This window comes from Arachis stenosperma, chromosome 10 (assembly GCF_014773155.1).
Source record: "Arachis stenosperma cultivar V10309 chromosome 10, arast.V10309.gnm1.PFL2, whole genome shotgun sequence".
Classification (NCBI taxonomy): domain Eukaryota; kingdom Viridiplantae; phylum Streptophyta; class Magnoliopsida; order Fabales; family Fabaceae; genus Arachis; species Arachis stenosperma.
The window spans coordinates 4,165,833-4,237,921 of NC_080386.1; the positions used below are offsets into that span (position 1 = coordinate 4,165,833).

Below are 72,089 nucleotides of genomic sequence, written 5' to 3' on the forward strand. Positions count from 1 at the left end.
GAGAAATATGGTCTGGACGACCTGGATGAGGTAGAAGCAGCCATTGTGGGGTTCCTCCGAGAAGCGTGGGGGAGGGCCCCATATTTGGACACTAAAAAGTTTCTCCAGGGGTCTCCGACCTTTGTTCAGGCACAGCTAGGTAGTTTTCATTTGTTTGTTTAGGGTTCCGACTTGTCTGGCTGACTTTTCCGACTTGGCTTAATTTATTATCTATTGCTTTTTCAGAGATGGCGAAGACAAATGCTCAGGAGTCTTATCAGAGAGTCCAGGAGGCTAGAGCAAGGTCTCGCGCCAGGACTGGTGGTGCTAAGGCGGTTATCTCTCCTCCTCCTCCTCCTCGGAACGTTGGGACTCCTTCCCAGCCCATTGTGATTTCTTCTTCGGTTTCCTCTCAGCCGCCCCCCTCCGCCCGACCTTCCCCTGAGCCAGAGAAGAAGAAGCGCAAGACTTTAGAGTCTGGCTCTTCCGAGGTTAAGGCGGATGCTCCTGCATTCGTCCGAAAGAACATCTACCCCCATGTTCGCATAAGCATGGATGATGTTTCTGTTCGGAGCCACCTTACCACTCTGGTTGAGGAGAGCCTTAAGGCGGCGGGTGTTTGCGGTAAACTCTTAGACGTTTTTGAGAAGGTTCCCCTCAGCTCTTTGGGAATAACCTCGAAGGTCGAAGAGCTGGAAGGGAGGCTTCTTATGTTTCAAGAGCATGAGAGGGAGTTGAAGGAGGAAGTTGTCAAGTTGAAGGGGGAGAGAGATAACCTCCGGGAAAAGGAGAGGAAGTTGCAAGCTCGATGCAACATGGAGATGGACTTGAGGAAGACAGCGCAGGCTAGCTATCAAAGTTTATTTGAAGATCTTGTGTCTGTGAAGAATGATCTGCTGAATTCTCGGAAGGCATATACCGAGTTGGAGGACTCTATTGCTGATGGTGCCGAGGAGGCTTGGAGGATCTTTAAGGAGCAAGTCGGAGTCATTGCTCCCGACTTGGATCTTTCTCCTTTGGATCCTGACAAAGTCATCATCGATGGTGCAATTGTGGATCCTCCTGCCCTCGTGATCGTTTCTGAGTCAGAATTGAAGACCCGGGGGCAGAGGATCATTGAGTCCCCTCCTCGTTCTAAGGATGCTCCGAGCTCTTCTGTTGTTCCTCCGACTTCCTCTTCATCTCCTGTGGACGTCTCTCTTCCCGGTCCTGGTGGCGCTCCTCCTGACTCTGGTGGTGGTGATCCGTCTACTCCTCTGCAGAAATAACTTTATGTGGCTATATGGGGGCTCGGCCTGTGGGTCCCCCCTTTTTTAAACTCTTTATATTTGTTTGTTGGTGGTGTTTGTTGAACAATTTCTTTTGGCCTTTTAAGGCCATAAACAAAATATTTAAAAATACCCTTCTTTTTTAATAAGGGTTTTAAATTAACAAAATAAATACCCTTTTTTGGATAAGGGTTTAAGTTACCTTATGCGTGTATGCTTTTCTGATTTTGATTTTTTGAAGTTCCCTTGATCTTTTTCTGAAAACCTTTCCCTTTGGCTTGTCTATTTTTCTGAGCCTTTTTGTTTAAGGACTTTAGGACAGCCTTTAAACTTTTTCCTAGGTTTTTCCAATCTCTTTTTTGTTATTCCTTATACTCAACTTTGCTTTATTGAGTTCTTATGACTTAGGTTATTTTTGCGATACGTTTTTCTTCTACTCGGTTCTTCACTCCGATTTACGGGTCGAAGTGTTTCCGAGTTTTTACTATCGACTTATATAACCTCTTTACACCGACTTGTACCTCGTCATTTTATCCTGACTACCATCTAGATCGGTTCATGGGATTTTCACGTTTTTTCGAGCTTAAGTCGGCGCGTTTCGTAAAAAGACTTAGAAAATAGAAAGGAGTTTATAAGAGATATTGTAAATGAAAAAAGATCTTTATTGATTGGGGAGGTACCTTCTTGCTACTAAGGGTTTTTAATAGCCTATTTCCCTTAGCCTCTACTATGATGCCTCGTTAAAAACCCTCCTCCAGAAAAAACCCTTTGATTTTGGGAAAAAATCATGAAGTTGGGAAAAGAGTACATCAGGGAGTAGAGTTCGCTTTTAGCTGTAGTACCTTTTCATATTACAAGCATGCCACGACCTTTGTAATTCGGTCCCGTCTAGGTCGGTCACTTTATAATAGCCTTTTCCTAAGACCTCATTGATTTTGTATGGTCCCTTCCAATTAGCAGCGAGTTTTCCTTCCCCTGATTTGTTGACTCCAATGTCGTTTCTGATTAAGACCAAGTCATTTGGGAAAAATGTTCTTCGAATGACTTTTTTGTTGTACCTTGTAGTCATCCTTTGCTTCAACGCTGCTTCTTTTATCTGGGCTTCTTCTCGGACTTCTGGGAGCAAGTCGAGCTCCTCTTTGTGCCCCTGTATGTTTCCGATCTCGTCATGGAGAATTACCCTTGGGCTTTGTTCATTGATTTCTATTGGTATCATTGCTTCTACGCCATAGACTAGTCGGAAGGGCGTTTCTCTAATGGCGGATTGGGGCGTTGTCCTGTAAGCCCATAGCACTTGGGGGAGCTCTTCATCCCAGGCTCCTTTTGCCTCTTGTAATCTTCTTTTTAGCCCTGCCAGTATGACTTTGTTGGCTGCCTTGGCCTGCCCATTAGCTTGTGGGTGTTCCACCGAGGTGAACTGGTGTTTTATTTTCATACTGGCTACTAGGCTTCTGAAGGTAGAATCGATGAATTGGGTTCCATTGTCTGTAGTAATGGAATAAGGTATCCCATATCTCGTGATGATATTTTTGTAGAGGAACCTCCGACTTCTTTGAGCAGTGATGGTGGCCAATGGTTCTGCTTCTATTCATTTTGTGAAGTAATCTATTCCCACGATCAGGTATTTGACTTGTCCTGGTGCTTGGGGAAAAGGACCTAACAAATCCATTCCCCATTTTGCAAAGGGCCATGGAGAAGTGATACTGATGAGCTCCTCTGGGGGAGTCACGTGGAAATTTATATGCATCTGACATGGTGGGCATTTTTTCACAAATTCTGTGGCATCTTTCTGCAAGGTCGGCCAGTAGAATCCAGCTCTAATTACTTTCCTGGCTAGTGACCTTGCTCCGAGATGATTTTCGCAGATTCCACCGTGGATTTCTTCTAACACCTCGGTGGTTTTTGAGGTCGGTACAGACTTTAACAGTGGTGTTGATATCCCCCTTCTGTAGAGAATATTTCTCACCAAAGTGTAATGTTGTGCTTCCCTCCGGATTTTCCTGGCCTCTTTTTCCTCTTTTGGAAGGATGTCAAATTTTATGTATTCGACCAAGGGGTTTATCCATCCGAGGTTTAAACCGACTACCTCAAGGACTTCTTGTTTGTCTTCTATTTTTTCCAATGAGGGTTCCTGGAGGGTTTCTTGGATCAGGCTTCTGTTGTTCCCTCCTGGTTTGGTACTTGCTAACTTGGATAAGGCGTCCGCTCTGTTGTTTAGATCCCAAGTTATGTGTTTAACCTCGGTTTCTGCAAAGCGTCCAAGGTGCTCCAGAGTTTTCTCTAAGTACCTCTTCATATTTGGGTCCTTTGCCTGATACTCTCCGCTTATCTGGGAGGTCACCACTTGTGAGTCGCTGTTCTGCCAGCTTCAATCTAGCAATCAAGGCTTCATACTCTGCCTGATTATTTGAAGCTGGGAATTCAAATTTTAGGGAAACCTCTATTTGGGTTCCTCTTTCATCTACCAATATTATGCCTGCACCGCTTCCTGTTTTGTTGGAGGATCCATCTACATAGAGTTCCCATGTAGTTGGTTTTTCCTCCTGATCCCCTGCGTATTCTGCAATGAAATCGGTGAGGCATTGAGCTTTAATCACCGTCCGAGTTTCGTATCTTAAGTCGAACTCGGAAAGCTCTATTGTCCATTGAACCATTCTCCCTGCAACATCCGTCTTTTGGAGGATTTGCTTCATGGGTTGGTTCGTACGGACTCTTATTGTGTGAGCTTGAAAGTAAGGCTGTAGCCTTCGTGAGGCTATTACTAATGAGTAGGCAACCTTCTCTAGTTTGTGGTACCTTAGCTCAGGGCCTTGTAGAACTTTACTGATGAAATATACTGGATGTTGTCCGACCTCATCTTCTCTTATCAAGGCTGATGAGACAGCCTTGTCTGCTACAGATAAGTATAGGACGAGGTCTTTTCCGGATACGGGTCGGGTCAGAATAGGAGGTTGGCTTAAGAACTTTTTGAACTCCTGGAACGCCTCCTCGCATTCAGGGGTCCATTCAAACTGACATCCCTTTCTCAATAAGGAGAACAGTGGAAGGGATTTTAGTGCTGATCCTGCCAAAAATCTGGAGAGGGCTGCAAGTCGGCCATTCAGCTGCTGGACCTCTCTCAAACAAGCCGGGCTTTTCATCTCTAGGATGGCTCTACACTTATCGGGATTGGCTTCGATCCCTCTTTGTGTTAGCATAAATCCTAGAAATTTCCCTGCCTCCACCGCGAAGGCGCACTTTGCGGGATTTAGTCTCATCCCGTGCAGCCTTATGGTGTCAAAGACTTGTGAGAGATCTGACAAGAGGTCGACTTCTTTCTTGGTCTTTACCAGCATGTCGTCGACGTATACTTCCATTAGGCTCCCAAGGTGAGAGGCAAACACCTTATTCATCAACCTTTGGTATGTGGCTCCTGCATTTTTCAATTCGAATGGCATGACCACGTAGTAGAAATTGGCTCTGGGTGTGATGAATGATGTCTTCTCTTGGTCTGGATCATACATTGGGATTTGATTATATCCCGGGTAGGCGTCCATGAATGATAAGTATTGATACCCTGAGCTGGAGTCCACTAGGGTATCAATACTTGGCAGTGGATAAGGGTCCTTGGGACATGCCTTATTTAAGTCGGTATAGTCGACACACATTCTCCATTTGCCATTCTGTTTTTTGACTAGCACTACATTGGCTAGCCATGTTGGGTACTTGACTTCTCTGATGAAGCCAGCTTCCAGGAGCGCCTGCACTTGTTCTTCTACTATTAGGGCTCGTTCTGGGCCGAGCTTGCGTCTTCTCTGTTGTACAGGTCGGGATCCCGGATAAACCGAGAGCTTGTGGGACATGAGCTCGGGGTCTATCCCAGGCATGTCAGAGGCCTTCCAGGCGAAGAGGTCGGAGTTATCTCTTAGGAGCTTAGTCAATTCTTGTTTTAGGGTTTCCCCTAGGTTGGCTCCTATATGAGTATTTTTCCCTTCCTCTTTACCGACCTGTATCTCCTCGGTTTTTCCTCCCGGTTGTGGTCGCAGCTCTTCTCTGGCCCTTGCACTGCCGAGCTCTATTGTGTGAACTTCTCTGCCCTTTCCTCTCAGATTTAGGCTTTCATTGTAGCATTTCCTTGCCAACTTTTGGTCTCCCCTTACCGTTGCTATCCCCGCTGAAGTCGGGAATTTCATGCAAAGGTGGGGAGTGGATACCACTGCTCTGAGTCGATTAAGGGTAGCTCTGCCGATTAAAGCGTTATATGCTGACCCCACATCAATGACTATGAAGTCTACACTCAGAGTCTTTGATTTTTCCCCTTTTCCAAAGGTGGTGTGGAGGGGCAAAAATCCCAGTGGTTATATTGGCGTGTCACCTAATCCATACAAGGTGTCGGGGTAGGCTCTTAATTCTTTCTCATCCAACCCTAGTTTGTCAAAAGCGGGCTTAAAAAGGATGTCCGCTGAGCTTCCTTGGTCTACTAGGGTTCTGTGAAGATGGGCATTTGCCAGGATCATAGTTATTACTACTGGATCATCGTGTCCAGGGATTATTCCTTGCCCATCTTCTTTTGTGAATGAGATGGTAGGGAGGTCGGATGACTCCTCTTCGACCTGGTAGACTCTTTTGAGATGTCTTTTGTGAGAGGATTTGGTGAGTCCCCCTCCCGCGAACCCTTCTGAGATCATATGGATATGTCTCTCCGGAGTCTGCGGCGGTGGGTCTCTTCTATCCATATCGTCTCACTTTCTCTTTCCATGACCGTTCGACCTTTCTATGAGATATCTATCAAGCCGACCTTCTCTAGCCAGCTTTTCTATCACATTTTTAAGGTCATAACAGTCGTTTGTGGAGTGACCATATATTTTATGGTACTCACAGTAGTCGCTGTGGCTCCCCCCTTTTTTATTTTTAATGGGTCTAGGGGGTGGCAGTCTTTCAGTGTTACAAATCTCTCTGTATACATCCACTATAGAAACTTTCAGAGGAGTATAAGAGTGGTATTTTCTTGGTCTCTCGAGACCGAGTTCCTCCTTTTTCTTGGTTTCCCTTTCCCTCTCTTTTGTTGAGGGAGGGAGCCCAGGTCGCCAACTCAGGTCTCTCAACTTAGCGTTTTCCTCCATATTGATGTACTTTTCAGCTCTTTCCTGTACATCACTTAGAGAAACGGGGTGTCTTTTAGATATGGACTGTGAGAAGGGACCTTCTCTGAGTCCATTGACTAACCCCATTATGACTGCTTCTGTGGGCAGGTCTTGAATCTCTAAACATGCTTTGTTGAACCTTTCCATATAGGCTCGTAAGGATTCTCCGACCTCCTGTTTTATTCCCAGGAGGCTCGGTGCATGTTTCACTTTATCTTTCTGGATAGAGAACCTCATCAAAAACTTCCTTGAGAGGTCTTCAAAACTGGTAACCAACCTCGGGGGGAGGCTGTCGAACCACTTCATCGCTGCTTTCGATAGAGTGGTCGGAAAAGCTTTGCATCGCGTAGCGTCGGAAGCATCAGCTAGGTACATCCGACTTTTGAAATTGCTCAGGTGATGCTTTGGATCCGTGGTTCCGTCATAGAGATCCATATCGGGGCTTTTGAAGTTCCTCGGAACTTTTGCCCTCATTATGTCCTCGCTGAAAGGATCTTCCCCTCCTAAGGGCGGCTCTTCTCGTTCGTCATGGGAGTTGCGGCCTTTGAGGGAGGATTCTAACTTTAAGAGTTTCCTTTCTAACTCTTTTCGTCGTTCCATCTCCTCTCTTAGGTTCTTTTCAGTTTCCTTTTGTCGCTCCCGTTCTTGTTCTAACTGTTCTAGGCAACTGTGGACTAATCCCATGAGTTCAGTTGCATGGGATGGTCCCTCTTTCTCTGATTCGCGCCCTTCTGAAGAGTTTACCTTCGGGTTTTTTACTCCGTAGGTACCTTCCCTGTGTTGATCATTAGTTCTCTGGTGGAGGGTGAAGTCTGCATCATTATTGCCTGTGTCCAGATTCTCTTGTTCAGAATCTGTCTCCACATGACCCTCTTCGGGGAATCTGTCCGCCATTAGTGGTCGATCTCTCGGGTCCCCGCAACGGCGCCAATGTTACGGTGGGTAACCGGAGATTGATGGGCTAAATGGCGTTGGTTGGCCCAAATGTGTGAAGGAGGAGGATTCCGAATGGTTCTGCGACTCGGGGGCCTCCGTCCGACTTGTTTCTGTGAGGAGATGGGGGTGGTACCTGCAAAGACACTCCGATGCCTAAGTTAGCAAGAGCGTAAGCAGGTCTAGAGAGTATTGGACTTAGAGATACCTGAGGGGTGTCAGTGTATTTATAGTGGTGAACCAATAACCACCGTTGGAGTAGTGCCATATTTTTAGGGTGGTAACCGTCCCATTATCTTGGGAGGTTAGGATATGGCTCGTAGAAGTGGTTAGAGAGGTTCTAGGGGCAGTTACTCATTTGAATGAGTGCTCGTGCCCGACTTCTTTAGAACAAGTCGTAGTGAGTACCGACTTCATGGGATGAAGATTGGTACTGGTGAAGCCCAACCCTTTGGATTAGGACTTTTGCTTGATCTTGGGCCTTTATTATTGGGCCAGGGTATGAACAAAAAATATTTAGAAAAAGGACAAATTAGTCCCTGAACTTTTAAATCGTGGACAAATATATTCCTAAAAATCTAAAAATACTAAAACGCCCCTTACTATTTAAAACGAGTGACGGATCGATCCTTCCGTACAAAATGCTCTCCCAAACATAACGGAGAGGGGTGATCTGTCGCTTAGGTGGCATGTGTTGGGCCTAGGTGTCAAGACGGAACCGTTGAGGAAGTTTAGTGTGGCCATTTAGAAAAAGTCTTGGACAAATAGGTTCTTATAATTCAAAACGGCAACGTTTTGAGAAGGCTGGCTGAAGTCCTTGAGTTTTGTCATAATTCCAAAGAAGCCCATATGAATCAGAAACAATTACCTGATGCCCTAGAACTCATATGTATGATCTTTTTTCCTCCAAAAAAACCGATTGATCTTCTTCCCTTTGTTGTCTTCGTGTAACGTTGCGCCAGTGAAGCTTCGTTGGTGGAGTTGCGGCTGTCATCTGTAGTGGTAAGTACCCTTATTGTGAAACTGAATGTGACTATTACTTTCGAACGTTATCTGCTTTGCATGTCGTGGGTTGGGGTTTATGTGTAATGTAGTGTTGGGAGGGACATGAAGATGGTTGTGTGTGGTTTATGGCTTAGGTAGTTATGTATTTGCTAATGCTTAGTGGTAATCATTGAGTCAAACAATGATGCAGATGGTAGATATTTTCGTGATTCCTATTTTCCATCACGGGGGCTATTTTCAAAGGGCTCCGACTCTTGAGTTAGTGTATCTCGATGGTAAGGTTGAGAGGTTCCCCCCATGGACCTGGATTTTGTAAATTTTGGTGATTTGATAACACTGTTCAAAGGATTGGGATATCAATCATACAAGGAGACATACTGGTATGATCCAAAGAGTAAGGATATAGAGTCAGGGCTGCATGTCCTGATGGGAGATGCAGGCATCAACCAGATGCGCCAAGCAAAGATGACAAACAAAGATACTGATGAGTTCTATATATTTTTTGATCATCCTATTGATGACCCAGAGCCTATAGATTGTGCTGGTAACGAAAACGTTGAGGTAGAGGAAGATGATGTTCGTGTCGAGGTGGATGAATTGGGTGAGTCATCGACGGAGCACGATAGTTACGAGAGCGCAGAGGATGAGCCGTATGCACCTCCACCTCCCGGTAATGAAAGTAACAGTGATAGTGGGAAAGATATTGTCAGTGGGTCTGTGTCTGGCAGAGGGAAGAGGAAACAAGTGCCTCATTCTTCTAAGAGAACCTATCAGCCAAGAAAGCAACCCAAGAAGCAAGCGCGACGTGTGTCTCAAAGAACAAGGTTTGCTACAAGAAAGAAAGGGTCTGCCCACGAGCTCGAGGAAGGTGGGCCTGGTGGACAGCCCAGTGGAGATAGGCCTGCAGGGGAGCCCAGTAGATCTAGACCTAAAACAGAGCCCAATAGGGCCAGAGAACCAAGGCCAGCACTGGTAGACTACATGAGTGATGTAGACACGGATGGTGATGATATTGTATGGGAGTATGAATCTGAGGAGCTGCATACACCCGTTTCTTCTGAGGATGAGGAAAACAAACATCAGTGGCCTGAGTTCAATGACCAATATAGTTTCGGAGAGGGAAGATTTAAGCTTGGAACAAGGTTTGCAACAATTGAGAGGTTCAAAGAGGTGGTATAGGATACCTTCATTGCTGAAGGCCGGGAGTTGGTTTGGATCAAGAATGACAGGGAAAGAGTCAGGGTTGGGTGCAAGGACAAAGAGTGTGCTTGAATTGCCCACTTGTCTTACAATCGGCAACTACAATGCTTCCAAGTCAAGACGTATAGAAACAAGTACACTTATGCAAGGGACCTTGGAAGCAATGCCGCTGATCAACACTGGATCAGTAAAAAGGCGGAGAAGAGGATGGCAACACACCCGCATATGACAACTCATGAAACTATTGATTTTCTAAGAGAGGAATTTGACCTTACTGCACACCCAAAGATGGTGTATAGAGCTGTGAAGGAGGCAAGGGAGAGGATCATGGGTAGCAAAAGGCAACAGTACGAAAAATTGAGGGAATACTTATTAGAGATACATAGAAGTAACCCTGGGTCTTCTGCATTGCTAGACCTGATTCCTCAGCCTCAAGTAGCACTATGTTTGACAAGTTGTATGTTTGTTTTGAGGCCTGCAAGCAGGGATTCAAGAGTGGCTGTAGACCATTGATCCACTTAGATGGAGCATTTCTTAAAACATAACATGGAGGACAACTACTTTCTGCTATTGCACAGGATGCTAACAACCAGTTCTACGTGGTTGCATACGCAGTTGCAAGATCAGAGAACAAAGAATCTTGGGAGTGGTTCCTAACATGCTTACAGGAGGATATTGGTGATGTAGCCAACCACGGTTGGAATTTTATGTCGGATTGGTGCACGAAATTGCAATCACACTTTTGCAACCCCGCACAACTAACCAGCAAGTGCACTGGGTCGTCCAAGTAATACCTTACGTGAGTAAGGGTCGATCCCACGGAGATTGTCGGCTTGAAGCAAGCTATGGTTATCTTGTAAATCTTAGTCAGGATATCAATAATTATCAGGGTTGATTGTGAAAAGTAAAAGAACATGAAATAAGTACTTGTTTTGCAGTAATGGGGAACAGGTTGAGGTTTTGGAGATGCTCCATCTTCTAAATCTCTGCTTTCTTACTGTCTTCTTCTTCAAGCACGCAAGACTCCTTCCATGGCAAGCTGTATGCAAGGGTTTCACCGTTGTCAGTGGCTACCTCCCATCCTCTCAGTGGAAATGTTCAACGCACCCTGTCACGGCACGGCTATCCATCTGTCGGTTCTCAATCAGGCCGGAATAGAATCCAATGATTCTTTTGCGTCTGTCACTAACGCCCCGCCCTCAGGAGTTTGAAGCTCATCACATTCATTCAATCATTGAATCCTACTCAGAATACCACAGACAAGGTTTAGACCTTCCGGATTCTCTTGAATGCCGCCATCAGTTCTAGCTTATACCACGAAGATTCTGATTAAGGAATCCAAGAGATATCTACTCAATCTAAAGTAGAACAGAGGTGGTTGTCAGGCACGCGTTCATAGTTGAGAATATGATGAGTGTCACGGGTCATCACATTCATCCGGGTTAAGAACAAGTGATATCTTAGAACGGAAGCAAGCATGATTGAATAAGAAACAGTAGTAATTGTATTAATCCATCAAGACACAGCAGAGCTCCTCACCCCCAACCATGGGGTTTAGAGACTCATGCTGTAGGAAGTACACAAAGAAACGTGTAAAGTGTCATGAGGTACAGATACAATGTCAAAAGATCCTATTTAATAGTGAACTAGTAACCTAGGGTTTACAAAAATGAGTAAATGACAGAAAAATCCACTTCCGGGCCCACTTGGTGTGTGCTTGGGCTGAGCATTGAAGCATTTTCGTGTAGAGACTCTTTCTGGAGTTAAACGCCAGCTTTTATGCCAGTTTGGGCGTTTAACTCCAATTTGCATGCCAGTTCCAGCGTTAAACGCTGGGAATTCTGAAGCTGATTTGCAACGCTGGTTTGGGCCATCAAATCTCGGGCAAAGTATGGACTATTATACATTGCTGGAAAGCCCAGGATGTCTACTTTCCAACGCCATTGAGAGCGCGCCAATTGGGCTTCTGTAACTCCAGAAAATCCACTTTGAGTGCAGGGAGGTCAGAATCCAACAGCATCTGCAGTCCTTTTCAGCCTCTAAATCAGATTTTTGCTCAGGACCCTCAATTTCAGCCAGAAAATACATGAAATCACAGAAAAACACACAAACTCATAGTAAAGTCCAGAAAAGTAAATTTTAATTAAAAACTACTAAAAATATACTAAAAACTAACTAAATCATACTAAAAACATACTAAAAACAATGCCAAAAAGCGTATAAATTATCCGCTCATCACGGATCAACAGAAGGTTAGTTCCCTTTTTGTCATTCCCTGTTTGTTGTCTCAGTCATTTGCTGGATTATATATTGTTGTAAACATGGCTTGATGCCTTCATTGTTGTTAGGGACTGCTACCTGCACTGAAAGAGGTAATGCTTGGTGCACATGTCAGAAACTGCATCATGCATATGTGGAAGAATTTCGTTAACCGATTCAAGGATTTGTATATAAGAGAAATAGTCTGGGACTGTGCTAGATGCACCACCATCTCAGAGTTCAAGACAACCATGGAAAGACTGAAAGTAGTGAACAAGGATGCTTGGGCCTACCTTATGAAATTTGAACCTGCTACTTGGGTTAGAACATACTTTAGCCATGGTCCCAAGGTCGACAACCTAACAAACAACATGTGCGAGTCGTTTAACGCAAAGGTGGTGAAGTACAGATGCAAGCCCATACTTACAATGTGCGAGGAATTACGGTGCTATGTGATGCGGCAAATGGTTCAACACAAGAAACTTCTGGGGACTCATGAAGGGAAACTGGCGCCAGTGCAAGAGAAAAGGCTGGAAAGGCTTATCAAATCAAGCAACAAATGGACATCGGAGTGGATTGGTGATAACGAGCACAAACGGTTTGAAGTCACTTACAAGGGATCCAAAGTTGATGTGGATTTGATCAAACACATCTGCTCGTGTAACAAATGGCAACTCACTGGTCAATCAGGTTACTGAATTTCAAGTTTAACATGTTGTGCATTTTTTTAATTTAACCATGCTGTGAATTCAAAGTTGATGTGAGTTTCAATTTTAATCATAGATGATGTTAACCATGCTGTGAATTTGGACATGCTTGGTGTGAATCTAATTAACATGCTGTGAATCTGTTGATGTTAACTATGCTGTGAATTTTGAGATATTAGCCATGCTGTGAATTTATGTTAAGCCTTGATATTTTAATCATGTTTATGCAATTTTGTTGTTGTGAAACTGTTGTCATGCTGTGAAGGGATGCTGTGCATTCATGTTATAGCAGCAATAAAAAAACGGCATGATACTCCCCATGATTATGTCCATCCATGGGTATGTATGGAGTCCATTAGAAAGACATATGAGAACTTCATCCAGCCAGTAACGAGTGAGGAATACTAGACAAAGTTTGAGTTTACTAAGCCTGCTCCACCTGTGTTAAAAAGGCCAATTGGACGTCCCAAGGTGCATAACAGATAGAAAGACCCAGCTGAGGTTGTTATTGATGGTGACAAGTTGAAGAGGAGTTTCTATGTCACATGTAGCAAGTGTGGTGAGAGGGGACACAACTACAAGACATGCAAAGGGGCCCCATCCAACCCAAACTGGAAGCCAAAGACGAAAAAAACCAAGAACAAAGGCCAAGGATTCTCAATCACTTGTGGTTCTACCTTTGTCGCAGTCAACCCCCGAGGAAGAGGTAGCCCTTACTTTATCAGGGATGTAATTGTCCCCCCGATAATAAACTCAAGGATTTAAGTGTCTATTTTAGTTTTATTTCGGGTGTTATATGTCTATATTTTAATATTTCATGTTTTAAATGTCTTATGATATAATGTGCTTCATTGGGACTGTTTTAAATTTCTTATGGTTTTAAATGTTTCAGAGTGTGGAACAGAGTCCCCCTGCTGCTACGAACCCTCCTCATGTTGAACAAAATTCTGCTAATCATGCAGTTGCTAATGAGGTACGAATTTTGGTGGCATTTCATTGTTGTTGCCTGCTGGTTTCATTGCATTCACACTTGTTTCGACCTTCATGCAGGGTAATTTGAATGCAAACGATGCACCGATGCCTGAGCAAGAATCTGGACCCTCAGTAGCAGCGGTTGCGACACAATCAATGCCTCCAAAAGCACCATTCAAGCCCCCAGCCCAGTTTGCATCACGCCCTGCCCCAAGGACATTTAGGCCTAAGCAATCAGTTAGGAGGAAGCCTGTGACAAATAAACCCTCGGAGCCTGTGCCACCTACCCAAAGTGAACAGCATCTCCCCTCACCACAACAACCAACTACATCAGGAGCATCTCCACAGACTTTGACAGCAGCAGGTAAAGCAACTCAACGGCTGTTTAAGTTCATCCCCATTCCAGGACTAAACAAGCCAAGTAGTTAATGCTCCATGTTTAGGCTTTAGTCATGACATCAACAATGTGATTGTGTATAAACTTTAATTAATGCTCTCTTTTTGGGAAACACTGTTATTTTACAAAGCAACTCTTTTTGGAAACAACGTGATTATGTATAACTTGCAGGCTTAAGTTATGCCTTGCTTTGGCAGTAGACATGTTATTGACTTCTTTTGTTAATATTAACAACTCTTTCATGAGATTAAATTATGCTTTACATATATAATCATATCTCTAAATAATTATGCCATTAACTTGCTTAGGGCAATGACTTTGCTTAATATATCATAATTTAGCTACAACATTTTTGTTCCAAAAGCATACAACAAAATGGAAACTCATCACATACTACATTACATCATTTTTTTACCTACTTTTCAGCCAAGATTGGCAATAACAGAAGCAAAAATTACAGAAACCACTGCAAGAATAACCAAATACAGATTAACATTCTTCTTCTTCTCTAGATACAATACCTTCTTCTCCAAATCAATCAGCTTTTGTTTTACTACCTTCTTCCCAAGATACACTTTCGGATCATCAACCTCGTTTTCCGTAATAAACTTCTCAATGACTCTTATTGTTGAAACATGGTCATCCAGCCATAAGAAGAACTTGCAGTGACTGAAATTTTTCAGCTGCATGTTCATCATTCAAGAACAAACAAAACATAATCAACTCCCATATAATCAAACTAACAAAATAAAATCACCAACATACCTTAAAGAATGGACACCCAAAGAACAATCTATTGGGTTCATCGCCGTCCTTGATTTGTACAATATGGCGTACACCCTGCATTTACACGTCGGCGCAATCTTGTCCTTCTCCTCTGCAGCTTCCACGCATTTCACGGTTGGCGACAGTTGAATGCGTCGTGTGCTGGATGAGGCTCCGTCACTGCCCATTTAAGCTTGCACAATACCACCACCCTCAACCACTCACAAAAATGAACAACGGTAATGGCGAACGAGTTCCATTTGAACACATAGGACAAACACAAATACAACGTCGTCTTTTCATACAAGGACCAATTTGTCCCTAACCTCAATCCACCTTGCTTACATGTGCACCGTTACGGTGGTCAAGGCCCAACACACGCTACCTAAGCGACAGATCACCCTTCTTCGTTATGTCTGGAAGAACATTTTGCACGGAAGGATCGATCCGTCACACGTTTTGAATAGTAAAGGGCGTTTTAGTATTTTTAGATCTTCAGGGATAAATTTGTCTACGATTTAAAAGTTCAGGGACTAATTTGTCCTTTTCCCAAAATATTTTTTGACCCTTTGAATGGTTGACTAAATTGTTTGCTTTGCAGAAGAAACTAATAATGCAGGTGAATATTTTGACTTTAAATATCTACTCCTAATCATGTCTATCATCTTCCTTATTACATTAGTAGTTTAGTCCAACTACGCCAAAAATAGAAAGTTAGAAACCATGCACAAATTTAATAAATTAATTATTGTATCCACCAACAATCTATTTATTCACGAAAAATACCAAGTCTTCCTAGCTACCACTGCAAGAATAATAGCGATGATTTTCGATAATTTTTTTTGGCAATGGCCAATGGCTAATTAAAGATAAAATATTGAAATCAAGAACAAAATCATCTATTTTTTTTACGCCTTTTACAAAACGCGTTCATAACTTCATATTATCATTTCATAGTCGACGCTACTTGCACGTCTCGAGATTATTTTTAATTAAGCTTATCAGAATCTTTGTTATGATAAGGTGCCATAAATTTCAAGTAATTGGTGCAGGGTTTAATTAAGGCTAGTTATATTATTGAAAAGAATTGTCAATCAATTCTTTTTATTGTTTCCCGCGTGTGACTTCGCCAAAGTAATCTAAAGTCTAAACATTTGAGAATGAGACACTGTAAATACATTTGATGGAGGCCACTCGACTGCCGTAAAACAATTGTCAGACCACCTCTGGTTGCCTTAGTATATCAAAGGTGAAGAAGATGAATTATTTTAAGGGTATTATTTTTCAAGAAATTCATAAAAATAACTCCACACGAAGATAATATTATAAATTATTAGATAATTTAATATATTTAATAATTCATAATGTTAATTTTTTGAAAATATATATTCACGTGAATATTTTTCTTTTAAAAACCGTCTATTTTAATATCATTACAAAAATATTGTCAGGAGACAAAAGAATTTTATAATTTTTATTTTATTTTATTTTATATACTCATTGTTTCTCATTGAATTATATGTTGTACTTATGAGCTATGCTTTTTTTTTACTATATATTTTTCTTATTTAATTTAATTACACACTTTCGTAAGAAAATAAGAAAAAAAAAGAAGTCAAATGTATATTATTGATCATAAGCGCTGTTTATAATTAGTTGTTCTTCTTTAGACCATTTTATAGTTAAGTGAAAATTAAATTTTTATGCAATAATACATACTGTGAAGTTGATAGTCAAACACCATTAAATAATAATTTAGTTAAAAGAATATAGATAAATAATTTCAATCAGTTAACTTTAAATAATTATAATTAATATTTTTTAGTTTTATATTTTTTAAAAAATAAAATTTAAATAATCACTAATTAATAATAATTAATTAATATAAAATATAATTTAAAAACATCTATTGTTTTATTGTTAATTAAACTCTTGTTAATTATCTAATAAAATTATTTAATTAAATATGTTAAATTATCTAATAATTTTCGACTATAAAAATAACTTCAGGAGAGTGTTCACCTTATACTTAGCTTATACTTATCCGTACGATTAGTAAACATTATTTTCCGCTTATTATATATGTAAAGGTTATGTTAGGTAATCAATAACTTTCTTAAACAACATGAATAACCACTAATCAAATCAAAACACATTACATCTCCAAATTACCCACCTAAATCTTAATATTAGAATAACCATCCGCACACCTTATAAAATGAACATCCAATATATCCATTATTTACATTGTTTAGTATTTTCATTGTCTACCTATACTTTTCCATTATATATACATAGAAAGGGCCTACCTCTATGCATGGCTATAACAATCGTTGGTTATTACTCAGCAAATCTCATTACAAGAAAAAAGGCCTATGGCCACGTTTTTTTTGTCACGCTTTTTTGGTCAATGGCCACGCTTTTATGAGGGTGGCGATTGATTAGAGATTTGACTATATATTTTTTTTGCTACGCTTAAAAAGCGAGACGAAAAGGGTCTATAGCCACGCTTTTATGAGGGTGGCAATTGATTCGAAATTTGGCCACGCTTTTGTTTGCGAAAAACAGGCACGCTTTTAAAGTATGGCAACAAAGTTTTGTTTTAGTGACATTTTAAAAGCGTGGCCGTTTCCTACAACTCTTTTGGCACGCTTCAAAAGCGTGGCCAAATGGTCCTACCGCGACGCTCTTCTCCGTAGCAGAGAACGCCATCGTCCAAGAAGCCCTGGCCGTCACCAAGCACCTCTCCATCGCCAAGAAGACCGCCATCACCAAGCACCTCCTTCATCGCTGTCCCCAAACAGCCCTCTCCGTCGCCAAGAAACTGTAAGCGCTTTATATTCAGTTGCCATTTTAATTTGTAATTGTTGTGGTTGAGTTTGTTATCTAAATTGGTGAGAAATGGTTTTGAGTTTTTGGATCATGAAGTGCTAGTTTAGCATTTAGGGCTTACGTTTGTAAGAGTCAAGCAGCATAATTATTTGTTTATTGACTGATTTTTTAAAATTTTAACTCATTTGCCTTTGATTTGGTTACTTTTCAACAGTTTGGATAATCATTGATGCAAAATTCATTTCCAAGTTCACTAATTGCTTTAAGTTGCTTGCGTTTTTATAGAAACCTAAAGTGTTGAATTTATCTATTCTAAACTTCAACTTTTCTGTAGGCATCTTACTTCCAACCATTTTTCTAGGAATCTACCTGCTATATTTGCAAAGCTCACTAAATTGAATCATGTGTAAGAAATTTGTTTTAATTATTCCATTTACAATTCTCTAAATCATAATGTTGCTGCCAAAATTTTGAAATTCTTTTAATGAAAATCCCAAATTTCTGACGAAAAACCTTGTTTTCGTACAAATTAACCAGAAAGCTTGCTTGTTATTTATGTCTTGATCATGTTATGACACCATTTTGCTTATGTGTCTTTTTACATCCATATAAATATCCATCTTTTAATTCTATTTCTGCCATGTTGCATTTTATTCATTTTGCTTTTGTTTCTTCCTTTTACTTAATTGAGGGAGTTTGTCAGCATGTATCTATAGAACTTGGAACATGTTTACTTAGTTATCGTTCACTATCTTTACTTTCTCTCCACCTCCCATCATACTCCATCAAGTAGAAGATATTTCTTTCAAGGATAAGAAATTGACAATTCAGATATGACAATACTTAATTTCAATATTTCATGACTATAGATTGAGAGTAGCTGGTAAAGCTAATGCTGATGGTGTCAAGAAATCCCGACCACGTGATAGAATTGGCAGGGGAATTCCAGTTCCAAAGGCTAATGCTGAATTGCATGCTAATATTGATGTTTGTCAGATAAGGCATCTCATTCTTGTTAAAATTTTGCTTCAGTATTAATTTTCACCATTTGGCTTATAGACATGAAACTTCTGAATTTATGCTTTATTTAGTTTGTGAAAACTAGAACCCAGTACTAAACTAATGGGAAGAAAACTGTCTTGGGTTCAAATGAAGTGTATATATATATATTTAGCACTTTGCCACCGGCAGTTTAAGAAAATATAGTAAAATTAACACTTTAGTTGTGAAATAAAGAGGAAAATCTAACATATATGTCATAGTAAATGATAGTTACTGGCTGCTGGTTAATCAATAGAGAAAAACTATTATTATATTCCTCAAGATTTTCTTTATTAATTAAATCCTTGAAAGAATGCTACATGATCAAATCATTCCGTCCAAAGTTACAGTTTGATTACTTAAGACCTTACAATTTAATTGAGTTGCAGCTTGAAGCTTTGGTATGTACTTATTTATGATTTCTGTTCTTATACCTTGTTTTTTTCCTTTTCTCTGTTGGGCTGATTCAGAGAAAGAGTGATTAGCTTGCCCTGGCTTCTGTAGAACAAGGAGAATTAGTTAACAATGTTGGAAATAAAGCTGTTTTGGGATCCAAATCGCATCAGTTTTTAGGTGTAAATAGCACCAATACGATGTATGCAGATGAATTCGACTCTTCTGTGACAATGCTAAATATTGTATGCTCTTTTGCTCCCTATGTTATTTTGATTTATTTATCTCACTTGACACTTGTTTAGTTGACAGACATACACTTATAATTTAATATTTTTGTTGATGTGATTTTGTTATTTAAATTTCTCTAGGCCACGATCTAGTTCCATCTCCATGACTATGCAAAGATCAGTTTTGGAACCCCTCTTTCAAAATATTGAACCCATAGATGAGGTACATCATATATCATGTATTATTTAATGTTACTTGTTTTCAGAAGGTAGATTGATGTGTTCCTTTGTTTTACTCTCTGTTTCTTGTTTAGGATCCCTGCACATCTTGCTAACTGTAAGAGCATGTTGGAAGCCTTTGAAGCCGGTGGAGATTTCCATTCAAGAACTGCAATGAATATATATATATATATATATTCGTGATGCAGTTAACGAGAAGCATGTGCTTCTTGAGTGGCATCCTCAGCCTGGTGAAGACAAACCCCCGATTCCACTCTTGAAGGTAAATCCACAGTTATTTAACCATCAGTTTCCTATAGGGGGAATGCTAGGGGGACAATGACTTTATTGAACAATATGAACAACCACCAATCAAATAAAAACACACTACACTTCCAAATTAACCTTCTAAATTTTAATATTAAAATAACCATCCGTACACTAGTAAAATGAACATCCGATATATCTATTGTTTACATTGTTTAATATTTACATTGTTCACCTATACTTTTCCTTCCTATAATCATAAAGGATCTTTTGGATCATTTTTCTGTGCTACAACACTATATCAAATCATTTAGTTTGCTATTATACTTTTCCTTTCTCAATATTTGATTAATGAGAGTGGTTGCAAATAGTGAAGGTTGGACATCATTACACTGGGTCGTGGATCGTGGCTACCTTAATGTCACAGAGTTGCTTATTAGCAGGAATGCTGATATTAATGCCATGGTATTTCATATATTGCGATTCAAAACATTCTAATTTAAGTACTTAGTTTTAGAGGTATTGCCACTGTTTTTCTGGAATGGAAACATGATGGAAGTTAGCTTGAATGTTAAATTAAGTCGATATTCTTTATTGCAATAGTTGCTCTTAGTTTAGCATGTGGAGTAGAAGACCGTTCTATGTATTTTTAGTTATTTTCCAAATGCTGAATTTGAAATTTTGCTTATGTTGTTGTGTGTTTTGTACTTTTATAAAGATAATGATGGACAAACACCACTGCATTACGCTGTTGTCTGCGAGCGGGAAGTAATAGCTGAGTATTTAGTGAAGCATAATGCAGATACAGACTTGAAAGACAACGATGGTAGTTCCTCACGTGACATGTGAGATTTGAAGTGGAGGAGGATAAGAAGGGATTTATGGAGTATGGTTCAGGGAAATATGTATAACTCAACTTTTATTCTTTTACCATTTTATAGGAGAGACATGTTTGAGGATGTTATTAATTTTTATAACTACTTTGGCTATAAGAAATTGATATAGCTAATTTGGTTTGAATTCTACTAATGTAATACTAATTTTTATTGATTAATTTTTAAAAAATAATATTCACATATTTTTGTTAATGTTTTTTATTGTTTTTGGAGTGTATTAGAGTGCATGTAAAAGTATATACTAGGATTTATTTTTTTTAAATTTGATAAGGATATAGCCACGCTTTAAAAGCGTAGCCATATGTAACTCTATTGGCACGTTTTTAAAGTGTAGCCATATCTTGCAATTGGTACGCTTTAAAAACGTAGCCATATGTCTCGATATTGGCACACTTTAAAAGCGTAGTCATATGTAACTCTATTGGAACGCTTTTAAAGCGTACCCATATCTTGCTATTGGCACGCTTTAACAACGTAGCCTTATCTGGCACACATGGCCACGTTTTTAAAGCGTGGCAATATTTAAAAGCTTGGCAAAAAATAAAGCGTGGCGATAGATTATCAAAAGTGTGGCGATAGAGCAACCGGCACCCTTGCAATCGTGACCCTTTCAAAAGCGTGCCGATAGTTCAAAAAGCGTTGTTAAAAACTATCGTTATGCTTTTTTCAACTTTTTGCCACGCTTTAAAAACGTAGCAAAAAACGTATTTTCTTGTAAAACCCTACGTGAAACCACAAAATTATTGGCCAAAAATAGTATGACAAATAGTTTCCGTACATATATATACGAAATAATCCCAAGATCAAACGTTTTTCAAGAGATAGACCGAATATGAACTTGAAAAACGTGTTTTGTGAAGGCAAATAATGTAACGGTTTCTTTAAAAGCGTTACTATATACTTAATTTTTATTAATATTTTAAAAATGTTACTAAATTATATTAAAATGTTACTTATATATTAGTAACATTTTAATAAATATTAAATATATTCTATATTATTAAAGAGTTTTACTAACATTATTTTAAAAATTTAATAATATTTAATAAAAATATTACAAAAGATATTCTATAGTAATATTATGGAAAATATTACAATAGACCATTCATAATAATACTTAGAAAAATGTTATAATAGATATTTTTTGTAATACTTAAAAAAATATACCATAAATAATTTTTGTAATATTTAGAAAAATATTACTGTAAATATTTTCTGTAACACTTAGAAATATGTTTCAATAGATATTTTTTGTAACACTTAAAAAATGTTACAATAGATATTTTATGTAACACTTAAAAAATGTCACAATAAGTCTTTCTAAAAATACTTTAAAAAATGTTACAATAGATGTTCTATAGCAATACTCAATACTCTAATAAATGTTACAAAAGATTTTCTTTGCTAACAAAAAAAAAATATTACAATAGATCTTTAGACCATCTCTAGTAGGGAACTCATCCTAGACCCTATTTATGGCTCACCTGTCATAAAAAGTAACTCCACATCAGCTTTTGCGTCATAAACAATAAATAGGAACTCAAAGCATCTCTCTCTTCTCCATTAGGATGAACTAACTTTAGTCTCTATTGTGGTCTTACTTAATTAATTAATTAAAATACTTAAAATTAATGTAATTATTTTTTTCAATAATATTATTTAAAATTATAAATTTAAAAATAATTCACTATTAAAAGATATTAATATTAAAAAAATTTCATATATAACAATAATACACAATATATAATTCAAGATTACACTAATTTGTAAAATTACTTAATATAAAGAAAACCATAATTAAGCTCTACAGTTGACAACAATCATTGTGAAATTGCTATATGTGTTTCAATCAAGTCCTCTTTCAATTGTCTATGCTGCTGCCTATTTCGAAAGTTGGGCATTTTTTTGGAGAAATTGATGTTATGGTGCAAAATCTTCCTCTCCCAATTGAGGTTGTGATAAGACATTTTCAACATCGTCATACTCTAAGCCTTGAGCAAAATTTTCTGCATAAATGTCTCTTTCATCCTCAATAATCATATTATGTAATATAATACAAGCTCTCATTATATTGGCAAGCTTCTTCTTTTTCCAAAAATGAGCTGGACCACGTAGAATTGCAAAGCATGCTTGCAACACTCCGAATGCTCTCTCCACATCTTTTCTTTGCCCTTCTTGGTATTGTGCAAATAACTTGCATTTTTCCCCTTGTGGCTTTAAGATTGATTTGACAAATGGGGCCCATTCAGGATAAATATCATCTGCTAAATAGTATCCCATAGTATAATTATTACCATTAATAGTATAATTTACCTCCGGAGCACGGTCATTTAGAATATCATCGAACACTGGAGAACGATCTAACACATTGATATCGTTATTTGAATTAGAAAACTCCAAAGAACGCATGTTATCCAAAGGTCTAAAGATGCTACAACCTTAAGTACTATGGTTGCAACCCCACGATAACCACTCATGCACATACCTTTCCATGCCTTTGGACAATTTTTCCATTGCCAATGCATGCAGTCAATGCTACCTAACATGCCAGAAAAGCCACGACCCTCCGCCATTTGTAGCACGCGTCGTACATCATTCGGATTTGGTTTCCGCAAGTATTCATCCTCGAATACCAAATGACACCTTCAACAAATTTTTCCAAGCATTCAATTGTGCTCTCGCCTATGCGCACATAATCATCAACAACATCAGCTGCTACGCCATATGCTAACATCCGTATTGCAGCGGTGCAATTTTTAAGTGGTGACAAGCCTCTTCTTCCAGTTGCATCAACCCTTTGTTAGAAATACAGATAGGCGTTTGAGAGAGCGTCTACTATCCAAAGAAACTCATGTCTTCTCATTCAAAATCTCCGACTGAAAATGTCAGTATTATACACCGGTTCATCTGCAAAGTAATCTTAGAAAAGGTGATCATGTCCTGCTTCTCGATCTCTGTTGATCCATCTACGAGGAGTTAGGACAGAGCTTCTATTGATATCTTCTTCTTCTGAATCTTCGAATAAACACTCATCGATCCAATTATCTATGAGTGTATTATCTTGCCGTCTTCTTTTGTCATACAAAGCCTCATTAAACATATCATCAAAATTTCTAGCCATAATCTTTGCTCTATGTAATTTTTAGTACTCTTTCGAGGTGAGAAACAAGAGTTTAAATGGAGTTGCAAAGTCATTGATAGTTGATATTTATTAGTGTGTCTGCAACAAGTACCTACTTCTCAACGGCTAGTTTTACAATGGCTACTTAACGGCTAGTTTTGCAACGGCTACTTAACGGGCACTTTCGTGAACAATAGCGGCACAATAATATTGACTAATTTGAAAAGTTATATCAGAAATGAATAAAACAGACTACATCACATACCAGTAATACGCAATAAAACTAAGAACATACTACATAACTCTACGAATATAAGGAACTATTAAGTAAATCACTTCGCGATTATTTTCTCACATGCAATCTCATGAAGAGCTCGTCGTTTTTCACTCATTGTAGACGTGTCAGCATTAAGTATTTGCATATCCATTTTCCTTTTTCTTTCCTTAGCCATCCTTTCCATTTTCCTTTCTTTTGCATTTATCTCCATTTCTTTAATATACCTATGAGTTTGTAATTCCTGTTCTTTTATTGCCGCTTGAATTTGTAACTCCTTCTCTTTCATTGCCATAATCTTTGCTCTATGTGCCCTCTCCTCTTCCCTTTCATTTTCCCTCTATTAGTTCTTTTTCTCTAACATTATTAATATCTTCCATGAGAGATAGTTTTTTAACAACTGATGATTTCTTTTCGCTAAGATCTTTAGACATTTGTGATTTTCCTTTACCTTTTCGCTTGCTCTTCTTTGATCCTTGTGGGCGAACGAGAGAGTCCACACTGGATTCATCTGCCAACGGTGTATCTGGGTTTGATGAGGATAAGTTTGCTCCAGTTGCACTAACCTTGGTTCTCTTTGAGCCTCCACTTTGTGTAAGTAGTTGGCTTCTCCATTTTTGCTCCAAACGAAGCATGTTCTAAGGCCTCTCAAAAGTAAAATTTTTACCATAATTTGTGTAATAAAGTTTATAGGCCAACTCCTTTATATTATCAGTGTTCGAACTACTCTTTATGTTTCGACTAGCTTGATCGTAGCAACTAGCAAATTGTGCAATAACCTTGTTGATCTTATACCATCGTTTCTTATATGCAACTACCCCCTTGTTATGTCGGAGCAAAATTCTACACAGTAGCTGTGAATTCGACTCCAAAATGTTTCTCCCTTTTGATCGGTACCAACTATAGGGTCAGTTGAAATATTTAATCATGCACTGATCAGCATCTCATCCTCTTTCCAATGCCAGTGTTGAATACTATCTTGCCTCCGATCTTCAATATCAGCATCATTGAGGTCGATAGCATCTAATCCACGAGGGTTGGCAAAATCTGAATATTGCGAATTTGGACTAGATTGTATCGGAGTTTGAAATGATTGGTTAGAAGAGCCACCAACACCAGATGAGTTATGTCGTGATGCATTAAATTGAGTTGGAAACAGCAAAGATGTTGGAGTAATATTTCCGATAGAGGGGTTAAATATGGATGAAAATGGAAAATGTGGTGTTTGTGAATTTTGTTTTTGTGGTTGGAATATAGGAAATTGATTATTATAAGGAGTTTGAAAATTGAAATTAGGAAGATTTTGTGGATCTGGATTTTGAAATGTATTTGGTAGTGTGAAGTTTTGATTTGGAAGTTGAGAGTTTGAGGTTTGAGATTGTTGGGTATTTGGAGTTTGAAAAAAGTTTTGTAAATAATTGAAAAAAGAGTTGAGTTGGTTTGGATCCATTGTTTCAAACAAAAAATAATATCAGCAGAACTTTGATTTCGTAAACTTGGAAGAAAATTAAGAAGAGTAGAAGAAAGTATGAAAATAGAAGTGTATGTAAGTGGTATATATGGAGTAATAAAATATTAATTTATTAATAATAACGGTAACATAGTAACGGCTAGTTTCTAACAGCTAATTTTGCAATGACTAGTTTTACAACTGCTAATTTTAATAATGTGGTTAGCATTTTAAATTTTAAAAATAAAAATAACCAACCCAACCAAAAATTATTTTAATTTGTAAGATGTAAAAATTAAATTTATTTTTAAATGTAAGTAAATTTAAAAAATTATAATTTAATATAATAATATAAATAATATTCAATATTAATTATGATATAAATAATTAATATAAATTATTAATTAAATAAAAATTTAATTATTTAATCTAATTAATTATTATTTAAATAATTAATATATATAAATTAATTAAATAAAAATATAATTATTTAATATAATTATTTAATTATTTCAGATTTTATATAATTATTTATTTTTATAATAACTTGTCAAATGACAAGTTATTATTAGTCAATTTGAGTCTCTATTTAGAGGGACTCGCTCTCGTCGAAGGAACTCATTCTTTCTCCCCTTTAATGGTCCGTTTCTACTTTTGTTAGAAATAGGGTCTTAAGGTCCTATCCATTGAAGTTGCTCTTAGTAATATTTAAATGCACAAAATATTGAATTAAAATCTTTTTCTTTAATTACATATTCTATATCTACTTTACAAATTAAATTTAAGATATTTAAATATTAAAATTGATCCAATAAATCAGTTTTTCTATTTCTTCAATATACTTACATGATTAAATACAAAATATACTACGCATAACATATTCTAAGGCCTAGTTGCCTAAAAAATTTCAGAACGAGTTAACAACAAAACCAAACAAATGCCAGCACCAAACTTGAGCCTAATTTGATCACTTTTAATACTCTGCTTGGTCAGTTTTATGAGAAGCGTGGGTTTGATGAGGATGAGAAGATTTGGACAATGATGAAAACGAGGAATGTTGAACCTGATGCTGTGAGTTACAGGCTGAGGATGGGTTGGATGCTTGGTGATGGCAGATTAAAGGATGCCGTAGAGTTGTTTCATGTGATGAAGTTGAGCGGGGTTAATCCTGATGTGCATTGTTTCAATGTGTTGGTTAAAGGGTTTATTGGTGATGACAATGTTGAAGAAGCCAAGGTTTTGTATGATGAGTTGGTGAAGAGTGAATGCGAACCTATTCGGTCTACTTATGTAACTCTTGCGCCATTTCTTACTGAGAAGGGTGAATTTGATTTGGTTTTTCAGCTGGGAAATAAAAGAGGCTATGAAAGGTGGTAGATTGACTACTGATGCAGAGGCATTGAAGCAGGTGGTTGAGGGGTTTGTTGCCAATGGGATGATTGAAGAGGCTACTGAGCTTGTCGATCTTGCGGGGAAGAAGAAGTTGGAAGTTGATTGGCCTTTAACAGGAGTTAAAAATCCACAAGAGTCCTGCTAGGGAGACAATGACTTATTTGTACAATATACTATGGATAATAAACATCTTCTCAAAAATTTAAACTGATTTCGGGTTCACCAAGGATTGAACGACCTTTCGAATCTAGAGCTCTAATACCATGTTATGATACCACTCATCTCAAAAAGTTTAACTGTTAGAAAAAGGTAACACTAATAGTTATATCTCTAATACTCTCTAAACTTCCATTGTACACATTGTATAAATATTCCATTAGCTCCTCATACTTTCCCAAACCGACGTTGGTTAAGGAAGCGATTTTAATAGTCTTTACAACTTACTAGTGTGAGAGAATTCTTGTCCTTTGAAATAGTGTTACATTGGTATTTATTTTAATGGAGATATAGAAATACAATAGAACTCTAAAAGATAATAGAGGAATTTCAAGAGTCTTCTTCTCTCTTAACTTAAATCTTTTTAAATCTTTTCTTACCTCTCACCTAATCAGCTTCTTCTTTTATTGCCTTCCCTATTATAATTAACATTCAACTCTTGCAATTACGCCTCCCTGATTCTCTCATCTTACTAATCCAATCATAAATTATTGTTACTTATGATTATACATTTCTTCTGCCCTATTATTTTCCCGTTTTTTTATTGTTTTTTTTTAAATAATGATAAGGTAAAGGGATTATTTTCTTCCCTTTTATGGCTCAGCGTTCTCTCTCTCGAGGGTAACAGATAGTAGCCTACTACTATGTAGGATATGTATCTGTCAGGAATGAAGGCGATGTTGGATTTTTGCTTATGAAGCGAATTTTGATGCTTATACTCGTTCCTATTAAATATGCTATTTCCTGCATTCTTTGAAATTCACTATGCTTCAACTGATACATGTGATTTCCTGTAATCTTTGAAATTCATTATTCTTGTTAGATCAACTAACATATGATTTCTGGTACATGTGCATATATTAAAATGAAAAATCATCTGATCCTTTATGGCAATGCCTTCTGTCAAAGAACAAAGGTTAATATGCAAACGACAACATCTGATCATTCTTTGAAAAGAAATTAAATCAGGACCATGTTCATAAGGTTAGTACAAGCGAATTCACATGTGTGCAACACCAGCATTAGCAATAGACTTGACATGTTGATGTAGGTTGGAAAGGCTTGGATTTGTGCGGTAATGGTACATTAGAGGGACCATTCTAGCAGCACTCAGGCAGAATTTGGTAAATGACGATGGAAATTGCTGATCTCTGCCCAACACTTGTCGATTGAGACGCTTCCATTCCATTGAAATCAGCTCCTCAACATGCCTTTCTGCATCTTCTGCTGAAGTCTCTTGGTGTTCTCTCATGTAGCACTCAATGTATGACCCATCAAACCCACTTTGATTTTTATTCTGCATTCATGGTTGAAATATATGTATTATCAAAAAAAAAAAAAAAATCATATTACACTAGTCAATAAAGCTACCAACTAAATTAATACGTCAATATGCAAAGGGTAGAGAGATACACGCTATACTTGAATACATAATCCTTTTTAAACTACTGTGTTCAGTTCGTTGTTTAATATATATAGTGCTTTATAAGGTATATTGTAATGGAATTAAATATAACTTTCTTGTGGTGCATCTTAAAGAATAATGGAATAGACTTGGATTTTACCTTGTGTCCTTCTAAGTCATCACAAAGACGAAGAATTTTTGCGACGGAATATATAATGTCTGGGAAGTCGTCTAAAATTGCAAGAGTTTCCTTTGTTATATTTTGATGGAAAAGGAAAAATGAATGAACAAGCACCACGTGCACTCCTGTGCTTACAGTTGCATGCTTCAAGTACTCCTCTGACTTTGGCAATTCACCAGAATCAGACCAATGTGCCCCTTCCAAGGAGGCATTTAACAATTGCACCCACTGTTAATTTCATGCAAACACTTCATTAGAAATACGTAGCGTTACTGTTGCTACAAGTTGGTGCAATTCCAAGCAAATTCGGACCGTCATTTTTAATTTTATCTATTAAATAATTTTATCTATTTGATAATTATACATACATCTAAAAGAAATTGAATAGTTGGTCTAAAGAAACCTCATGACCTCATTGTGCAAAAATAAAATATAAAATAATGAAATAAATGGACCATTTACCGATTTTTTAAGGGTATTTATAGGATTCAATCCATGCTTTTTGTAGATCTTTTCGGCCAAAGCGTTTGTAATTTCATATAGAGCACTTAAACAATTTTTCATGAATTCGGGAAGGCACTCTGTTCCGGTCAATTCCCATCTGAATTGAGAGGTAAAAATTTGTTGTAACTTGTAAGCATTAGAATGGAATAATAAGAAAATTTAGATGTCAATGTACATATGTTATAGAATAGGCACCTCTTAACCGCATCAGTAAATAGAATAAGCTGATCCAACGTGCCATAAACATCGAAAATGTCATCAATGATGTAGACCAGAGAGATAGGTTTGGTGAGCTCAAGTCTTTGGTCTGAAAAGCTCGGATCTGTAAAGCATGCCATGGACCACATGTACCATTTTAGAGCTTCATACTCTGCAAATTTCGGCTCCTTCGACATAGCCTCCCCTTTCCACCATCTATCAAGGGAATATAACTGATCAGTGGCATGTTGCATAGATGATTTGTGTCCCACACTATTCTATTGGTTATTGTTATTATTGTTATTTACCATAGAACTTACTTTGAAACTTGAAGGCCTTCATGCTGGTTCATGAGCCTAACTATGCAGGAATTGATTTCTGCAAGTTCCATAAAACACACAGATTCCTTGTCGGGATTGAAATTCCTAAGCAAGATGGTTTTGTCCACGAATCTAGGCAAGTTGTGATGAAGTGGTTGCTGGAGAGAGATTGCAACATATTGAGCTTCATGATGATGATGATTCCTTGACAGCCATGAATGAAGAAGCTCGCGGCTGAGCTGCCCCAAATCCTCAAGAGAAGTATCTTCTTCTCCAATGCTTAGCTGCGCTGATTCATATACCGCTATGAGACTCTTCACATCTTCACCATATGCTTCTCTGAACTGCACTTTGTTCTTTTTCAACCTCTCAAATATATCTGCACAACCATTGTTGTAGTTGATATTAATTATAAGATTTTTTTTATAAATATGTGTTATTTAACTTGTTTTTAATATGTGTTTTATATTTTATAACAACCTGCATTAACGGAATAACCTCCCTGTCTGAGTAAACGGAATGAGAGTGCAACTTCGTCAAGTTGATGGCTTTGGACAAAATCAATGGGATCTGTGATCACTATGAAATGTTGCTTCTCAAGTGCGGCTTCAATGTGCTCTTGAAAGTGGTGCTCAATGCCAAGCCTTTGGATTAAGTCAACCATGCACAAACTCTCCATTGGATCCTCGCTAATAAGTTTCTTCATTATATGCTTAGCCTCCTTCAGCAACACAGCTTGCTTGGCATATAAAATATCCTGAAAATGTAAAGAATTAGTTTAAGGAGAAACATTTATGTTGGAACGTTGGACTTTGTTGAGAAGTCTCACCATGAAGGTGGAGCTTATGCCTATGGCTGCGCCTGCACACCTTGGGAAAGGGATCAAGTTGAATGAATGGTCGATAGAGTTGGCAAAGGGAATTATTCAATAACAAATGATGGAGCAAGCAACCACATGTGACGCTATTAATAAGGTTGCTTCGGGGCAAAATGGGAATTGTATCCCGGTTATATGGCTGGGACCTTTGCAAAGGCGGGACGTGCAACTAAACGAAATAGAAAAAGATATTTTGAATGGTTGACTAAATTGTTTGCTTTGTAGAAGAAACTAATAATGCAATTGAATATTTTGACTTCAAATATCTACTCCTATCATCGCTGCCTTCTTCCTTATTATATTAGTAGTTTAGTACAACTACGCCAAAAATAGAAAGTTAGAAACCATGCACAAATTATGGTAGTTAGAGCTAGTTGCAATTTGCTGGGTGATTTTGGGAATGTGTATTCATATGAGGGTCCCCATATTTATGGGAAGCAAAGTCTGCTGAATTTTCCAACAATCTTGAGGGGTGTGTGTGAAACTGATCAACGCGTGTATTTTAAAGATGCATGTTTTTATCATGGACATGTCATAGTATGAATATATAATTTATGAATGAGCACTGCTAGGAAATTAAAAGGGTATTAGACAAAAACCAGCTAAACACCTTTAGGTGAATTCAAAATCTCTACGAATTATTATATATATAGATGTTTTTTCTGTTAAGTATTAAAATGTTTCTTTTTCATACTAAACGAATGTTCTTTTATATATTTTTCGAATTTTTTTGTATTGTAAATGTAAATGTCTCTATTTCTTTAAAAATTTCATATTTTTTTAATTTTATAGATATTTAATTATTTTTGTTAAAATATAATTAAATGTTTCTTTTGTTAAGTATTAAAATATTTTTTTTATATTAAATTAATATTTTTTGAAAATGGACTATTACTCCCATATTATTGTTGTTGTTATTCAGTGGTTCCGCCACTTTCCATATTGCCCCTCTCAAATGCTAGGTGAAAAGAAATAAGCATCTGCCAATGCAACAATGTGTTTATCCGGTTCTCTCAAAACTGCTTCAATGAAGCGCATACTGTCCCTAACCTGTAAGAAATAAATTCAATTTTTTGGAGATAGTAGGGTTCATCGGCAATCATAATCACTACTTTGAGATGCACAGAGACAAATTTAATTTCCCAATAATGCCAAAATAACACTAAGATATCCTCTTCCACAAACAATTTAAACAAACTATATTAGTTTAAGTTTTCGAGTATCATAATATAATATTAGATTACACATCATAATATTATTAGATCGTTTCATATATATTTAATAGTTTATAATATTATTTTTTTTATAAAGAAGTTTTTATGTAAATATTTATCTTTTAAAATGTCTATTTTAGTATTATTATAAAAATATTTTGTCAGGAGACAAAATAATTTTATAGGTTTTTTTATTTTATTTTATATACTCATCGTTTCTGATTAAATTATATGTTGTACTGATGAGTTATGCTTTTTTATTATATATTAGTATTTTTATCTGTAATAACATTACAAAAATATAAATTTTTTAAAATTACGAAAAAAGTTGTAGGCGAACAAAAATTTTCGGCTAAAAAGACCAATATCTCTATAGATAAAAAATCAAATAATAAGATTTTTAATTATTATTTTTATATAAAAAAGTTAAATTTTTATTAATAATTAATTTTAATATTCGTTATCTAAACTTTGAAATAATTTAACATGTATATTTTTATATTTAATTAGGTGTTAAGACTGTTGCACAAATAGAAATAATTAATTTTTATACTTGTTGTTTAAAAATAATATTTTTTCTCTTTATGTATATAAAAATATAATTAGATATTAGCATAAAAAAATTATACTGCTAGTTATAAAATTAACTCAAAATTAATTTTTTTAAACAATTAAATTTTGATTTTAACTTTTAATTATAATATTATTATTCTCTTCAAATTATATATAATAAATATTTCAAAGAAGAGAAACAAAAATATAAATTAAAAAGATAAGCAGTGAAAATTTAAAACTAAATAAAAAAGTTAAAAAAATATGTATATAATAATAATATTTTTTATTTGATTTATATTATGTTGTTAATTATGTTTCCTGTAAAACAGAAAGATAGAAAAAATAGAGAATGAGAGAAAAGAGAGAGAAAGATAAAGATGAAGAATGAGAATGAGAGTAAGAGTTTGTTAATTTTAGAAGAAAAATTTTATTTTAATTGTAATAAAAAATCGGATGACATATTTTAATTTGTCCAATTACTAATATAAAATATGAAATATATATAGAGTGAAAATGGTAGAGAGAAATAGAAAAATGGAGAAAGATAGATGAGATAATTTAGGAAGAAAATTTATTAATTTTGAAGAAAAATATTTTTTCTCAATTTTAATAAGAGAGTGTCATGTGACACATTTAGTTATTAAATTAGATAGTAACATATGATACATAATATATGTATATTTCAATTTTAGTTTTAATACAATTAAAAAATGTTATATTGCATATTTTGATTGTCAAATTAGTTATTAGTCATTGATATTGATAATGATATATAAAAGAGATAGAGTGGTTGAATAAATGAATGAAAGAGATAGAGAAAAGAAGAGGGAGAAGAGGAGAACTTTTTAATTTTGGAGGAAAAGATTTGATTTCAATTGTAATGAGAGAGTAACATGTGGCACATTTTGGTTATAAAATTAGTAGGGGGAGGAAAGAATTCTTTAATTTTGGAGGAAAAAATTTAATTTCAATTGCAACGAGAGAGTGACATGTGACATATTTTGGTTGTAAAATTAGTAAGAAAGAGTGCAGAATTCTTTATGGAGGAAAAGATTTGATTCCAATTGTAATGAGAGAGTGACATGTGGCACACTTTAGTTGTAAAATTAGTAAGAAAGATGGGAGAATTCCTTAATTTTAGAGGAAAAGATTTGATTCTAATTGTAATGAGAGAGTGACATGTGACATATTTTAGTTGTAAGATTAGTAAGGAAGATGAGAAAATTCTTTAATTTTGGAGAAAAAGATTTGATTCTAATTATAATGAAAGAGTGATATGTGACATATTTTGATTGTAAAATTAAAAATAAATAATAGATAATAGATATTTTTTATTTAATTTAATTACACACTTTTGTAAATAAATAAAAAATAAAAGAAGTCAAATATTATTGATCATAAGCCTGTTTATAATTAGTTGTCGTTAGATTATTATAAGGGAAGTTCTATGGTGTGGATAGAAAAAAAATCCACACCTATAGATATTATGTGGCAAGCTTTTTAGATGAACACGTTTTGGTTGGCCATAGTGACAAGTTCAGTTGATGGGACACTAAATCAGGGAGAAACAGCGATTTTGAAGTTGTATTGCACACTGTAGAAAAGTTAATAAGTCTAATTAAATGGTAATTATTTTTGGCATCTTAGAGTTATTGGGCAAGTTTAATTTTTTTTGTGTATGTGGTCATGAGTGAATTTTGGGCTTGAGTCACATTTTTTTTATTCAAGTGTGCAGAACAAGTTTTCTTATGGTTAAAAATTAGACAAATATAACATTAAAAAGGAAATGGACTAAAAGTTTTTTTGGACTTGTCTGGGTTAATTGGTTTTTTAGTTTCCAATCAGGAGTCTCCACGAGTTCCTTCTCCCGCCGGCGATGACAAAGCCGAACCACGAGAAGCCAGTAATTGCGACGACACTCGGGTGACACTGGGAGGCAGAATCGACAACCACAGGCACGGACGGCGAGCAACAACCACCATGCAGAGCTAGACCACTCACTGGCGAACGGAGGCGCGAGCAGCCTAGCACAAAGAAATCGAACAGGCGAGCAGCGGACGCGGATGAGACAGGAATAGGAACGAGAGCACCACAGCGGAGTTCCTTGGGTGCGACGAACGGCGGGTGCAGTGTACCACTCCCACAGATGGCAACAAGTGATGGTGGAGGCTAGGGTTTTCTTTCTGCGGCGGAGGCTAGGGGAAGTAGCTATTTTCTGCAGGAAAGAGTTGGAGGGGGGATAACGCGTGCAATCCCTTTTCCCCCCTTTCAAGTAACGAAACGACGTCGTCTTCTGTGAACAGTCCAGTTTAGATCCAGTCCGAGAAGTCGGTTCGGTTCGACTGTTCTTAATGGTTTATAATTAGACGGTTTTTCACAGATCACCGCCCTGAAAAGATTTTCGGAAGTTACATAAGCTTAGCCACATTCCTTTGAAACTAAAAAACCGGTTAACCCAGACAAACCCAAAAAAACTTGTAACCCATTTCTTTTTAATGTTATCTTTGTCTAATTTTTAACCATAAGAAAACTTGTTCTGCATACTTGCATAAAAAAAATGTGATCCAAGCCCAAAATTTACTCATGGTCACATACACAAAAAAAAAACTTGTCCAATAGCCCTAAGATACCAAAAATAATTACCATCTAATTAGACTTATTAACTTTTTTACAGTGTGCAGTACAACGCAAAATTGCTGTTCTCCCTTATCTAGTGTCCCATCAACTGAATTTGTCCCTATCGCCAACCAAAACGTGTTCATCTAAAAAACTTGCCACATAATATTCACAGGTATAGATTTTTTTTTCCATCCACACTATAGAGCTTCCCTTATTATAATGTAAATGGATGTTCCTTTTATACTTTATCCGTACGATTAACAAATATATTGCCCTCTTATTATATAGAAAACACTTTAAGTACATCGAAAATATCAGTGTACTAATTATTTTAACCGTTGATCTAAATTATAAAAAATATATATAATATATATTAATTGAAATCAACGTTTAAAATAACTGAAATACCGGTACTTTTAGAGTATTTGAAATGTTTCCTATTATATATACATAGAAGATAGAATGAAAGGGCCTACCTCTATGCCTGGCTATAATAATCGATGGTGATTACTCAGCAAATCTGAACCCTACGTTATATATATATATATATAGGTGTGAAATCACAAAACTATTGACCAAAAATAGTATGACAAAAACGTGTTTCGTGAGGCAAATAATGTAAGGGTTTCTTTAAAAATATCAAACCAATACGACGATTTCTTTAAAGGTATCTTATCTATTTGACGATAATACCCTCAAGAAACTAACTAAATCATAACCATATCTATATTATTGTATTGTGAATTTTAGTATGATTATATTATAATAATTAAAATAATTATAAATATTATTAAAATTAAAGTAATATTTTTTGTTAGATAATATTTTTTTTAAAATATTGTTTAATAGTAAATAATATTACTTTAATTTTGACTATATTTTTTAAAATATTATAATTATAATAGTTATCAACTTACAAGAATAAGGCCGATTAACTACCACAAAAATAGTTAAAAAATTATCGTTAATTTGACGCAAAATATAATTTGTAACAGATTAGCTATCGTCTAGCAACTAATGCTTTTCTCGCTAATTACAAGTCGTAGATTAGTGAGACAAATACAACAGTCGCTAATTCAACGGAAAGTTTTTTCGCGACCGAATAGATAGTCGCAAATCTATTACTAGATCAAAAGCTATTTTCATAGGAGAAATAGATTAAAAGATAGTCGCTAATTAGCGACAAACTCTACTCCAGCCGACTTATCGCTAAATTCAAGCTAATTTTGTAGACAAAATGGAATGTTTAGTTGACACTAATTAGCGAGAAATTTTTTCGAATCTAACTCGTCGCAAGTTATTCGCTAATATGATCGCAAATCTATTATATTTTGTAGCAAATCTATAGCTAATCTTTGAAAATTCTTAATAAAATTTGTAGGAATTTTGTTGCTAAACCAAAGCTATTCTAAATGAGAAAGAAAAGTTATTAAGTAGTTGCTAATTTGCTAGAAAATAATGTGTAATCAATTATTTGTAATACTATTGCAAATGTCATCGCAAATTCCTTTTAAACTAGTAACAAATCGATAGATATCTCACAAATATTTCAGTCGCAATAGAGCCTTTAATTTGTCACTATAAGTCTATAATCAATTGCGATTATATCCCTATACTAAAATAAACCTCATTGTTTTTTATTTTAGTCATTGAACTAAAAATGATATCACATACAGAATAAATGAGTTTATCAAAATTATAAATGTTTAAAAAAGTTTAAACCATGTTTCAAGAAATTATGTATTGAAACTTAACCTGGTAATAATCAAACCTTTGGGTTTAATCAAATGCCTACTCTATCTTTTCAATAGTTCTCGATAACATAACTTAATTAATAAACTAACAAAAAAAAGCTCACTTATAATATAATGTAAAAGTAAGTATTCACTCACTTTTTTAGAGATGTTTTAATCTAGCTAAACAAATGTGTTTCTGCTTCTATAAAATTCATTATACACTGCACATCTCACTTCCTCATTGCACATTGAAAATTAAAAAAAAATAAAATACAAACAACACCTAAAACTTAGCATATCAATTGCACAAAAAATATGTCCACAAATTTCACCTTTAATTTCACCAATATTGTCATTTATACTGTGATCAAATTACAAAATATTACAAAAAATAACATCGATAAATAATAACACATCAGTTAATCAAAATAAAAAATAAATAACAATAAATTAAACGCAAAAAATAGTAGCCATTAGAACAGCAGTGAAGATAAAAAAATTAAAATCAAGAACAAAAAAAAAATAAAACCAATAAATTAAAATCAATAACTAATAAATTCAAAAAATAATAATAACAGTAAAAGTAGCCAACAGTGAAGAACAGCAAATTAAAAGTTAACAAAAAAAAATTAGCAACAACAAAGAACAACAAATTAAGAACAGAAAATCAAGAACAAATAATAGCAAGAAGCCAAGAACAACAAATAAATAGTAGTAAAGAACAACAAACTATAGCATGAACAGAGAAAATCAAGAATAGAACAAAATCAATTGTCTTGAATTAATTAATTGATTGATTAATCAATAAAGACCCAATAATCAAGCTAAAGTCAAAATCAAATGAAATTAATATACCCCTAATAATAATCAAGCTAAGTAAGGTAAAAAAAAAGTAGCTAATTTCCATTTGAAATTACAAACCTTGCTACATCGCGAGCAAGTAGAACTTCTGGAGTCTGCCTTGTCTCTAGTCATCTTAGCAAGATTAAGGAATAACTTGCTTATTTTCTTAGGTTTTTCTATTGTCAATGAAACATTAAAGATAAGAGCACAACAAGGACAACTTACTTTATAATCAGGATGCTTATCCAATTTAAGGAGAGCATAATAGCCTCGAAACTCTTTTTCGGTAGGTACAAGTATTCCTTTCTTTCTGTGATACATCTGAAACAATTCAACCGAAGTTATGTTCATCTATTCAATATTGAGTGAGCATAAAAGCCCGCAAAAATAACCTTTAAAAAATTATTTTACCAACAAATAAATATGAAACTACTGTATCTGTTAGTATCCACAATATATATTTGTATTGAGCCTTAATCAATATATCATATAAGGAACTTGCAGAAAAAAATAGATATTATTTCCACTTCTGATGGTTTATCAGTGACTAAGAGAAGGGAGGGTTAAATCTTAGCCCCTTTTTTGCTTAGTAACTCTTGTTGTACTTTAGAACACTTGAGAAGATATTTTTGTTTTTGTCTCGTGCCTAGTCAAGAGACTTTTTCGTTTTGTCTCGTGACCAGCTAGGAGATATTTTTCAGTTTTGTCTCCTATGCAGCAGAATAAGAAATAGAGTAGAAAGAGAGAGAAAATTACACCCAGATATATCTTGGTTCAGCTGCAAAGTGCAATGCAGCCTACATCCAGTCTCCATTACAACAATGATGGAATTTCACTATAATCATCCTTGATTACAAACACCAATTCTCCCTAGGAACTACCCTTCCTATCCGGGACAAGTCCAAAATCTAATCCCCAATCCTGAACTTGACTTGGTCACTGCCAAGCTTTCAACTGCTAAGTGCTAACCCAACTTGCAAGGGGATTCCTACAGAATCATGAAACACAACATAGATGTACAAAGGACCTCTAAAGACATCTATGGCTTTTTCTTTTAATTTTGCACTATCTGTCTTTTTCTGCTCTATGGCATTTTCTTACAAACCTCATTGTTTTCCTTTTTCCATGAGACTCAAGACAGACAAAATTAAACAGAAAAATACAAAATGAAGAACATTGAAGGAGAAGAACTTCTGTTAGCTTAGGTAGCTATGTGAACACTGTGCTTTCACTCTTTTCCTTGCTTCAAGCCCTAGTTGTTCTCCCTTATTTATAGAAGGGGAAGCCTCCACGGTTGAAACTATTGAACCAAGCCAAACTTCTTCTTCTTCATGCAAAATCGGTTCGACCAGAGAGAGAAGAGAGATAACCAAAAGCTATAACCAACATGCAATTACCTCTAAGTCTTCCTTTTACACCAAACTTCATCAATCTGAGCCATTCAACTTGACTTACACTCCAAGAAGGATCCCTAGCCCTTGATGCGTCCTTGATGCATGACAGCTCCTCATGCTCCACTTTTGCTTTCTCCTTCACGTAGCCTCCCTAACTACCTTCTGTGATGAGTGAACACAAAAGGCAGAGACGAGCCATGCTTCTGAGATCTTTTTCCTCTGACCGAGATCTTCTTCTTCCATTTTTGGTATGGAGAGCATGAATTTACTTCACTAAATCTTACCTTATTTTGGTGAAGATCTCAACCACAACATACTTTTTGTTTTCTTTTTCTTGCCATCATTGCAATGGTCTTGATACTTGCTTCTTCTTCTCTATAGTAGCTTGCCATAGCTTCCATATTTTCCTGAGAAGTGACTGAGAGTTAAGAGAGAGAAGAGAGTAGAAAGAAAAGGCAAAGCTATGGAAGTAGTAAGTGTTATCAAAAGAAATTAATTAAGATCAACTCCCCATGTTTCTTGTGTAGTAGCGTGTAAGCTACACTTAATGCCATTAAATCATTTTGACATTTTCTCTTTTATGTTTCCAAGGTCTGCATCAACTCCACTTAATAAAAATTGAATTCCATCAAAAGATAAAAGTGATAACTGTTGGAGCATGCAGCATTATAATTAAAAGAATGGGTTTCATCAAGTTAAATGGATATAAAAATATATTGTGCCCCATCTCCTTTTGATTTCGGACCAGCCTCTTTGTTGAGCTTTTAAATTGGTTTTACTGGCCCAATAACAAGATGTTGTTTCAGCAAAGTCACTTAAACATTTTAACCAAGGTTGAATGTTTGCAATTTCATTGGGTTTGCAATTTTTCTTTACTTTTCGGCCCAATAGCAAAAACCTGCACAGCAAAATTATTTTAATTAACATATTATAAATTGAAATCAAATTAATAATTTTGTAATTAATTGTTTTAATAATATTTGATCATCATCAATTTAAATTGGAATTTTCCAAACTCATCAACTTCAACAAGAGAGAAATCAGGTTTTATTATACTTTTGTTAAAAATAAAAAAGTACCATCTGTTCAAACATAGAATAGCCCCTTAATAGAAAATGTGTTGCATTCTCAGGTCTATTCTAATTGCTCTCATCCTATTCTACAAGAATTTATATGCACTAAGAAACCTCTCAACATAGGGCTGATCTAGTAGAAAAAGTAGATAATCAGTTGTCTTCTGCATTATAGGAATTGGTAGAATCAATCTTGTTTCCTTCTCTGCTGTCTTAGTATACTGCCATGAAACATGATAAGTGTTACTAATGAGAAGTGATAATAGTATTTATGAAAAAAAATATAGTTTACTATTAGTAATATGACAATCACCTTAATTGCAAGATGTCTGCTGGTTATATTTCTATCCCCATCCAAGCGTTTATACTGGTCAAGATCTCCTTTCTTTTCACGCTCTCACCACTCAGACTCTAAAATACAGAAATCTCAAGTATTTTTATGCAAAGATTAAGTTATATATAATTGGTATCTCCCCCTTTTCTTGAATCATTTCAGTTCATTTTTCGATCTATAACAAATAGCTTCAAGAGATGATAGAATTAAGAATACCCACTAAAAAAACTAATACAATCCATAATGAGGTACCGGAAAATACAACATTTTTGTTACTTGACCAACCATCAGGAGAAGCAAATACAACCGGTACACTAATCAATAAAATTGATGAAGTAGCAATTAATGCAAAAACAGCCAATTGGAAAGCTATAGTCATGTTTCTAATCCTCCAATTTACCAACAAAAGAAAACTATACCATTTGATCCCAACTGCCCAGACGGATAAACTATTCATACCAAAGGGGTTATATCCATTGATAAATTGTGAAGTTAACCATAGATAATCTCTTAACCATCCCATCAATATAGTCATGTTTCTAATCCTCCAATTACCAACAAAAGAAAACTATACCATTTGATCCCAACTGCCCAGACGGATAAACTATTCATACCAAAGGGGTTATATCCATTGATAAATTGTGAAGAGTTTAACCATAGATAATCTCTTAACCATCCCATCAAATAGGTATATATATATATATATATATATATATATATATATATATATATATATATATATATATATATATATATATATATAAAAGACAAGAAAGGGAATTGAATGTGTCAAGCATACCTACAATACACGCAGAATTCACAGAACCTGCCAAATAAATAAATAAATAAAACCAATTTGAATTGAATCATTTAATTGTTGTAATTTATTTATATTTTACAGAACATTGACAGCCAATCTGAAAATTATGTACAAACCTTCCATAACCACTAAATCCCCCGCTGCACGAATGGATAATCGTAAGTTATAACTTATTTAACAGAGCTAAGATACTGAACTAAGAAAGTAAAGAATTACTCACAAGTAGACAAAGCCATTCTTTGTTGCACTTTTCGTGCAAACATTTACTAGGATACACAAAAGCTGTTGGAAACAACAAGCAAGGTTCTGAAAATCGGACCAGTCATCGAACCGTTCTAGTCACTGGTTCATTGGTCTAACTAGTCCAATCGTAATTCAACCGAAAAAATTATTTTATAATAAAATAATAAATTAATTATAAATAAACACCCAAAAAAATACAACCATCAAAATATTATTCAAACTTTAATGTCTAGCATTTTCCCAAAACTCAGATAAAAAATTTTTTTTTACCATATCACCATATTTAAAAATTCATATATCCCACCTTAAGCTAAGACAAATGAATTAGAGGCAATAAAATGATTTAGAGTTCAATTAATCATTGATGAATGACAATAAAATAAAGCTAGAGGCATAATATCTAATAGAAAAATTGAATGACTTAGAATTAAAACAACACCATCAATTAAAATTTAAAATAAAGCAACAACACCAATAGGAACAATTGAAAGTAACAAAGCCACAACACGAACAATTAAAACACAATAACACAATAAAAAATTATGCAGCAGCAACAAACTTTTCCAAAGATTAACAAGGATGAGCAAAATTTTAGGCTTTGAGGACATTTTCAGTCACAATTATTTTCAGCACAACACAGTACAACAGCAGTGAACAGAGCTAATCATTCAAAGCAAGAACACAGAACAATACAAAGAACAAAAATAGGACTAAAATGAATCAACTAATCAGTAATCATTCAATCCAATAAATAGCTAATCATTCAATGATTCAAAATTCAATTAGTAGCACTAGCAGAATCCCTAAAAGAATCAATGTTCTGATCAGAACAGAGAACGTTATATTCATTACGGTGTCCATATCCTCAAATCAAGTCTTCTATCACTAGCAAACCCTTAACTCAAAAACACAATAAACAAAACTTTTGATTCTAAAACTAACAAATTTCTAAAAAAATCTAGATCGATTTAAATACTCACTATTTTCAACAAAAACTAAGGCATATCAACCCTCAAATTCACATAAGTTCACCATTTTAGAAACGAGTTTACATTTTGGTACCTATTGGAAGAGGTGACAGCAAACTAAGTCCAACCAACTCCATCTCCTTTCCACTTTAGAATCTGGCCGTCGGCGACGTCGGTGTATGGCCTTCTGCCGTGACAATCGAACATGAGACTCTCAGGACCAAGGGCTCCGGTGGCGTGGAGTAGTGAACAGAGAAGGCATGCATGGAGTTATGGAGGAAGACAACATGCTGCTGGCCTGTTGCTGTGTGGAGCCTTGCCGGGGAGGACGACGAAGAAAGAGAGGCGCTACGAGGAGGGGAGAGGAAGAAGAAAGGATCGCGGGATGCAAGCAAGGGTTGGTGTTGTCCGCAGCGCCGATGGCAGAGCAGCGGAAGCACGATAGGGGACGCTGAGTCTCTGACTGTGAGTGTGGAAGACTGATTTTCGTCGCAAGAATCGTTAAGGAGACAATGTTAATGGGGCTAGATAAGGTCATTTGGGGAGATAATTATGGTGGCTATAATGATAAAAGGAAATTATTGTAGCGATAATGAAATTTTTAAGGGTAGTGCCAGAAATAATAAATATCTCAGCTGATTTTGGAGTTCAACAAGGATTGAATTCTTGACCTTTCAGATCTAGAACTCTAATACCATGTCATGAATCCACTCATCCCAAAAGCATAACCTGATAGGACAATGTAACACTAATGGTCATATCTCTAATACTTCTATCAGTCTGTTGCACACATTGTACGCTTAGGCCATTAACTCTCTATACTTTCTCAATTTTTAATTTTTAATTTAAAGTATTGAAAAAGAGCGCTTATACACAATTTTTTATTTGGAGTAATAGAAAGGGCACTTCCGTGCGTTTATAATTTCAAAATTATACGTTTTTTAAATTAATATAACTTGTTTTGTTTTTTGAGTTACTATTTTTTTTTTGTTTTTAAATTTTCATTTTGATTTTTAAAAATAAATAATTAAAAAAATCTTTTATAAAATAGATAATTTTTTTAATAAACATGAAAAATTTTAATTTACTATTTTTTGGTTAATTGAACTAAGTCTATAGTTATCAGAATCGAACCAGCAATCAATCCGGTCAAATTACTGGATTACTGGGTCAGTGTGGTTCAACTGGTAAATTATTGGTCAAATCGTTTAATCCGATAATAATTTAATAAATATATAAAATTATAATAAAATCAAAATTTAAATATTAAAAATAAAAATTAAATGATAATAATATTTTATATTATTTAAATTTGATTTAATTAAATTATATGTAAATTATGATATAATCCATATTTTTATATAATATATAAAATAATTAGCAAATATAATAAAAAATCTAATAGTGGCACATATAAAATAATATGGTATATATAATTATAAGCATTACATCTATTGAAAATTCACTTGTCACAATGAGATGGGGGCTTTTACTCACTCTCAGGTTGAAGGAAAAAGAGCCACTTTTTGAGAGGGATTCAAATAGATGCTTTTACAGTGATTCAAACTCTGCTGGTCTACGTGTGGAGTGCGTGGATCAAAGAGGAAGTGCGGGTCAACTGTCTAAATCGAGTCTGGTTCGCAATAAAACCGTTGGGATAGGATCGGACATCAGTTCACTGTTTTTTCAGTCGAACCAATCGGATCGATCCGGTTTGATTCTGATAACTATAGCTAAGTCGTTTAGACTTGCATTTTTTACGAGTTTGATTTTAGAGTCAAATATCCATCTTTTACTCACTCTCAGTTTCATGGATCGAACCTTAGAGACGCAACTTTTGAAGGGGATTCAAATAGATGCTCCTACAGTGATTTACACCCTGTTGGTCTATGTGTGGAGCACGCGGGTCAACTGTCTAAACTGAGTCCGGTTCGTGACAAAATCGTTTGGTTTTTAACTATTTGACCTCCATTGACCGAGTCAATTGCAAGTTTGGTCTAATAATGAACTGAACCGGATAGAACATCGGTTCACTGGTTTTCTGGTCGAACTGGTCGGGCGGTCTGGTTCTGATAACTATGGCTAAGTTGTTTAGACTTGTATTTTTACGAGTTTAATTTTAGAGTTAAATATCCATCTATTTAAGTCAAGTAAACGAGCTAGTCCGATGGATTTGGCTCATTTTGACAATCCTAATTAATTCAAGAGCTAGCTCAAATTAATTTTTATTGAATGAATTCCAAAATGATTTTAATTAATAATAAAACTTGTACGATCATATAAAAATAAACTCTCATATACAATAATTTAATTATCTTATCTATTATATATTTTCTAGTATATTTTGTGATTGAAAATATCAACATTATGCTCTCATTTTCTAAAATATTAAATTTTTAAATTTGTCTTTAAAATATATTAATTTAAACTTCAATTCAAATTAATAGCAAATTTTTCATTAAAAATAATGACAAATTTGTGATTTAATAGAAAAAAAATATTTAAAAAAAAAAGCTTTTAATTTGAGTTGTTTGTAAAACTTTTTAGAATTGACTTCTTGCTAGAATATTGTAAATTATTAGTTATTAAAAATTAGTTAGCTAATTATTAGCACGACTTTGAGACTTTAATTATTGTCTCATTTAAAATAGCTTTAGATTAGTGACAAAATTATAACAAATTACATTAGCGTGCTTGGAAATTTTGCTTCAAACTTTTTATGAATTTTTCATGGATTTATATAGAGGTTAGTGATTAATAGCAACATTAAATAAGGACAGAAGAATAAGGACTAACATTTTTTCTGACAAATTAGTAGCAACATGAAATAAGCGAGAAAAGTCTATCAGTTGTTAAACGGTCGCTAATTCCTCACTAAATAAGCTGTTGACTAGTTATTTCTAAAATTTTCTCGATTAGCTTTGGATTTGTTATAACTCTGCGTCTGATTTCCAACGAGGTTAGCGACTAATTTGCTACAAAATAGGTAGGATATAGCTTTTGCTTTGCGACAAGATTGCAGTTGCCAAGTGCTCGCTAAATTAAACTTGCGACAACTTAGTAACAAATGTATTTCGCCCGCTAATCAGCGATTTGAAATCAGTGAACAAAGTGTGTCAGTTGTTAAACGGTCGCAAATTTCTCGCTACTTAGGTCATAGGCGCTCAATATCCATATTTCCACTTTAGCGACTAATTAGCAAATAACACTTCCCTAGCTGAATGATTTATCCGTTGCGACGAGTTAGCGACGACTTTTTTCTGTCGCTACCCTAATTTTGAATTTTACAATATTATGCGACAAATTAGCGAGAAACGAATTGCTCGCTAAAAATAAAAACTTTGTTGACAAATTAGCTAGAAAATTGTCCGTCGCAAAATGCATTTCAATTCTTTGTGACGGATTAGCTAGGAACATTGTTCCTCACTAATTAGCCTTTTCGCACAAAATTTATTTAGCGACGAACTAGCGTCCGAATTGTTTCTCGCTAATTGTATATCAAACACTTGCAACAAAATAGTGACAATAATATCTCTCGCTACTTTACTTTTATTCAATTGAACTCCTAATTGACTAATTTGCTAGAACATTGTCACTCGCTAATTAATTTGTGACAAATTAGCGAAAAAAATTTTTCCACTCTTTTTTTATCTACAAAAGTCAATTTGCGAGAAACAGACTTACTCGTGAATCTCTCGCTAATCAATCGCTTTTCTTAAGTTTGGATATTTTGTAATCGTTCATTAATTTTGTCGTTAGTGCGTCACTAATTTCTCGCAAGTTAATGACAGATTAGTGACAAAAAATATTTCTCGTAAAAATTCGTCACTAATTTATCAAGTTCTTGTAGTACGATAACATAGTCATATTAGAATGAGCCATACAAGTGAATAGATAGACGTGCACTCTATATTATTACTTCTTTTATTTGACACTGGTGGTGGTGCACTATAGTGCTATAGCGCTATTATTGAGTCCTTTTTGGATAAGAAACCAAAGGTCCTAGCTACACAAACAAGAAAACACTTAAATTATTTGATTAACAATAACAACCACCTAACACACTAGATTTGTTTGACGACACCAACATTATTGGCATTTGGCAATAGACTTGACATATTGATGCAGGTTGGAAAGGCTTGGATTGGTGCGGTAATGGTACATTAGAGGGACCATTCTAGCAGCATTCAAGCAGAATTTGGTATATGAAGATGAAAATTGGTGATCTGTGCTCAACACTACTTGTCTATTGAGACGTTTCCATTCCATCGAAATCAGCTCCTCAACATGCTTTTGTGCTTCTTCAGCTGAAACCTCTTGATGTTCTCTCATGTAGCACTCAATGTATGACCCATCAAACCCCGTTTCATTTTTGTTCTACATTCATGATTGAAATGTTACAATGCAAAGAGAATATAAAATACAATATGAGGACTATTATTATTATTGATAGAGTTTGATTTTACCTTGTATCCTTCTAAATCATCACTAAGACGAAGGATTTTGGCCACGGAGTATATAATGTTTGGAAAGTCATCTAAAATTGCTAGAGATTTGTGAGTTATATTTTGATGGAAAAGGAAAAATGCATGGACAAGCACCACGTGCACTCCTGTGCTTACAACTGCATGCTTCAGGTACTCCTCTGTCTTTGGCAATTCACCAGAATTCAACCAACGTCTCTCTTCCAAGAACGCATTCGATAGTCGTATCCACTGTTAATACATAATATCAACAAGTTGGAAATATTATTTCCTTATCAAGTTATCTATATTCAATTTTAGAGAGTTACTCAAATAAAAATATCTAAAACGTCTTTTTTTAAAGATATTTTTTAATAATTAAAATTTAACACATATAATCGATTAAATTGTGTTATTTTTGTCAAAATTAAGCTAGACAAATTGATTTGAACGAAAAAATTGTGAATCAAATGTTGAACTGATATAATAAGAGTATTTTAATTATTTTCTATAATAAGGTTATTGTAGTCATTTTCTATGAAAAATAATATTAATTTAGACCAGGTCAACATTTGATTCACCATTTTTCGCTCAAATCAATTTGTTTAGCATAATTTTGACAAAAATAACACAATTTAATCGATTATATGTATTAAATTTTAATTATTAAAAAATATTTTAAAAAAAGACGTTTTAGGTATCTTTATCTGAATGGATCCCTCAATTTTATTCTTAGTTTAATCAATTAAATAAATTTTATCTCTTTTTATTAGTAATTAATGATAATTGGTCTCAAGAAACACATCATGAAATAAATAACTCTTTATTACCGAATTTCTAACAGTATCTATGGGATTCAATCCTTGCTTTTTGTAGACTTTTTCAGCGAAATCGTTGGTAACTTGATAAAGAGCACGCAGACAAATTTTCATGAATTCTGGAAGCTGCTCTGTTCCCACCAATTCCCATCTGAATTATAAGAGATCAATTTGTTATCGTTTGTAATTAAGCATTAACATGGACTTTCAATTTTTAATTTGTGTGTTCACGTGTGATATGGTAGTTTAACAAATTAAAAACCAAATTTTCTTTAAAGAACGATTTCGTTGTAATATGAAAGAAAAATTAGTTAATCTTGCACGATTTAAACGAGTGAACATTCAATTCGGTTCCTGATAATTATCTCAAAAGGATAAGTCAGTTCTTAATAAAAAGAATACCTAATTCAGATCTTGTTCTTTATTTTTTTGGGACTGATTAGTCCCTGTGCCAAAAAAATTCAGGAGTCAGATTGAATTTTTTTTTTGTCAAAAATTTCGTTGTCTTTTAAAATAATTGTCAGGAGCTGTTTAGGATTTTTTCTGTAAAAATAAACTGATCTTTTAGTTGAAATGCCAAATAACATGTAGTTTATATTTTCACGTGGAGATAATTCTAGTCACTTTCACGTAAGATTTTCTTATCTTAAAAAATGCAAACAATCATTAATTACTTCCTTACTACTCTACAATAACACTGCAACCATCCTCCACAAAATATAAATTAATTGTAGAAAATGAATATGATGATGATGTCTACCTCTTGACCGCATCAGTAAATAGAATAAGCTGATCCAAGGTGCCATAAACATCGAAAATGTCATCAATTAGGTATACAAGCGAGATGCATTTCGTGAGCTCAATCCTTTGCTCTGAAAAGCTCGGATCTGTGAAGCACGCCATGGACCACATGTACCATTTTAGAGCTTCATACTCTCCAAATGTCGGCTCCTTCGACATAGCTTCCCCTTTCCACCATCTATCAAGGGAACATATTGTTTTTGGTCATCAGTTAGTCATTAATGATTAAAAGTGTGAGATAAAGTATGTTGTTGGATTACTAAATTAAATAAATTAGACTAAAAAAAAATTGAGTTGATGGATAAATGATTTACTCATAGAACTTACTTTGAAACTTGAAGGGCTTCATGCTGGTTCATGAGCCTAACTATGCAGGAATTGATTTCTGCAAGTTCCACAAAACACACAGATTCCTTGTTGGGTTTGAAGTTCCTAAGCAAGATGGTTTTGTCCATGAATCTAGGCAAGTTGTGATGAAGTGGTTGCTGGAGAGAGATTGCAACATATTGAGCTTCATGATGATGATGATGCCTTGACAGCCATGAATGAAGAAGCTCGCGGCAGAGGCGCCCCGAATCCTCAAGAGAAGTATCTTCTTCTCCAATGCTTAGCTGCGCTGCTTCATATACCGCTATGAGACTCTTCACATCTTCACCATATGCTTCTCTCAACTGCACTTTGTCCTTTTTCAACCTCTCAAATATATCTGCATAACCATTGTCGTAGTTGATATTATAAGCTCTCTCTATAAATACATATTGTTTAACTTATTTTTAGAATAAAACTATATATCCAAATTTTTTTTGAACTAAGTTTAACAAAGTTAAACAATAAAATTTAAAATAATACTAGGTATAATTAATTTTTGTTATGTTAAACCAACTTAATTAAACTTACTTAACAAAAAAAACTTGAATGCATAGTATTATTTTTATTTTTAATATGTATTTTATATTTTATAACAACCTGCATTAAGGGAATAACCTCCTTGTCTGAGTAAACGGAATGAGAGTGCAACATTGTCAAGTTGATGGCTTTGGAAAAAATCAATGGGATCTGTGCTCACTATGAAATGTTGCTTCTCAAGTGCAGCTTCAATGTCCTCTTGAAAGTGGTGTTCAATGCCAAGCCTTTGGATTAAGTCAACCATGTACATACTCTCCATCGGATCCTCGCTAATAAGTTTCTTCATTACATGCTTAGCCTCCTTCAGCATCACAGTTTGTTTTGCATATAAAATATCCTGAAAATGCAAAACAGTTTAAGGGTTTTGTTTTGTAGAATAATTTTGATAGAGAAACATGTTGAATTGGATTAATTTGTTGAGAGCACTTACCATGATGCAGTTTGTGCTTTGAGTAAAATACAAGTATATGTATGTTAGCTTGGTGTATGCTACAAATTAGAATTGAAGCTTGGCAGTTATTAAGTTGAATAATGATGGCTTACAATGAGAGTAGTAAAGACAATTATTCAAGACACTGTAGCTAGAGCTACTTGCAATTTGGGTGAATTTGGTAATGTGTATTCATATGAGGAGGGTGCCCCATATTTATAGGAAGCAAAGTCTGCTGACTTTTCCAACAACTCTTAGACAATCTTGAGGTGACTGGAGAGTGTGTCAAACTGAACCATGCGTGCATTTTAAATTATTTATATTGTCTTTTTTTTTCAACTTAATTTTTTATGAAAAATTCTATCACAATAATTTTATAATTTTTTATATAAATAACAAAAGATATTATATGTATACTGACAATTAATTACCATGTATTTTTATATATTTACATAAGTTATTTTAGGTGTATTTCATATTTTAATATATATATATATATATATATATATATATATATATATAATATAATATGATTGATAATTATTTAGACTCATCTTAATTTTTTTAAAAGTAATAATTAAAAGAGCAACACCATAGTACCCAATTCTAACAAAAAATTTTTGATACATGATCACTCACCAATCCTATAGCAAGGCACACACCACAGTGAAAAAACAACAGTCATCAACATCAACAAAGCAAGGCAGCAAACACAGCTCACAAGATGGTACAAAAGACAACAGCCACCAGTCACAAACAAGCATTATATCCAGCAAACACGACACAAACACAATAACCCAGCTAATATTATAGCATATTACCAAACAACTACGGTATGAGCCAGTAAAAATGAACTTTAATTTTGTTGAGTTTAAATTTTGGATATTTCTTTTAATTAAATTTTGAATATTCTTATTTCTAAGAGTTTTGGATTTTTTTTCTTGTATCGAATATTAGCTATAATGTTAGTTGTGCAACAATGTTAGTTTTCATTTTTTTTTAAAAAAAAGACAAATAGGTCATTAACTATTTGATCTGCAGACATTTAAGTTTTCGAAGATTTGAAAATACATTTAAGTTCTTAACCTTTTTAAAATTTAGACATATTGATCCCTCATGTTCACTTAAATCTGTCAAGATTCAACAGAGAAATCAAACGTGACTTCTGTTGTATTCACCTGGTTGATACGGATGCACATGTGAGAGAGTTTTTAAAATTGAACAAATTAGACTTAGGGATCGATATATCTAGATTTTGAATAAGTCAAAGATTTAAATGTGTTTTTAAATCCTCAAAAATTTAAATGTCGGTAAATCAAAAAGTTAGAGATCGATTTATTCTTTTCTTTTTTTTTAATTTGAAAAGAAAATAATAAGATAAAATTTGGATTTTTTTTTCTAAAATACAATTGGATTATATTTGGAGGGGAAGAAGAAGATAACAATCAATTGAAAGATAGGATTAAAAACATGACACTACACGGTACAAACTTTGAATTGAACAACACAATCAGCAAACCCTAGCAAAGCAAGAGAATATAGATCAGAGTTCCGGACGAGTTCTAACATATTGGAAGTAGTTGTCAGGGAGATACAAGAGCTTTCGTACATTTAACGGAGTACAATTGATCTTCTTCTTTCTCTCTTTATTGGTTGTGGTTTTTCTTAATAATTGATTAAGGGTTTATGACTGTTCTTAATAATCTGAATAATGACGAATTACCACTAACATGAGAATTTCTGCACTATAATACATTGGGTTTTACTAATTGACCATTAAAAATGCATACTATAGTTACCATATATTTTTTTTAATCCCATTACTAACAATATTTCTGTCAACTTCTGCCAATTCTTATTTATAACCGTATTTAATGGAAGTGTCTTTATGGATAAGTCTAATAAAAATATCTTTTTTATGACTGTATCTAATAAAAATGTTTTTATAGATATATTTTTTAGATGTGTCTTTTTATATATATATTTAAAATATAATAATTAATTATTATTAACAATAAGGTAGTAAATAGTATATTGGTATTCTATATTTTTTTTAATTCTAAAAACACAAACAAATTAGACATGTCTTTGTTTTAAAATTTTGCCTAACCAGCTAATTTTAAAGATTAATACCCGTCCAAATCTCATTCAACAATTTTTTCTTTCAAACTATCAAATGAAAGATTTCCTATATATAGCGCATCTAATAAAGTCCACCACAAATTTTTCATTCAAAATTTTGGCCTCCAACAATTCTGTTCAAGCATATCGAAACAAATTGTTGTTAGCTAGGGAGTTAAGATCAGTGAGTTGACGTACGCCTGCTATTATTAATTAATACAAGGTAGGTACGGAAATTAAATATCTAGGTGAGCATATAGCTAGAGACATATTTTTGTTAGGTGAGGTACAATTTGTGTGGCTGGAACGTGGTGATATTAATATAGATGGTCGAAAAATTTTGTAGGAATGATCTCAAATAGAGATTTAATTGTGGAGAATTTTTTTATGGGAATAAAAACGGAAAAAAAAATTTTTCTAAGACGGGTGCGGGATCCAAGTGGAGATTCTTGTTCTGTTCCATCTAATTTTCGAAATTTTTAAATTTATTTAATTATTCTTAATAATTTATTTTTTATATATGTTTTTTAGTTATTTCACGTGTCAATATATATATATAATTTTCATTTGCATAACCCTTCTTCAATTCATAGATTCCTAACGTCGTCTATACTCCTTCTGGAGCCACTCCTTCGCTGTATTGTTGTCATCTCTCACCGTTCTATCATCTTTGTCGTGTCATTTTCTATATTTGTGGCGTTTTTTTTCACAATTTTGTCGTCGTGTCAATTCTCCTCTTTATTGCTGTGTTTTTCACCTCGTTCACTATTTTGTGTTTTGCCTCATCGTGACGTTTTCTATTGCGTCATTTTAAAAAAAAGTTACTATCTTATCGTTTAGATTTTTTGTATAAAATCTTGTTGTTTTGTATAAGATTGATATTTTCAGTTCTATTTCTATGAAAATTAATAATCCGTTAGAACTATAAAAAAAATAAGGAATAAAATCTCCATAAGGAATGAAATCCTGTAAAAAATAAGAATAAAAATAATATTCTCTCACGACAAAAAACAGAACTAAAATAAAAAATAAATCTAAAAGTGGGAATGAGAAGCAAAAAGGCATCCCCTATCCCGTGTCCTGTTAACATCTCTAGATATTAGATCATATTTGGCTCGAATCGAATTGCGTTTCTTGATATTATTATTGTCCTCAATGTCACCCACAAAACAAGAATGTGAACATATATATGAGGAAAAGTTTGATACAATTATGTGGCTCGAGCTCGCTGATGTATGTTAATGTCCTCATCAAACCTCAATAATAATGGAAAGGGAGAGAGTTTTTGTTAGAGTAACGACGTAACCCTACCTGTACCATAGAAAGGTTGTATTAAGAAAAGAAAGACAAAAACTTTTGTTACAACTATCTCTTAATTATTGTGTCGTTCTTAATAAATGCCTCTAATTAATTATACCAAAACTATTTATTATTTCATGAACCATGTTACATGTATAAGAATAAAATACATATTAAAATATAAAATATATATTTAAAATAATTTAAATTATATATTTATATATAAATATATTATAATTAATTTTAATAGTTAATTTTAGTATATAAATAATATTTTAATTATAAAAATATTTGATAATAAAAAAATTAATTAGAAATAACTAAAATTTATTTTATTTAACATTTATTAATTATTGCTAGAATTAATAAAAGCTAAATAAAATAATTTTAGACTTTTTTGGTTTTGTTTTTCTAGTATTATCATTTTTTATAATTTGATTATTTTGTATAGAGTAAAGTGATAATTAGATTCTTAAGGATTTGATCTCGAACTAATTAGTCCTTAAAGAAAAAATACCAATTAAGTCATTTATGATAGCGAACGATGGACATGAATGTTCTTCCATCAATGGATAGTGTCAAACGAAACGGAGTTGTTAACATATTTTGTTACAGGCATGCTACATTTTGTTACAGGCATGCTACACATACAAGCCTTTTTGAGTTACAAGTTCTACAAGTTGGCTCAAGCCCAACAAAAACGACGCATACCACACTCCCCATACTCGAATGTAAAAATCACGCGCCTTACTCAACCGTTTCGTTTTTCCAAAGCGCCTAATAATGAAAGACTCTTTCTCTTCTTCCTCAATCAATACCCAAACCCTCGAGATTCAAGCCACATTCGAAACAAAACATAGCTCTGAAGAAACCGTCTAACTCCTCGAGAAAAGTAGAAGAAATCAAGAAGGAAACATTCAAATCTCCATCAAAAAACACCAAAAAGTACAAATAAACATTATTCAAGGTACTATTTCGTTTTTCTTCTACGTTTTTTACCTTTCTATTTCTGATTTCAAAATCGAAACACTATATCGTCGTATTTCTCTCTCTATTTTACTGTTGTTGGTTTAGATTTCATATTACTGTTCTGATGAAACTCATCAAGTCATTTACGCTATTTTACTTACTTCTAGTGAAATAATTTTTGGGTGTATACATATAAACTCTGTCTTGTGAATGTTTGGATATTTTATAAGTATGTTTGTATACATATAAACTCTGTATGGCGCATTTCTGAGTGTATATGTTAGTATTGAATGTAACATGTGCTTCTAGTGGCATTTTGAACTTAAATATCATTCTGAACTTGTTTAATTTATGATTTTGCTTGTTTGGTTGAGTTGAATATGACTTTGAACTCATTTAATTTCATTTAATTAAAAAAACAAAATGTTTATAGGACTCGTTTTGGGTGTACGTGGCAGGTATTTGGGTGCACGTGACTGGTTTTTGGGTGTATATCTCTGGTATTTGGGTGTATTTTTTATCTATTGACAGTATTTGTTTTTCCTTGTAGTAAAAATGACAACCAAAAATTAAGGTGGAAAAAAATACAACGCAAGTGAATATATATATATATATATATATATATATATATATATATATATATATATATATATATCTTAGAACAAGTCAATTTTTCCTAATACAAATATAGGTTATTTAAATGACTCTAATTTTGCTTTGTTTACAGCAAACCAAAGACTTGAAGTGTGCCACCAGTCTACTGAGCAAAAAATTTGAAAAGATGAGCGAGCCAAAGAAAGTGATCGTTTGTGAATTTGGTTTTGGTGGAATCATGCACATCCCACCAATGAATGTGCTTCACAAACTATTAAAGGAGTTGGTTTACTCCTTTAAATTGGGCATAAACACACTGAAACAAGCTATGGTTCCTTTAAGGTTAAATCCAAAACAATAGGGGCTGCCCTTGGCCTCAATGCATCAGGTAACTAATTACAGAAGACCTCTATAATTTCATTCTCTGTAATATATTCTTTATAATATCTTATTCTGATCTCATGTAATCAAGTAATAAATTTAGGTGCATGTGAGTGATATTTGGGTGCATATAAGAGATATTTGGGTGCATTTCAAGTAATAAATTGTTTTCTTTTTTGTAAGAGATCTATTTCCTGATAAAGTGTGTTATAAGAATCTTTCTGAAGAGAACAAACTCATTTTAAAAGGTTCCAGGGCAACATTCTAAAGAAGCTGACCGATGACATGATGAGTATCGGTGTTGAAAATGGACAAGATTGGCTGATGTTCAAGAGGATTTTCATCCCCTATATTCAGATGGCGTTCTTGTTGCCAAGTACAATAACCAAAGTATCTCCCGTGCACATAGCTCCAACTTTTGAGATGGAGAAAATAACAGAGGGCAATTGGGGAGCCCATGTGCTGAATTTCATCATTAAAGGCATAACAAATTACCGTCTGAAAAAGAAAAAATCAATCGACAGATGCCTCTATGCCTTGATGATAATTTATTTCCATCTCGCAAAAAAAAAAGGACAAGAAATGAGAGGAAAAACCTAGACTGCCCTGAGTTAGCAACTGGAACAGAGAGCAGCTGGTTGCAAGGATTAGAGCAGAGATAGATGGCCATATGGTAAGCAAACAAAATACCTTCTCTAATTTAGGTGTGTTTTATTTTTGTAGATGCTGTAAACTAACATTTCTACTGATCAGGGCATTGTCAAGATGATAGAAACAAAAAAGAAATTGAAAGAAATGAGAAAAAAAGAAAAGAAAAAAAAGAAACCAAGTTCTTCGTCTGAGAGTGATTCATCAGAGACTGATGTTGATTTTTTCTCTGAGTTTGAGTCGGAAGAAGACTCAGAGGAACCTAGAAGGAAACAGCCTAAAAGGGCGGCCAAAAAGTAAGTAATATTTTTTGGTGCATTTTGTCAGTTTTAGGGTGTTTTTCCTAATGATTGTTTGCTTTCCAGAATGGAATCCAGAAAGAGGAAGCAGATTTTAGAGGAGTCCAGTTCAAAAAGCAAAAGTGAATCCAATAATGAGTAAGATTCTGAAATTATCATCACTTTTTTTTTCTGTTTCTATCAAAATTTAATGTATTAACAGATGGTTTCTCATTTAATTTCAAGAGTGAAGAATCCTTGCCAATTAAAAAATAAAAATCAAACAAAAAATTCACACTGCCGCCAAAAAGTATGCACTGCTTTCAAGAGTATCTCATCATCAGTATTGTTGCATTTGTTTGATTCATAATTTTTTTATTTTTAGGACGCAATCCAAAAAAAGAAAGCACATAATTGATGATTCGTCTTCAGAAGAAGAAATTCATTCCTATGATGGATAAGATACTTTTTAAACCTATCTTACATTCTATAATCAAAACTATATTTTGTTAACATGTACTTTTGAATGTATTGTCAGAACTGAAATTAAAATTAAAACAATAAAAGGATTTTTAAGATAACATCAGCAAGGGTATGTTGATTTTGGGTGTATATTAGGGGTGTAAATTACCGAATCGGACCAAAAATTATCGCAGAACCGAACCAAATTTTACAACAACCGATTGAAAAACTGAAAAAACCATTTTTTTTATTTTTTTTGAACTAAACTGATCGGTTCGGTTCGGTTTTCGGTTGGCTCGACAGAAATCAAACCGAACCGAACTGAAGAGTGAGGGTTCAGTAGTGTGTGTTTTTACTAAGTTGCCTTTTAACCTAGATATAAAAGGGCCACTTAGCCACAAGACCACAACCCTAGCTTTCTTCTTCTTTTATGTGGCTACACCCAATTCACCCACAAAAAAACTTCTCTCTCCCATCTACGGTTCCACCTCCGACCTCCATGCTTGACAGAAGGAGAGCCTGAGGGAGCCAGAGAGTGCTGTCCACCGTCAAGGAAGTCGCCAATCATTGCTCGAAGGCGTTCATTCGTCGCCGTCGCTGCTCGCTGGGTCGCCGTCGCTGGGTCGCCGTAGCAACAAAGCCAAAGCCGAGCAGCACTCCAACCAGTCCGTCGCCGAGCAGCAATCCATTCGTTGCCGAGCAGTCCAACTCGAGCAGCACTCCTGTCACCAAGCCCTCTCCTGCAAAAAGCAAGTGAACAATGTCTTCTTCAGAGGTTAGAATTTGTGGTTGGTTATTTTTTTTACAGTAATTTCTCCTAATCTGCAATATTTTTAGTGATATTTATACTTGATTTAGTGGGATTTTTAGTGATATTGTGCTTGATTTAACCTGAATAATTGTTTTTAGAAATTCCGTTTGTGATTCTGTTTTTAGAAATTCTGTTTGTGGGATTTTTAGTAATGTTGTGCTTGATTTAAATTCTATTTGTGGGATTTTTAGTGATATTGTGCTTGATTTTTAGTGATATTGTGCTTGATTTTGTGGTACTGTTATTTGAGTTTCTTATCTTTTAATTTCTTCCAATTTACTTTTGTTTTGGTTATTTCTTATTTTTTGTGAGTCTTGTCCACTTGTATAGGGTAGCTTTCTAATTTATCAACCATGAATGATATCAATTTTCCTCTATCTCATTTTCTCTCGAATTCTGGTTGAATGTTTATCAAATCAAGTTTTTGTATCTTTTATTCCTAAAAATCAAGTTCTTGTATCTCATTTCCACACTAATATTGATACCAAAAATCACTGACAGTGAAATATGCAACCAATAATAAATGCAATTCTTTGAGTAGTCAGATTAGAGAACTTGTTAAGATCATGATGCTAGATTCTGCAGATTACTTATGGAATTGATGCTCTAATACATGAAATAGTTAAAGTTACATTTGTAAAACATAATCCATCTTCAGTTTTTTTTTTCGGTTATATTACTACAAGAAAACTTGTCTTTTACCATGTTTTAATTCTTTCTTGCAAGTGGTGTTGTTTGAGAAAATTTATAGAAGTGGATTGCTTAATTGACTTTGCTCTAACTCATGGTAACATATTATATTATTATGAAGTTATTAATAATAAGAATGCATGGTAGTTGTCTTACTTAATAATTTAATGCCTTAGTCTTAGTTTAATAGTTTGTTTGGAACTTTTATTGTGTCTTTTTAAGTCTCTAAGATGTAACAGAACTACAAGTTGAGGAAGGCTTCAACTGTGGCATGAAATATCGTGACATTTGATATTTCACATTGCAAAGGTCAATTTATAATATAGTGTATAAGTGTATATGTTTGTGCCGGTTCTACACTAATTGCCCCTTTGATTTTAGTTTAAGACTTTGAAATATGGCTATATGTTTGGTGCAAGATGTTGAAGTTGTTATCCAATGGTTTTGTTCTGCATAAGGGCATATATATGGCTGCATATAATTAAAAATGTTAATTTTTCATAAGTTGCTTATGAGCTGTTGTGGTTTTGTTGTTGGAAACAAAATTTTTGGTGTTGTTCATGAGTTAAAAATGCTATTTTTTTTGTTCTGTTTATATATATGCAGCCAACAAGCAATGAGGTGCCCAATGAGCGGACGCCTGAAGTTGGGATGAAGCATGGTGGCTGATTGGCTGTTTGGTTTTTATTTGTTTTAAAGTGACTGATTCAGTTTAAAATGTGTTTATTTTTGTTGTTTTGCTAGACATTTTTAATTGTCTTTGTTTTATGTTTAATTAAGTTGAATTTGTATAGGATTTGGATGTGATATACTCTTCTTATTCTAGTTTATTGAAGGTTTTAAATTTCATTTTTATGGTATTTTAAATTCTGATTATTAGGTGTAAAAAAACCGAAAAACCGACCGAACTAAACCGTTGTTGGTTTGGTTCGGTTCGGTTGTTCAAACAGCAGCCAACCGAATGGTTGGTATCAATGTACAACCGATCAGGTCGGTTCAGTTGGTTTTCGGTCTAAAACCGAACCAAATCGAACCGATTACACCCCTAGTGTATATTACCTTTTTTTAAGGTGTTTTGGTTGCTGATTTTTATTCTTCCTTTAATTGATAGAATATTGATATCCTGATTTAATTAAATAGTATTATTTGTTGAATGATATTTATTCTATACTTAGAATGCCAGAGGTGAACTTAGCAACCGAGACTGATCCTTTGTTTCAAGGACAAACGGAGCAAAGCAGTGTAAACAAATCTTTGGATTCCATGTAATTTCTTTTTCTTATACCATTTTTTAATTTTTTTACCACATTTTTCTAATTCTGTATATATTTTTTTAGAACAAAGAGCCCTTTAATGTTTTATTCAAGAAAAAAAAGGCAGAAAAAAATAAAAATCTGCAACTACATAAGTTCTAAAAAAAGCCTTTCTGGGTGTATTTAATTATTATTTGGGTGCATTGTTTTCTTATTTGGGTGTATTTCAGGTTCAGTCAGAAAGAAAAATCGTTAAGTGACCCAGCTCAACAACAGATGATCATTTTTCGACCATCCTCTCACCCGCTTAATATGTAAGTTTTATAACCAAATTCCAACCATCTAATAATCTATTTTAAAAAGGCTTTCTTAACGTTTTATTTTTGTCTTATTTAAAGTTCCAATATACAACTATGCCTACCTTCATCCCAGACAATATCAGCAAACCCTGTGCCACCATTTGAACCATCCCCCCAACAGAGAGGTAAGCAAAAAAAATTCGGGTGCATTTCGTTATTGTTTGGGTATATTGTGATCTTATTTGGGCATATATCCTGAAAATTGAGCTGTAATTAATTTTTTTATAATCAGATTCATTTTCTCTAACCCCGCAGCACTCCACAGTCCCAGAAAGTTTATGAAAGCACACCAACGGTGCCACCAGCTCCATCTAAAATTTAATTTCATCACAATTGAACTTGAATTTCGATATCATTTGTTTATTCTTATTCTTATAGTACGATATATATCAACATGCAGTGATCTAACCCCTGAAATCACTGCTGCTACGCTATTGATGATGGCTCGGACAGCATCCTATGTACCTAGAGAATTACCGTTGCTATCATTCAGCCTTGGCTTGACTGATTCAAGCCAAGAAGAAACACAGACCCAAGAGGGGGTGGGGCAACCAGAACCTCAGGTGAAAAAAAGTCCGAAAATCACAATACTAATAGAAGAATTAGATGTGCTGGTGGAAAAAAATTGCAAAGAGTGGAGAAAAGACAACACCAGATTTTCCAGAAGGTAAAAGTCCCCCAACTGAAAAGCAGACTGTGCGCCACATTTTTGACAAGTTTGAAACTCCTGCAAGGAGAAATTTAATGTCAGCCGAAATGAAAGAAAAATGTTACCTCTTGGCCACATGTATAAGGACATACGCAGATGACAGTACTAATGACTATGATCCACTTTGCACACTGCACACCCAACAATCGTTGGTGTTGTCAAGAGTCCACTTTGCATCTCTAAAAGCTACTTGACATATCGAAGCTGATGTAAGATTAGAATAAGATTAATGATTATGTTATGACATGTGACTGCAATATTGATTGATGTAATTAATTTGGCTGTTTTATTTTTCTTGATTATCACTGCTATGTGCCTGATCCTCAACCAAGAAAATATTAAAAGATTTCAGGAAGAAATTTACTATCTCCCACCTAATATTGTGGTAAGGTGTAATGTATTAAAATTTGGGTGCATTTTGTTATTTTTTGGGTGTATTAAAATATTTCTTTTGATTTTTCACAAATGCTGCAGAACATGGTCATTGAAAATCATCCAAGTAGGGAGTTCTTCCAGCCGAAATCCAAAAAGCCATTTAATGTCGAAGACTACCCAATGTTTATACCTTTTTTGGACCGGAAAAAATTAGCATCATATACATATGTAAGTTTTCATTTCTAAAACTTCTTATCACAATTCTTTGGTTATCTATGAATTAAACTAAAATATTATTCAATATGGAGATGTTTCAAATTTTTGCACCTGTTTGCTATTCAGAGCATTGGTGGATGTGCGTGGCTGACGTAAGAAAGAAAAAATTTTATATACTTGACCCCTATCAAGACGTGTACCTCCAAACCCAGAATGAAGCTAAATAAATTTATTGTAAGTTGATTATATTTTTTGCGTTTTTAAATTTGGGTGCATTTCAATTCAAAGTAAGGTGTATATTGTGATCCTTTGGGTGTATTCATTTATTAGACTTATTCCTTCTTATATTCGGCTTTGTTTTTTGCTTTTAGGGGTAGGTGATTTCGAGAATTAGGGTATATGCCGGGGAGCACCTCTCAAGATAAAAGATCGTGAAATTGAGCCTCCTTACATTGACATTTTAGGCCAAAAAACACCGTACAAATCTTTTACTCTGAAAATTGTGTTTTCATTTGCTGTCTTATTTTAATTTGCTAAATTATTTTTGGTTTTCAACTATGATTGTGCTGTTTATGTCATGAAATGGCTTGAAATAATCGAGCTTCAAAACGTTAAAAAGGAAAAGTATGAGTAGGACAATTGGACTCAAGTAATTGTATTTAAAACTATATAACTCTCTATTACTTTTCTAAATTAACAGAGTTAATTAAAATAATATTCTTTCAAACTGTAGGCGGAGGTCGACCACTTCAGAGTGGAATTTATTTTCCAAATTCTTTTTCATGACATAAATCGTGACAGAGATACAGCGATCAAGGGAAGTGAAGTAATGAGATTGTCGAAGCCATCTGCAGCGTTGTTGAGTCCATATTGTCAAGTAGATTCTTATGATATTGCAGTGACAGTGATTGATTTCAGTTTTATCTAGTCTTGAAATAGTTTGAACACTTGTAAATTTTGTGAATATTTAATTCATTTATATTATAAAATTTGTTTGCATAAATAAATTGTCTGTGCTATATTCAAAAGCTGTAAATTACAGGTACATAGAAAATAAAGGAAAACAACACCAAACCAACTAATACGCCCAATTACTTTAATTATGCACCCAAATATAACCCGAATACACCCAAATATATACCATAAAACCTAAACTCTAAACCTGTAAACCCTAAAACCCTAAAATCCTAAACCCTAACCATAAACCTTAAAACCCTAAACACTAAACCTCTAAACCATAAACCCTAAACCTTAATTATGCACCCAAATATAACCCGTATACACCCAAATATATACCCTAAACCCATAAACCCCTAAACCCTAAACCCTAAAAGCCTAAACCCTAAACCATAAACCCTAAAACACTAAATTAAAACACTAAGCCCTAAAATCCTAAACCGTAAAATTCTAAACCATAAACCCTAAACCTTAATTATGCACCCAAATATAATTCGTATACACCCAAATATATACCCTAAACCCCTAAACCCTAAAACCCTAAAAGCATAAACCCTAAATACTAAAACCCTAAAACACTAAACCCTAAAACCCTAAACTCTAAATCTTAAACCCCTAAACCCTAAAACCCTAAACCCTAAACCCTAAAACCCTAAACCCTAAACCCCTAAACACTAAGCCCTAAACCCCTAAACCCTAAACCCTAAACCCTAAACCCTAAAACCCTAAAATTATAAACCCTAAAAACTAAAAAGAACACTAATTTCTAACATAAACAGCAGCATCTGAAAAATATAAAATTAAAATGTCAAACATAAGAATGTTCAGAAATGCACCCAAAAAGCTGAGTGTTACACCAATATCCTGTAACTATACACCAAAAACCTATCCGTTGCTGCTGGATCCCTAAACTGATAATTCATAACATGTCCGTGATATTGGCTGGAATTTGGTTGCACCACTGATGCAACATCAAAAAGGTTTAATTAGAAAAAATAAACTCACATATTAGAAAATTTATTAACAAAATAACTAAACTCAATTACCACCAATTTAAAGAACATCACTTTTACTTGCTTTTGTTTTCTTCTTCTTTAAGGCATTTGCAATCTGTCTATCCAATTGAACCTAGCCTATTTTTGGGACGTCCTCTTGTTTGCCCTTGGAGGGCTTTGAAGCTCGTTAACGGATTCCAAGTTGGCATCTTCGTGAGATAATGAACATGTTCCCTTCTTTTTGGCTTTCAGTTGTTCTATCTCAAGCATGACGTTATCGTACGCACGGTGCAGAATGGCACTCGACTCCTTGGATTCTGATGCAAATTCTCATATATTTTGCGAAAAAATACCAATTCGTCAAACCTCTTGCTTCTTGGCTCCAACAGTGGCTCGTCGTGGTTGCTCTTGATGTGAGTGTGTCGCCTCTTTACCTTCTTACTCCATCGTTCCAATATATATCTCGGTCACACTTGGGTTACTCGTTCAAAACTTAACACGCTTAAGGCGTGACGGCACAATATCCCTCTTGACTCAAATAATAAGCATTGGCATTTCACTTGGGCTTCTATTGAGTCATAAGTAACCGCAAACTTGTTAAATATTGAGCTAAAAACTTATTCTCCAACTTCGTATACTGAATAGCCTAGAGCGGAATTCATTAATCTTGTGATGCAATTCGCCTTCCCTCTGAATTGTGCTTGAACTTTCCTAAACTTTTGGTGAGTGTACACATGTTGAAACTGAGCTTCAATGGAGGATTTTGTTGCACATGGTATGACCGTGTGAAAATCTGTAGCATCTGATTCTCTCTCTGTTTGCTCCCTACTTCCAAGGCAATTATCGTATTATTTGACAAATTGGATAAGTGAGTTATTCCGGGTAATGAACTTGTTGAAAAATGAATGCATACTCTCGCTCCTTTGTGTGCTTCTCATCTCAGCCCAGAAGTGGTAATCCAGATAAATTGGAACCCATATATGACGGTCTTTATAAAAATCTGCAAAATACACCCAAATCAGACTATAATGCACCTAAAAATATGCAATTTGCACCTCTGCTGCAGATTTTAAACGTCAGTACCTGAAATCCACTTGTTATCTACAAGACCATACTTCAGGAGAAAATCATTCTAATTCCTATCAAATGATTCTTTGGTATGAGAGTTTCAAACAACTTGGCTCATTTCTTGTTCGATTTCTATGTGTCCCTTGTAGCCGTTTAATTTGCTTGAAATCTTCTTCATGATGTGCCAAATATACCAACGGTGAATTGTTGTGGGCATACAAGTCTCGATAGCCCTTTGCATTGATGCACATTGATCGATGAGAATCCCTTTCGGAGCATTTCCTCCCATGCAATAAAACCAACATTGAAATAACCATTTGAATGATTCAATATCTTTGTTTTTTATTAAAGCGTATCCAAGAAGTGTTGATTGACCGTGGTGATTCACCCCGACAAAAAAATCACAAACCATATTATACCTGAACCAGATTACGACAAAACAGAATTAAAATCAACAAAATACACCAAAATAATGATCTTATGCACCCAAAATCCTCCAATATACACCTCTGCAATAGAATCATAAAACAACATTAATTTAGCATCATAAACTAGAATAGCGTGTTACCTATTTTTATTGTAGGTGGTGTCAAATGAAATAACATCTCCGAAATACTCACAGGCAGCTCTGCTTAATGGACTGATCGTCCTCGAATTCGAGCTCGAAAAAGAAATTCTGATTCTTCTCTTTCATTCTTAATAAGTATTTTCCGAATTCTTTTGCATTTTCTTGTTCCGAAACATTCTGCACTTCTCTAGTGATGTAATTTCTCACGCCTTTTTCGATAAAATTTAACTCGCGGTGACCCCCGACTGCTGCAACAAATGATTGGAAAGTTTTGCTAGGTATGATACCGACTTCCTCGTTATTCTCTATTGTACGACGCACGGACATGTTTAGTTCCATGTGCTGTTTGAGCATCTGTACTTGATCTGGACAGCAAGGATGTGAATGATGTAACATGACCTTCGAAATGATGCAAATACCAACATCCTTCAATACGTGTATATAAATTCTTGCAGGACAATTTAAACCAGCTGAGGAATTTGTCTTCTCGGTTGGAGATATTTTCGATTTCTATTTTCCCTATCTGTTACATGTAATCAATTGATTCTTAATTTTGTTTCCCTTCTTATTTGTGTATCGAACTCTTGTAGAATTTTGCAGCATCTTCAAGGGTGTTAAAATTCATCCCAACCTTGGGGACAAACTGGTCATCAACACCACAAAAGGTCTGCAAAAATACACTCAAAATACACTATATTAAAACAAAAACTAAAATAATTCAACTAAAATAATAAGAAAATTCACTCTCCATCAGATGAAAAGTCATAAATTGTAAATGTACCCAAACTTTCCTTAAATGCACCCAATTATTACTGATCTACATCCGAATGTATGATATAAAATGGATAAAATTATTTTAATTCTAATGAGAACTAGTGCATTAGATTCAATTCAAATAAGGAAGAACAAACAGCAAATATCACAGGCAAGGTTCACAGATTATTCAGCTACACAATCAAAAACTACTAATCGGATTCAAATTCAGATTCAATTACTAACTAAAACTAAATCACACGTCAGGAACTTCATTGGATTCAGTTTCAAAGTCCACTTCGCTCTGGTTCAGCTGAGAATCTGAAGTTGAATCATCAATTATCTTCTAAAACGATTTCACAACTTGATGTCAAAAAACAATGGATAAACACAAAACGAAATAAAAAATCTGAAGTACGTAAATAAAGAAGGAGAAGGCAGAGAAAAACGCACGTAAAACACGAAAGAGAAGGCAGAGAGAAACGCTCGAAAGAGATCGAAGAGAGAAGGCAAGAAAACGCGGAAGAAATTCAAAAAAAGAAACGAAATTCTTTCGAAAAAGGAATTATATATTCGCGCGTTGAGCGATTGAAAAATCTGTTAAAAAGGCGCGTGAAACATACGTGCCATAAGAAGCGCGGGTTAGGGTGATAAGGGAAGTTAAGAACTTGTAAGACTTGTATAGTAAAAAAATTTGTACTGGATATTTTTTGATTTTGTTATTTATTGCGGTGTGTGTCTTATTGCTGAGATATGAGTATGGAAACGATGTAGTTTTGGACAATAAAACATTTATTATTATTTGATTTTCTATATAACATCAACTATTGCTATTTATCACGAATCTTATTAAAATAGGTGAAATTTTACTCCAAAAATTATTATTTATATGACAAATCTTTCATAAATAAATACGTCACAATAATAAACGGTATATATAATAAGTATCGTCATTAAATTTGACGTAATAAATTAATAGAATATAATATACTCACAGTTTGTTATCATAAAAAACCAAATAAATATTTTTTTGTTCAGAGATTAATTAGTCTGATATTGGAGTCTTCATGTGCCTAATTTCTTTCGTATATAATACTCCTGGCCCCATATATAAATAAAAAAGTATATATATGTATATTATTCCTTTTTACGTAATTCATATATTTCTTGTTACAATCAAGTAGCCATAGTAACAAAATGATAACAAATAGTAAAATTTTTGTAATCAATAAGGTCTCTCTCCAATGTAATTGCCAGGAGGATCATAGTTGCAAGTAATGAAACTGCCTCCATTATTGTCACAAATGACTTTGGCACAACCAACACGCAATGTGTTGCCCCAAATCACTTGAGTGTAGTGGCCACACATTTGATTATCAGCACATATGTTTAACAAGTAATTAAAGTATGGTTTCTCATCTACCCACATTTTCACAGCATCAACGCCAGAAAGATCATTGCTGCTGCTCCATGCAAGGTTCTCTCCATAGGGACCATGTGAATGGATTAGCTGGCAATCTTGTTTACGTTGATTGGCATAATTTTGTGCATATTTTTCAAGGGTTTCGTCCCAAACCAAATTCGGTTCACCCAACTCTGATCTTGCTATGTTGTGTGCATCAAGATAGTCTTTTGGTGAATCATCATGAGCATAGACATAATCATTCATAATGCATAATAAGCCGAATAAGATGCAAATAAGAGAAAATGAAATCTTGCATGTTTTCATATTCTTGTTTTCTTTTTGTAATGTAATGTAGGAAGGTGTTTGATGGAAACTATTTGAGTTATAGAAAGGTATTTATAATAAGAATTAATTTTAATATGTGGAAGAGTAATTAACAAACACCGTTTTAAAAGATTATCTATAATAATAAAAATGGAAGAATTTGTTACTGCTTTCAGCATTTTGTTACTTTGTAGTCTGTACATTCCATAAATAAATGCATAAGGTTGAGTTATTTGAAACTACAACTCAGCAAATCATATCTTTGAAACTAATTAAAAAAGATTCTATCCGGATGACAAAACATATCCTTAGTTGTATGAAATTCCAAATTTATCTAGCATAGAATGGATTAGTATATATATCATGGGAAGGTCTTTTGGTGACCAAGGTTATAGTGGTTAATATAAAAATGGTTAAGATTTGACTAACTTATAAACACATGATATGTGGAAAGTAGCTTGTAGGTTGTTAGTAAATTTGATCAGGATATATGTTAGGAATGACCTAAAATAAAAAATGAGTTGACCAAAATTATGTATATATTGTGTAGGCTTTTTATGTAAAAAAAAAATTATATTAATATTTTTTGAGTGGGTAACACTAAAAACTGAAAACTCATTATAATGTTGGATCAATAAAACTTCTTAATTATTAGTCTATTATTTATTATTTATTATTTATTACTAATTTTATAATTAAAATAGACAATATCACATTCTTTAATTATAATTAAAATTAAAAAATTAAAATTAAAATATAGTTATATTATATTACTAGTTTAACAACTAAAATATATTGCATGATATTTTTTTATTAAAATTGAGATAAAATATTTTTTTTCAAAAATTAATAAACTTCCTTCTTCCATCCTCTTATCTACCTCTCTCTCCTTCTCTATCCTTTTAATCTATATATAACTTATAATTTATATTTTATATTACTAATTTGATAAACCAAAATATGTCACAAGATATTTTTTCATTACAATTAAAATAAAATATTTTTTCAAAAATTAACAAACTCTCTTCTTCTCTCCTTCTTCTTTATATTTCTCTCTTTTCTCTCTCATTCTCTATTTCTCTCTACATTTACGTTCAACAAAAAATTAAATTAATAAAACAATATAATTCAAATAAATTCTTAAACTTATAAAAAATACATTAAATTTATAATTAAATATAACTAAAAAATAATTTCATAATATTATTTACATAAAAAATATATTATATAATAATAACATATTATTATTATATGTATATTTTTTTATTTTTTTTATTTTCAAATTTTTACCATTTATTTTTTTAATTATTTTTATATTTCTTTCTTTAAATATTTATTATATATAATTTGGAGAGAATACTAATATTGTGATTAATAATTAATTAATTAGAATAAAGATTTAATTATTTAAAAAAATTAATTTTAAGTTAATTTTATAACTATCAATATAATTATTAATTAATTTTATATCTCTTCCTTTAAAAATTAATTTTTTTTTAAATAATTAAATTTTTGGAAAAGAGAAAACGCTCTAATTTTGAAGGAAAAGATTGAATTTCAATTACAATTAAAAAAGTGACATGTGACATATTTTAATTGTAAAATAAGTAATATATATTAGATAATAAATAATAAATTAATAATTAAAGAGTTTTTATTAATCCAACATTTAATGAATTTTCAGTTTTCAGCATTATCCATTTAATAGAATTTTTTTTTTTCACATAAAAGACCCACTACTTTATCCTGTAGTAATTTCTAACATGTAACGTGATCAAATTCAACCTGTATGCTACTCTCCAGTATTCACATAATCACATGTCATATATTTATAGGTTAGTCAAATTTTACCCATTTTTAGCCACTATAATCTTAGTCACCACCATCCCATATATCATAGCTAACATGCATCTTCTAATACTGCATTTTTGTGCAATTTTAGAGTAGATAAAAATATAGAGATTTGATGACTCGTGGAGGAGTTAATGTGATGAGACTTTGACCCATAGAACTCAAAACATATATATAGCTTTGTGTGTGTGGTGTTAACTAAAATACACACGTATAACCTTTTATTATGAGTATGTTAGAGTGACTATGATAATTATAATATTTTAAAAAGTGTTATTAAAATTAAAGTAATATTTTTATTATTAAATAATATTTTTTAAAAGTGTTACTTACAAAAAGTATTATCAAAATATTAAAAAATATAATTTTAATTTTAACAACATTTATATAATCATTATAATCACCATAACATATTCATATTAAAATATAGAGTATTTATCTATATTTTGATCCTTAAAGAATTCGGACCAAACACTTTATTTTTTAACTAAAATTAATTACTCGATTGATTTCTAACCATTAATTATGTCAGTCACTTAGGTCCTTTCTTCCGTCAACTTTAACGGAAGACAAAATAGTCCATAGCAACTCTAACAGAGGACAAAATAGTCTCTAACCTCCTCTGTTCGAAAACAACACTGTTCTCCTCTAATTTCCATCATATCTCGCATAACACTAACAGTTTAACACTGTAACTTCAAGCTACACAATGCACACTCTGCAACTTCAATGTTCACAAAAAGAAAAATCTCCAATTTGTTCTTAACTAATTCATACTCAGGAAACTAATGACTATGTCTCTCAAGTACTTGTCATCTTCGATGGATCCCATGAATCTAGACAGCAAGTTTGATTTGTTAAGACCCGTTATCGTCGTCGCCATCTCCTTCCTCCTTTGCCCTATCATCTCCATGACTACATTGTCCACCACTTCGATCGCTTCCTTCAATTTCTTCTCCGAGCCAATGTTCAATAATCGCTTCAGTTTTCATATGAGCGGCAACGGCAACATTGCTCGTTGTACTGATAGCTTGGATGCAAGGTCGAAACTGTATGCCGACTTGGACTACGGAAAAGAAGGAATGAAGCACTCGCGATCCATTCCAAATGAGAATTTACATATGATGTCGAAGGAGAATCTTCTCATGATGTCTTAATATCCAACAATCTATATTGCTTGCCGGAGAGTGGAGAAAGGTGTGCCCTTAGGGTAGTTGTATAACTTAGTCTTGAGGATGTGGTGGACGTTGTCAGGGGTTGGAAGTGATGTTGTTATCGAGGACGTGGAGGCGATGCTTCTCGTGGGTGAAGTGCGGAGGAGATGGGTGTACCAGTCACAGAAATTTAAGAAGTGTGTGGTCCATGACATGTTGAGGTAGGTACGACACGCGTGGCAGTTACGCCACAGCTTGATCTTGGAGCTGAATAGGAGGAAGAAAAAGATGGAAAAGAAGACTGTGAACGTGAATAAGGAGAGTATTAATGTTAGAATTATGTGAGATATGATGAAAATTGAGGAAGAACCGTGTCGTTTTCGAACAAAGGGGTCAGGGATCATTTTATCACTTGTTAGAGTTGTCAGAGATCATTTTATCCCCTGTTAGAATTGACAGAGCCAAGGACCTAAGTAACTGACGGAATTAATTGTTAGAGACCAATTGAGTAATTAATTTTAGTTGGGGACTAAAGTGTCTAACCCAAAATTTTTTGAGGACCAAAATGGATAAATACTCTAAAATATATATAGTAAATTATATCCTATTCCCAGTAAAGTAACATGTAAACCCCTCTCCCATTAATTGAAGCACATTTTCACTCCTCTATTCTTTCTTCATCACGTAATTTCGGTCTTTTCAAGCATCGCTGTCGCCATCATGACAAGAAGAGCCGACCTCATCTCCATCTACTACCCTCTCACGCAGTCTCTTAGGTAGCGTTTATTTTGAGATACTGAGACAGAGACTGGGAGACTGAGATTCAGTATCATGTTTGTTGGTTCAGAGACTGGTGCTAAAATTTCTGTCTCTGTCCCTAAAATTTCAGTATTTTAGTACCTCCAAAAAGTAGGGACACAGGGGACTAAAATTTTTAGAGATAGAGACTGAAATTTTAATAACATTTTATACCTAAAATATCTTCATTTCAATTAATTAATTCTAATTTTACTCTTTGTACAAATTAAATTAGAATTTCATTCTTGTTTCAATTTCTGTCTCCCACTTTGCACCAAACAGAATATTGAGATTTATTTCAATCTATGCCTCTTAGTCTCTGTCTCTCAGTCTCAGTCTTTTCGTCTCTGTCACTCCACCAAACGCTACCTTAATGATGTCGTTGAATTTCCATCATCCATAGCTTCGTCGTCCTTCCCAATATCGCCAGTGCCGATGTCATCGCTATCTCCTGTCCTCTCACTCGATCCTTCTTACTGTCATCGATCATCCCTTAATAATATAATTAATAGTTAGTTTGGTTATTAGTTTTTTCATTAAAAATATATCTTTATTTAATTACATGATAAAATATATATTCAAATATAAAATATAATATAATATAATAAAATAAATTTATTCTAAGTACTTAGAAAGTATAATTAAAGTTAGGGACATATAAATATAATAGTTAAATTTTGTACTCTAAACATATTTTTTATCATAAATAAATTATTTAAAAAATAAATAAATTATTAAAATTAATAACACAAGTTTAAAAAAGATAAAAACCAACCTTCTTACAAGTATTTTTATAGTATTTTTATTCTTTTAATTTTTAATTTATTAGTACTTTATTAATTAGTGATTAAACAAATTATTTTTATGAAAAATTATATTTTATATTATCTTAAAAGAGAGACTAATATAATAGTTTAAAAAATAACGTGAAAATGATATTATAAATAAAAAATATTTAATATCAAAGTTTTTAGATACAAAAATAAATTGTATAGACATTTAAGAGATAAATATAAAATACATGTCTCAAATAAATAAAACAGACAAAATGAGAGTATTTTTCAAAAATAGAAAATTATATTGAATATCCTTGCAAATATTTTTTATGTTAAATACAACTGAAAATGAATCTTTATGTCGCTTTTTTATTATTGTTAAACTTACTCTTACCATATTCACATGAAATTGAAAAATATTCCATCACAAAAAAATTTAGATATCTTCGTTAATGGTGGCATCATCGGAGAAGATGATGAAGATTAGAGAATAACCAACGATAACGGAGGCAACGACCCATTTGATATTTGGGAGGCAAGAATCAATTTGCGTCGGTAGCAACACGATGTCGGAGCTCAGCAGTCTGGGCTAGGTCAAACTCAAGGAAAAAACACCTCCTCCCTGTCTTCAGTC

The 72,089-nt window shown here is 34.0% G+C and overlaps 4 protein-coding genes, 1 long non-coding RNA gene and 1 pseudogene across 5 annotated transcripts; 2 read left to right on the top strand and 4 right to left on the bottom strand.

Moving 5' to 3' along the window:
• The first annotated feature begins 18,927 nt into the window (after positions 1–18,927).
• On the top strand, positions 18,928–19,586 carry LOC130955154 (uncharacterized). The gene is made up of 3 exons (XR_009076619.1): positions 18,928–19,119; positions 19,246–19,327; positions 19,419–19,586. It is a non-coding gene; the product is annotated as an uncharacterized LOC130955154 (long non-coding RNA).
• A 2,820-nt stretch (positions 19,587–22,406) lies between these two features.
• On the bottom strand, positions 22,407–24,176 carry LOC130956606 (uncharacterized; annotated as a pseudogene).
• Positions 24,177–24,259: 83 nt separating this feature from the next.
• LOC130956607 (pentatricopeptide repeat-containing protein At3g13150-like) lies at positions 24,260–26,868 on the top strand. Its single transcript, XM_057883640.1, has 3 exons — positions 24,260–24,475; positions 26,325–26,572; positions 26,676–26,868. The coding sequence occupies exons 1-3, from the start codon at positions 24,260–24,262 to the stop codon at positions 26,866–26,868; spliced, it is 657 nt and encodes a 218-aa protein (XP_057739623.1).
• Positions 26,869–27,726: 858 nt separating this feature from the next.
• Positions 27,727–30,809, bottom strand: LOC130957973 (neryl diphosphate diphosphatase, chloroplastic-like). The gene is made up of 7 exons (XM_057884844.1): positions 30,377–30,809; positions 30,028–30,304; positions 29,548–29,926; positions 29,225–29,443; positions 28,988–29,126; positions 28,505–28,753; positions 27,727–28,236 (listed from the first exon to the last, which is right to left on the bottom strand). The coding sequence occupies exons 1-7, from the start codon at positions 30,377–30,379 to the stop codon at positions 27,940–27,942; spliced, it is 1,563 nt and encodes a 520-aa protein (XP_057740827.1). The 5' UTR covers positions 30,380–30,809; the 3' UTR covers positions 27,727–27,939.
• A 15,295-nt stretch (positions 30,810–46,104) lies between these two features.
• Positions 46,105–49,889, bottom strand: LOC130956127 (neryl diphosphate diphosphatase, chloroplastic-like). The gene is made up of 7 exons (XM_057883161.1): positions 49,642–49,889; positions 49,272–49,548; positions 48,633–49,011; positions 48,265–48,483; positions 47,517–47,655; positions 46,690–46,938; positions 46,105–46,600 (listed from the first exon to the last, which is right to left on the bottom strand). Exons 1-7 carry the CDS (start codon positions 49,642–49,644, stop codon positions 46,313–46,315), a joined length of 1,554 nt encoding a protein of 517 aa, XP_057739144.1. The 5' UTR covers positions 49,645–49,889; the 3' UTR covers positions 46,105–46,312.
• A 16,483-nt stretch (positions 49,890–66,372) lies between these two features.
• LOC130958035 (pathogenesis-related protein 1-like) lies at positions 66,373–66,876 on the bottom strand. The gene has a single exon (XM_057884917.1). The coding sequence runs from the start codon at positions 66,874–66,876 to the stop codon at positions 66,373–66,375; it is 504 nt and encodes a 167-aa protein (XP_057740900.1).
• Between the last annotated feature and the right edge of the window lie 5,213 nt (positions 66,877–72,089).

What these genes read in the sequence shown, in the direction of transcription:
- LOC130956607 (XM_057883640.1), top strand. Translation starts at nt 24,260, where the DNA reads ATGAGAGATAGTTTTTTAACAACTGATGATTTCTTTTCGCTAAGATCT. An exon ending in TCTTTGAGCCTCCACTTTGT is followed by an intron (nt 24,476 to 26,324) that starts GTAAGTAGTTGG and finishes CTGCTTGGTCAG; the next exon opens with TTTTATGAGAAGCGTGGGTT. An exon ending in GTTGAAGAAGCCAAGGTTTT is followed by an intron (nt 26,573 to 26,675) that starts GTATGATGAGTT and finishes TTGGTTTTTCAG; the next exon opens with CTGGGAAATAAAAGAGGCTA.
- LOC130957973 (XM_057884844.1), bottom strand. An exon ending in TTTACTGATGCGGTTAAGAG is followed by an intron (nt 29,127 to 29,224) that starts GTGCCTATTCTA and finishes CTCTCAATTCAG; the next exon opens with ATGGGAATTGACCGGAACAG. An exon ending in ATGACTTAGAAGGACACAAG is followed by an intron (nt 28,237 to 28,504) that starts GTAAAATCCAAG and finishes CCATGAATGCAG; the next exon opens with AATAAAAATCAAAGTGGGTT.
- LOC130956127 (XM_057883161.1), bottom strand. An exon ending in TAGATACTGTTAGAAATTCG is followed by an intron (nt 46,939 to 47,516) that starts GTAATAAAGAGT and finishes ATGTATTAACAG; the next exon opens with TGGATACGACTATCGAATGC. An exon ending in ATGATTTAGAAGGATACAAG is followed by an intron (nt 46,601 to 46,689) that starts GTAAAATCAAAC and finishes TCATGAATGTAG; the next exon opens with AACAAAAATGAAACGGGGTT.
- LOC130958035 (XM_057884917.1), bottom strand. Translation starts at nt 66,876, where the DNA reads ATGAAAACATGCAAGATTTCATTTTCTCTTATTTGCATCTTATTCGGC.